Source organism: Myxine glutinosa, chromosome 5 (genome assembly GCF_964187855.1).
Source record: "Myxine glutinosa chromosome 5, kmMyxGlut1.1, whole genome shotgun sequence".
NCBI lineage: Eukaryota > Metazoa > Chordata > Myxini > Myxiniformes > Myxinidae > Myxine > Myxine glutinosa.
In genome coordinates this window covers 3,484,679-3,556,767 of record NC_136265.1, presented here as the reverse complement: position 1 = coordinate 3,556,767, position 72,089 = coordinate 3,484,679, and the positions used below count along the sequence as shown (strand labels likewise).

The following is a 72,089-nucleotide window of genomic DNA, read 5'->3' as shown; positions in this document are numbered from 1 at the left end:
GGTGAGCCAGCAGGGGCACATGCACATCCACATGCAGCAACTACACCTGGATGCATACATACCCCCACCCCCAGCCAGTGGAAACGCAGACTACAACAACAACAACAACACCTCCGCATCCAGAATCCACAGCACCAAACAAACACGGTGGAACACTCAAACACCCACCTTTATACCCTTCACCACTCACCAACAAAACACACCAGATCATTCATACACACACGTACACACCCATACACACAACACCAACCACCTACCCTTACAACATACACCACTCAACATGAAAAAACACACACTCATGCAAAAATTAATTCATGCAAAAAACACACACCCTCACCCACTCACGCATATACACAAAATAAGAAATAATAATAGTAACAAAAAAAAAAAAAACACAACCAACCTACACCATTCGACGTGCCTCCATAAACTTCCTCCATATCCAAAAAGAGCCTTTCAGGGCAACCTGGATCACCTTGTCACACATCCTCCTTCTTTCTGTCCCACACACTCCCAGCCTAGCAAGAATTGCAGAAAAGGAATTGCCAATATACCCTCTACACCCCACCTCAAATGGCTGACACGAAACTCGCCAACCCGTCTCCCGGCACTCTGCCTCCAGCTCACTGTACTTTCCTCTCTTCCTCTCGTGCACCTCCTCCATGTTCTCTTCCCAAGGTACAGACAATTCCCCGAAGATGACCTGTCTTGTTGCACCTGACCAAATGACAATGTCAGGCCGCAACCTTGTCACACAGATCTCCTCTGGGAATACCAATTGTGGCTTTAGGTCTGCCACCACCTGCCAATCACAAGCATCTGACAGCCCTCTTGCTTTCCACCTCCTCCTCTTTCCACCTCTTACCACTTGGCCCTCTTTGACAAACAACACCTCTCCCCCATTAGTCTCCTTCTCCACTCTTCTTTCTCTCGACCTCAGCACCTCTTGTTGCACCTTCATATACACACATATATAGTGGTGGTCTCTCGCTATCTTACATCAAAGTTTGTCAAGCGTTCAACAGCCACAGACATGCTGTCAAAACGTGCGGACACTCTCCGGTTAATGGGATCGACATGACAAAGATTTTTCTCCAAAACACCATGGGCTTCTTGAAGAAGACGTCTTTGGAACAGATGGAGATGCCGTTAAACTGATAGGTGTTTGGTCGTCTGGACTTCATACCATTCACAATGCCTTCAAAGCTGGATGTATAGCCTCAGAATGGCGAGCATCCAATGTTCTGTCTTCCCTGCACTTGCTATTTGTTGATTCTCCAGCTAGGATGGAATATTTTGTGAAAATAACTGGCATTTATAACTTCCCACTTAAGTACTGTAAGCACGGGTGGGTGGAAAATGTACCAGTTGTTGTGCGAGCCCAGGAGATATGTAAAAATGGTGTAGCCTATATGAAAAAGGTCCGGTCTGACAAGGCAAACTACACCGAGGCATCGTCAAAATCCTACAGGATCATTAAACACCGATTCTGGAGCCACTTATGCCAGCCAAGATGGCGGCATTTGAGTGTATTGCCAAGCAACTTCAGCCATTTCTGAATCTTCCAGTCTGATAACCCATTACTGCCATTCATGTGCACCCAACTGGAGATAATTATCAGAGCTCTGATGAAGAGGTTTATCAAGAACGAGGTAATGGTCACTCGTGCTTCATTTGCAAGCAAGTTAATAACAATTGACTTTGAAGACAAAAACAAGTGTGAGGTCTCAAGAGTCTGCGTAGGGTTTTTGGTAGATACGCATTCCCTGCACGTTACTTCAATCCAGCCCTAAGGACAATTTCTTTTTATAGGTTTTAGAAACGCCCTTTTGTTTCTGCTGTCATTCATGACATTTTGAACAGATGTGGTAACCTTTCGTAAGTTACTGTCCAACATTACTTGGCCTGGTAAAGTTCCAGGCTCTAACAATTTTGATTTTTTTCTTTCACCATTTGTTGGGATTCCCTCCTTGATTATCTCTCTTGAAAGAAGACTGTTTCCCTTAGAATAGACCTTCAAACAATGAAAAATCCAAATAAAAGCAGTAATATTTTTCTCATTAAAAAACCCCCCAGATTTTAATCAATGTAATTTTTTTTTCACATACTGTTGTTTGTGGGGGTAGGTGATGGAATTCAATAGTGGAGGCAGGATTGTATAGGGACTGCATGTACCATGGACGAGTAGGAGACATCTAGATGTATTAAGTAGGGAAACTGGAGCTTAAGTTGTTTATGCTTCTTCACATGAGTGGTGAGGCTATGGTAATTAGATTGGGGTTAAGCTTAGTTTTCCCCCAGCATGTGATTGCCCTCGGTCGATTTTTCCGTATGTTTTTACAATTGGCCGGCCATAAAACCATCCACTAACCAACCATAACCGAAATAATTGCCGACGGAATCCCGAACTAAACCCTGCCTCCAGAAGAACGTAACCGGCAGGCCACGCCCACGAAGTTCAGGATTGGTCGGGGTGGCGTGAGAGTGAGAGGGTTTGTTGGGGGAGGAAGAAGAGTCTCTCGGTGTCTCGTGGTCGCTTTTGTCTCGGGTGGCTCGGCTGCTTCTGGTTCGTATGCGATTGTGAGGAGACCTTTCGGAGCTTTGTGGAAATTTTGCAACATTGGAGGAGGGTGTGTTGTTGGACTACGGTGTTCTTCGGGGGAGCTGGGAGCCACGTTGCACCTGGCAGTGGAAGCGAGGAAGCGAGCGAGGAAGGGCCATTTTGACTGCTTGCTCATGCCTGGGCGTTTTCGATGCATGGCGCCGGCGCCATTGTTGGAGCGCTTCCCGCGCAAGTGGCTACACCAGCTGCAGCCACCATCAATCCCCTAAACGCATTTTGGGAGTAAAGCTGAGTTTCAGCAGTTTAAAAGGGAAACATTTTATTTATTTTATATTTTCCCCTGTATGTGTTGTGAATCTGAGTCGAGGATCCTCAAAGTAGGAAATATTATATCTACCTCGCCTTTCATTTTTATTCCATGCTTTATTTCTATTAAATCATTATTGTTGCAGTTTATTTGTCATGTGGCGTTTCTTTGTTCATGGGTTTGGGAATAAACCCGTGTGGCTTCTGTTCAGGTAAGCACCTCGCTGCCTTCGGCGTGCCCATAAAATAACTGCCAAGAATTCGGCCGTTCAGTTCAGAATTAAAGACCGTCCAGCTATTCGTCCAAGGCTGGTGTTCTTCGGCTTCGGACTTGACAATACATTCAGTTAAATTCCCCAATGAATGCAGTAAAAGGGTAGAAAAAAGTAAAACCTGAGGATTGCTGTTCTTCTTGTTGTTAAGGTATTAGTGACGGTTTACCCTCCTGACTTTTTGTATGTGCGGAGATTAAGATAATTGTGGTGATGACAGCATTGCACACCTTCACATTTCTTCTTCCAATGACTATTTTTTTAAAGTTATCAACCTGACAACTTCTGTTTTGCTTATTACGACACAAATTGCTATTTCTTGCGGAATAAACAGCCTCAAGGTAGGGTGGCTCACATTTGAGCTGTGTGCTAGAATTTACTTTGAAACACTAATTTATAACAAGGGATTGTTGATCTCTAATTTATACCATTGGATTATTAACTTCTAATTACCTCCACCACCAAAGGTGAAAGGTGGTTATGTTTTCACCCCTGTCTGTTTGTCTGTTTGTTACTTGACAAAAAAAAAGTTTTTGACAAGTAAAACAACATGACCAAAAGTATGCGGACACCCCTTCTAATTAGTGGATTCGGCTGTTTCAGCCACACCCATTGCTGACAGGTATATATAATCAAGCACACAGCCATGCAGTCTCCATAGAAAAACATTGGCAGTATAATGGGCCGTACTGAAGAGCTCAGTGACTTTCAACGTGGCACCGTCATAGGATGCCACCTTTCCAACAAGTCAGTTCGTCAAATTTCTGCCCTCCTATACCTGCCCCGGTCAACTGTAGTGCTGCTATTGTGAAGTGGCAACGTCTGGGAGCAACAACAGCTCAGCCACGAAGTGGTAGGACACACAAGCTCACAGAACGGGACCGCCAAGTGCTAAAGTGCGTAGCGCATAGAAATCGTCTGTCCTTGGTTGCAACACTCACTGCCAAGTTCCAAATTGCCTCTGGAAGCAACGTCAGCACAATAACTGTTCGTCGGGAGCTTCATGAAATGCGTTTCCATGGCCAAGCAGCCGCACACAAGCCCAAGATCACCATGCACAATGCCAAGCGTCGGCTGGAGTGGTGTAAAGCTCGCCGCTATTGGACTCTGGAGCAGTGGAAACGCGTTCTCTGGAGTGATGAATCACGCTTCACCATCTGGCAGTCCGACAGACGAATCTGGGTTTGGTGGATGCCAGGAGAAAGCTACCTGCCCGAATGCACAGTGCCAACTGTAAATTTGGTGGAGGAGGAATAATGGTCTGGGGCTGTTTTTCATGGTTCGGGCTCGGCCCCTTAGTTCCAGTGAAGGGAAATCTTAACGCTACAGCATACAATGACATTCTAGAGTCTAGAATGTCATTGTATGCTGTAGCGTTAAGATTGTTGTTACAAATCGTCTAGAATCTAGATGATTGTGTGTTTCCAACTTTGTAGCAACAGTTTGGGGATGGCCCTTTTCTGTTTCAGCATGACAATGCCCCCATGCACAGAGTGAAGTCCACTCAGAAATGGTCAGCATAGGCCAAAAGGTCAACATAGGCCAAAGGTCAACAACAATGTCTAATTTCTAAAATCCTCAATTTTCATCTGATGGACTTGCAATTTGAATAGGATTTGCATATCAGCGAACTGAAACCAACCACCATCTATTTTTGAGGTCAACATAGGACAGATATCTAAAATTGTCAGTTTTTATCAGATTTACTTAAACTTTGAAGACGATTTGCATATCAGGTCACTGAATTCAGCCACTGATTATTTTTGAGGTAAAAAGGATGCTCTACTGAGTACCATTCTACTTTGTTCTCTTTTACCAAGTGTCACTCTCTGAGTGATTTTTTATTTGTGTTTTTTTTGTTTTGTTTTTATTGTTTTTCAAAAATTTCAAAAAACATGTTTTTTTTGCTAGTATGTTGATCACTCCGGTTTGTTTGTGTGTGTGTGTGTGTGTGTGTGTGTGTGTGTGTGTGTGTGTGTGTGTGTGTGTGTGTGTGTGTGTGTGTGTGTGTGTGTGTGTGTGTGTGTGTGTGTGTGTGTGTGTGTGTGTGTGTGTGTGTGTGTGTTTGTCTGTCCGCTCACTTATACTTGCCTACAGGTCACAATTTGAAACCGATCTTGCCGAAACTTCACCAATGGTGGAGTTCATGGTCCGACAAAATACTACACATTTCTGAGGTCAAAAGGTCAACATAGGCCAAAGGTCAACCAACAACAACACAACAGGCATTTTAAGGCCATTTTCCCTGCTAGAGCGGGGGTTAGCCTTGCGGTCCCCATGACAATCTTCTCCATATTGCCCTATTTTCTGCATCTCTCCTTGTTAACCCCCTTGCCCGCATTTCTTCTTCGACCATCTTTAGCCAAGTCTTTCTCGGTCTTCCCCGTCCTCTACTTCCTTCTACATTCATTTCCATCACTCTTTTCAACCAGTCACTTTCATCCTTCCTCAACACATGACCAAACCAGCTCAACCTGTTTCTCTTCACATCATCAATCACAGGCTCTATTCCCATCATCTTTCGCAATTCATCATTTGTCTTCCTCTCTCTCAACGATACTCCGCACGTCCACCGAACCATTCGCATTTCCACCCTTTCCAGCCTTCGTTGCTGCTCTACGTTCATTGCCCATGTCTCGCTCCCATAAATCATAACACTTCTCACACATGCAGCATACACCTTTCCCTTCAGCTTCAATGACACTCCCCTCCTCGTCAGCACGCCACTCAGTTCCCGAAACGAAGTTCCCGAAAGTTCCCAAAGGTCAACCACTATTTTCAAATTCCTAAAACCCTCAATTTTCATCCGATTGACTTGAAATTTGAATTGGATTTTCATATCGGCTAACTGAATTCAATCAACAACTATTTTTGAGATCAACATCGGTCAAAAGGTCAACATAGGCCAAAGGTCAATAACCATAATAACTTCTTTAAGCAAACATATTTATTTACACTTTTATAGTTCTAAATCAAAATTTCTGAAACTACCATGCCACGGTGGTATTTTCCCCGTGAGTTTTATGAAATTTTACCCACAAATATCCATGTGGTATCCCAGAGCTCCATTGCTTTCTCAATCAGTTTGATTATTTCGGGATTGATTTTTTATACTGGCATGCATTTTATCATCCATGAGTGTGGGACACTGCCGAAAGCTTTCTTATCGTCTATGCAGGTGGTTGAGAATTTAGTTATTCACATTTTGCAATTTTCAAATATGGCCTTGTTGTGTAGTAGATTGTCAATTGTTCCATAACAACCTCTCGTACATCCCTTTTGTTATGCCTCTAAACCTTCTTGTTGTGTTCGATGATGGTACATCATTTATGTGATGATTCCTGTGAGCAGTTTGTATGTTTGTATGTTGGTAGATATGTTATCGGACGGTATTTGTGGGGAAGTTAGGTATCCTCCGAATTTTCGGATGAGAAAGGTGTTCCCTTCTACGAGCCACTCATCTGCTGCCTTTTCATCTTGGATCTGTCTTTTTTTTTTTGTTGTTGTATTCAAGATCGAGGCTCGTGTAAGAGCAAACATTACTCACAAAAAAAACACAGACAAATAAAACATATAATAAAGGGAGCGGGAGACAAGATGGGGAGACAGAGGGAAGCACACAAGTACAACAGCAGAGAACAGGGACATCGGGAGGTCTGTGGGAGGGAGAGGGCTTGGGGGGAGGAGGCATGGGAAGGGGGGGTGGGAGAGGTATAAAAAAACATGGACACTGCTCGGACCTCCAGTAAAGAAGTTGGTATTTCAAAAAAGCTGGATCTAGGGTGAGTTGACGGGGGTAGAAAAGATCAAGGTTTTGGATGGGGGAAGATAAAAGATGGTGGTGAACAGCTGTTTTGAATACCTGGAGGGAGGAGTGGGATTGAAGGGAGTGGGGGAGTTTATTCCAGAGGTGGGAGAAAAGAGGAATGAAGGAGTGAAGGTGAGCAGAGAGTCTTGATTTTGCCAGTTTCACCAGAAGAGGGTTGCTGGCAAATCGTGTGTGTCCTGCAGGAATATTTGGGGGACAGAGCACAGAGAGAGCTGGGGGACCAAGGTCGGAGAGGTGTCGGTAGAAGACAGAAAGACCTTCTACCTACAACCAGTCACCAACAACGTGGATCATTTCCTTAAATGTCCTGAGTGATTGTGAAGAGCATCAAGTTGTTTTCGCCAGAAATTTGGAATTCTATCTGGGCCTGGGCTTTTGTTTGGTATTTTTTGAAGTTGTTTTCTAATTTTCTCTTCATCAATAATTATTAATCAATGGGGGCATTTCCTCGAGTTGTTGCTTCTTCTTTACTTGTTATGTTGTTTCCAAAATCCCTTTCCAGAATTTTTCCAGTTTTTCTTTTTCAGGGAGAGTTGACTCATTCTGCTTTTGCATTTCTATTTTGTGTTTGTTTTCAGCACCCGCACTAGAGGTCTTTGTCCTCGATTTTGTGTTTGTTTTTTATTCTTTGGATTCTCTTTTTTAGTTCTGGGTATCTGTTTCCCTTCCTGAACTGCTGTATTTGTCCTACTTCCTTCTGCAGTTGCTTTCTCTGAGTGTCTAATCTCTGTCTCCAAGGTGGAATTTGGTTTCTATTTGTGGAGCCTGGTTTTTTCTTCTTCTGGTGTTGTTTGCCGTTACTTTTTCTTGAATGAATAGTGCTGCCGCGAAACAGATATTCATTTCCTCCAAAGGTGGATGATTTAACTCATTTTTTGAAATTGAAAGGTTGGGTCGCCTCACTAAGATTTTTATCCGTTATTATTTTCTATGCGATAAAGTTTTGGTCTTTCTCTGAATTTTATCAAATTCATCTCTTCTATTTTGTTAGCGAACTCTTATTCCTGTATATGCTGCTTTTCATCATCTTCACCATCCTCCTCTCCCTCATTCTGCTGCTCTCTCTTTTCTTTTTGCCCCTCACCATTTGCCTTTTCCATTATTTCCCCTTCATTTGTGCTTGGTCACCTAGTCTTTGTCTCTGAACTGGTCTTTCCCCTCTTTCAGGGGGATACCCTCATTCTTTCCTTTTGCCACACTCTTTCTTCGTCGTCTTTGGTCTGACTCTATGTTGGGGTTTGGTCACCTGTCTCGTTGCACAGCCAAAACTTCCTCTCGTGCCATCTTGGCCAAATGCCTGCCATCTGTCTTCACCTTCAAGCGGTGTGTGTGTGTGTGTGTGTGTGTGTGTGTGTGTGTGTGTGTGTGTGTGTGTGTGTGGTGTGTGTGTGTGTGTGTGTGTGTGTGTGTGTGTTAAATACTAGTTATCCACAGCCCAATGGTTGTTAAGTGTGTTGATACGTGTGCCACATCATTCATTTCCAGGGTTTTTTTTCATCGTCTAGATATGAACATCAAATCTGCACAAGAGAGATTGAACTTTTAAAGAAGTTTCAACATGTACAGTTTACCATTTGCTCGAGAATATTCTGAATGTGAAAGTTCAAATCCATTGAAATAATAACCCCCTAAGATTTGAAGGTGTTGAACTTCCTCACGTGGTGCTGCTTCCAAAGTCACCTGTGGCATCTGGGTCAGGTTTTTCATCTCCGCTACTTTGGAAAAGTAGTCAGTTGAAGAAACTTGCCTCGGTTTGTTCGACACTGCATGAGTTGATTTCGGAATCGGAACTACAATTACTGCTCGCACTTCCACTGAGCGGGAAAAGTTCCTTCGATGAAGGAAGCATTGAGAAGATTGGTTATAGGACCCGAAAGTTCACGTGGGAATTCCATAATTATACTATCAGGAATGCTATCTGGACCTGAAAGTTCACGTGGAAATTCCATAATTATACTACCAGGAATGCCATCTGGACCTGAAAGTTAACGTGGAAATTCCATAATTATACTATCAGGAATGCAATCTGGACCTGAAAGTTCACATGGAAATTCCATAATTATACTATCAGGAATGCCATCTGGACCTGAAAGTTAACGTGGAAATTCCATAATTATACTATCAGGAATGCCATCTGGACCTGAAAGTTAACGTGGAAATTCCATAATTATACTATCAGGAATGCCATCTGGACCTGAAGGTTAACGTGGAAATTCCATAATTATACTATCAGGAATGCTATCTGGACCTGAAAGTTAACGTGGAAATTCCATAATTATACTTTCAGGCATGCCATCTGGACCTGAAAGTTCACGTGGAAATTCCATAATTATACTTTTGGAAACAGCTAGCATATCCTCAAGGTAAGTGGAAGGAGGATAATTGATCAATAGTAGGTTAGCTGTTCCCCGATTGGTCATCACCCTCATTTGACGAGATCATTGGTGGGTTGGCTGTTCCCCGATTGGTCATCGTCCTCATTTGACCCGATTGGTCATCACCCTCATTTGACGAGATCAATGGTGGGTTGGCTGTTCCCCAATTGGTCATCACCCTCATTTGACGAGATCAATGGTGGGTTGGCTGTTCCCGGATTGGTCATTGCCCTCATTTGACGAGGTCATTCGTGGGTTGGCTGTTTCCCAATTGGTCATCACCCTCATTTGACGAGATCAATGGTGGGTTGGCTGTTCCCGGATTGGTCATTGCCCTCATTTGACGAGGTCATTCGTGGGTTGGCTGTTACCCAATTGGTCATCACCCTCATTTGACGAGATCATTGGTGGGTTAGGTGTTCCCCGATTGGTCATCGCCCTCATTTGACGAGGTCATTCGTGGATTAGCTGTTCCCCGATTGGTCATCACCCTCATTTGACGAGATCAATGGTGGGTTGGCTGTTCCCCAATTGGTCCTCACCCTCATTTGACAAGATCATTTCCCTGGATTACTCCTTTTAAACTTGTAAACTCTTCTGTGATAGAAATTCCTTGTGGATTTTCCAATCATTCTCGACATGTTGATCTTCCACGTCTCCATTATTGATTCTTATTTTTTAAAAGTCTTTGTCATTTCTTAATGAGCGTCTTCCTGTATGTAGACATCCATGGCTTGTCTTTGATGTGACATTTGACAAGCATGGTAGGAAATTGTGTTACCAGTGCTGAAATGAGGTCATGACATGTTGAGTAGCCGGACATCAGGTCACCGCAGGTGTATCGTATTTCTGTATGGTGTATTTCCTTACTCTTGATTCATCTTACACCATCACTGTGACGGTGTGCTGAGTTTATCATGGCCAGAGCCTCCGCTGGGTATGTGGGGGGGCCCCTGCAAACCTCATGTGGGGGGGCCCTTTCTATTGGTGGGCTAATAATATGGTGACAGATATTCAGGCGAAGAATCGATTCATACCTCGGTTCCGGAAGGGTTACTGAAGTATTAGAATTATTTTTTGTTTGTATACAAGATCGAGGCTCGTGTAAGAGCTAACATTAATCACCAAAAAAACAAACGGACACATAAAAAACATATTGTCGCGCAACCGCGATTAACACCACAGTTGCGGAGGCCGATTGCGAGGCTTTCAACTCCCAAGGCGCAAACTCAATAGCGGATTCCAATCAGGCACAAACGCACGGAATGGCGGGACACAGCAAAGCTCCGCAGCCTTAACTATTAAAATCAAACAGGAAACTGCGTTCAGATATATACAGAAAATAATATAAAGATTTATTAACAGTTCCGAGAACAAAGAAATATGATGCTCTAAACCCCCTATATGGAGTACTCCCACTCGACAGAGTTATTAAACAAACCACAGGGCAGACGACGAAATGAACAAAGAGGGTGTGTGTGTGGTGCGTTCTTAGCTTTGCTCGCTCGGGAGCGTGGCGTGGAGATCGTGCAGGCCTCGGATGGCTAGGCCCTGACACGTGGGCGGGAGGGGTCCCCCCCCGACGCGACTCGCTCGCCGGCCCCAGTCCTCTCACCCCGCAATTCTCAAACGCTCGCCCCGTCCGAAGGACCACGGTTTCTGGGGCTATCGTCTCTGCCCGGCGCTTTGGAGATCGTGAGTGGTTGGCGATGGTACGCAAGAGGCCACGAATACGGCCACCAACGGGGCGAACCTCGGCACGACAGCCGCCCACGCAAGCACGCGATCCAATCGCAGGGAAGATGGAGGGAACGAAGGCAGGAAAGAACAAGAGGGGGAAAATGTCCAGTGCACTCTATCATGACTGAATCCTCTCAGCTCCCCCAAATGTCGTCTGCTCTGCCTCGTGTCCAACTCCGAACTCTGGTTCTTCTCCTTCGTGTCGTCACTTCCCTCATGCACCGCCCCGCCCTCCCCCATGACGTCAAAAGATCCACCCCCTTCTCATCGTGTCTCAGCAGGGTGCGTCTTGGTGGGTGTTGTTTCATTGATGTGAAAGGGAAGGGAATTAATTAATGTAGGTGCGCTAGGGGCATGAATTCCTACTGTCTAGGTGCCGTGCCAAAAGGGGCATTGGATTGACCACAGGGGTGGGAAAACACACAAAGTTACCCTTATCGCCATAACTACTTAGCACCTCCTGTCCCCGTACAGGAAATATATACGCAATTATCCCGGCATACGCCTGCACATACTAACTTAAAGGTACATAGTGGGTTCTAGCTATCGCGACATCCCGGAGCATTTTACCTACTCAGATCTACTCTGCTCTAGATATTGCTCTGCCAAATTCATAACAATATAATAAAGGGAGCGGGAAACAAGATTGGGAGTGAGAGGGAAGCACACAAGTACGACTGTAGAGAGCAGGGACATCGGGAGATCCGTGGGATGGAGAGGGCTTGGGGTGGAAGAGGTATAAAACACATGGACACTGCTAGGACTTCCAGGAAAGAAGTTGGTATTTCAAAAAAGTGCATCTGGGGTGAAATTAGCAGGGGTAGAAAAGATCAAGGTTTTGGATGGGGGAAGATAAGAGATGGTGGTGAACAGGTGTTTTAAAGACCTGGAGGGAGGAGTGGGATTGAAGAATGACGAGCTCTGTCTGTCTCTGTCTCTGTCTCTGCGTGTATCTGTCTTTCCACACCATCGTGGGTAATGTATTGTCATATCTCGGCCTTGTAATGGTATTACATTAGTTGTGTGGAACCGGAAGTGCTTGCTCGCGTTTTGGAGTATGAAGGTGGAGTTCCGGGTAGGAGCAGGTGGTGTGTGTGACGGGGTCGTTGCACATGAATCTGATTCTGGGTGTTGCACTAAATGATTGTTCTCTTTGACATCGCCTCGTGATCTATTCTACATCAGAACTTTGCAGGCCTGTACTCATTGGAACCAAACTTGAGGATAGTACTCGTAGTGTGGCCCGCACAGAGTGTGATATGTGGCCAACAATGACCCAAGTCCAATGTCAATCGCTGTTCATTATTTGCCAGGATAACTTCCGTGAGCCTAATGCTGAGTATGTCAAGAATGAAGCTAACATTGACTCAGGTCCTAAAGCCTGAAGGTACTTCCTCAAGATGGAGGAAATGACGTAAAATCAGTCAGTGATTCAAAGTAAATTTCATTCGATTTACTTTGAGGTCGTTGGAAAGCTTTTTAACAAGTAATAAAAGCATTTTATGAAACGAAAAAGGATGTCGGGATGTTACTGGAAAAAGTATGGAAACAAGAAGAAATTAAAACTGCGAGCAGGTGATGCCCCAGGGACCAAGACGCCCCATTCTGATTGGACGAGTGCGCAACAACGTCCTGGACAACGGCAGCCCGGACCCAATTATGCAAAGTTTGAACTGAGTTGATCCGAAAAATGAAGGAGGAGGTGCATTTTAGAGGTTTTTCATGAAATCCAAGATGGCTACAATGCCACAAGGGAGATCAAGTCAAGTGGAATACTATAAGTGGTCCAAGTTTCAACTCAATCGATCGAAACGTTAAGGTGCAGATGCATTTTAAAGGTTTTCATGAAATCCAATATGGCCGCCTGATCATGTGACCTATGACATCATCAATTTTGATCAATTTTGTTTTCTTTTTCATTGCCAGACCATGTGACCGATCAAATTTTTTTTTGATATTCAAGTTCTTATTGATGAATAGATGCCACGGAAAATCTTATAGACAAAGTAAAGTCTCTTATAGACAAAAGAAGACCAAGTCTCTTATAGACAAAAGAAGACCAAGTCTCTTATAGACAAAAGGAGCCCAAGTCTCTTGTAGACAAAAGGAGACCAAGTCTCTTAGAGACAAAAGGAGACCAAGTCTCTTATAGACAAAAGGAGACCAAGTCTCTTATAGACAAAAGGAGACCAAGTCTCTTATAGACAAAAGAAGACCAAGTCTCTTATAGACAAAAGGAGCCCAAGTCTCTTGTAGACAAAAGGAGACCAAGTCTCTTAGAGACAAAAGGAGACCAAGTCTCTTATAGACAAAAGGAGACCAAGTCTCTTATAGACAAAAGGAGCCCAAGTCTCTTGTAGACAAAAGGAGACCAAGTCTCTTAGAGACAAAAGGAGACCAAGTCTCTTATAGACAAAAGGAGCCCAAGTCTCTTGTAGACAAAAGGAGACCAAGTCTCTTAGAGACAAAAGGAGACCAAGTCTCTTATAGACAAAAGGAGACCAAGTCTCTTATAGACAAAAGGAGACCAAGTCTCTTATAGACAAAAGGAGACCAAGTCTCTTATAGACAAAAGGAGACCAGGTCTGTTATAGACAAAAGGAGACCAAGTCTCTTATAGACAAAAGGAGACCAAGTCTCTTATAGACAAAAGGAGACCAAGTCTCTTATAGACAAAAGGAGCCCAAGTCTCTTATAGACAAAAGGAGCCCAAGTCTCTTATAGACAAAAGGAGCCCAAGTCTCTTATAGACAAAAGGAGCCCAAGTCTCTTATAGACAAAAGGAGACCAAGTCTCTTATAGACAAAAGGAGCCCAAGTCTCTTATAGACAAAAGGAGCCCAAGTCTCTTATAGACAAAAGGAGCCCAAGTCTCTTATAGACAAAAGGAGCCCAAGTCTCTTATAGACAAAAGGATCCCAAGTCTCTTATAGACAAAAGGAGACCAAGTCTCTTATAGACAAAAGGAGCCCAAGTCTCTTATAGACAAAAGGAGACCAAGTCTCTTATAGACAAAAGGAGACCAGGTCTGTTATAGACAAAAGGAGACCAAGTCTCTTATAGACAAAAGGAGACCAAGTCTCTTATAGACAAAAGGAGACCAAGTCTCTTATAGACAAAAGGAGCCCAAGTCTCTTATAGACAAAAGGAGACCAAGTCTCTTATAGACAAAAGGAGACCAAGTCTCTTATAGACAAAAGGAGACCAAGTCTCTTATAGACAAAAGGAGACCAAGTCTCTTATAGACAAAAGGAGACCAAGTCTCTTATAGACAAAAGGAGCCCAAGTCTCTTACAGACAAAAGGAGACCAAGTCTCTTATAGACAAAAGGAGACCAAGTCTCTTATAGACAAAAGGAGACCAAGTCTCTTATAGACAAAAGGAGACCAAGTCTCTTATAGACAAAAGGAGACCAAGTCTGTCTTGTAGACAAAAGGAGACCAAGTCTGTCTTGTAGACAAAAGGAGACCAAGTCTGTCTTGTAGACAAAAGGAGACCAAGTCTGTCTTGTAGACAAAAGGAGACCAAGTCTGTCTTGTAGACAAAAGGAGACCAAGTCTGTCTTGTAGACAAAAGGAGACCAGGTTTGTTATAGATTTGGTCCACTCATGATCGATTTAATTATACTTGGGAAAAAAAATCAATTTCTGTTTAAACTTAAAGATGCAGGTTTCTATTTTAAAATTCCGTCCATCTTTATGAATTGGATGAAGAATATGTTTAATGTTTGGTAACAGGAACCATTTAACATTTTAGAATAAAGCGTGACGGACGAGGCTGGAGCACGTCAACAACCAACAACAACAACTCTGCCACGAAAGGTGCGGTTTTCGTGTGTTTCATTGTATTGTTTATCTTCTTTGGGATTTACAGGTAGGTAAACCATGAGGTTGTGAAGTGCAACATGAAGTCTTTGATTAACTCCGTCAGTAAAGCGATTGGGAGTCGGTAGATATGCAGGATTGTCTTATTGGAATCGTCTATGTTACACAACTGGACTTTCAAGATGCTTTCGCTGATGTGGGAGGTCCCTCTTTGTGGGAGGTCCCTCTTTATGGGTGGCTCCTCTTTGTGGGAGGCTCCTCTTTGTGGGAGGTCCCTCTTTGTGGGAGGCCCCTCTTTGTGGGAGGAACCTCTTTGTGGGTGGCACCTCTTTGTGGGTGGCACCTCTTTGTGGGTGGAACCTCTTTGTGGGTGGCTCCTCTTTGTGGGTGGCTCCTCTTTGTGGCAGGCTCCTCTTGGCGGGTGGCGCCTCTTTGTGGGTGGCGCCTCTTTGTGGATGGCCCCTCTTTGTGGGTGGCCCCTCTTTGTGGGAGGCTCCTCTTTGTGGGAGGCTCCTCTTTGTGGGAGGTCCCTCTTTGTGGGAGGCCCCTCTTTGTGGGAGGCTCCTCTTTGTGGGAGGTCCTTCTTTGTGGGTGGCCCCTCTTTGTGGGAGGCTCCTCTTTGTGGGAGGTCCCTCTTTGTGGGTGGCCCCTCTTTGTGGGAGGCTCCTCTTTGTGGGAGGCTCCTCTTTGTGGGAGGTCCCTCTTTGTGGGAGGCCCCTCTTTGTCGGAGGAACCTCTTTGTGGGAGGAACCTCTTTGTGGGTGGCACCTCTTTGTGGGTGGCACCTCTTTGTGGGTGGAACCTCTTTGTGGGTGGCTCCTCTTTGTGGGTGGCTCCTCTTTGTGGCAGGCTCCTCTTGGCGGGTGGCCCCTATTTGTGGGTGGCCCCTCTTTGTGGGTGGCACCTCTTTGTGGATGGCTCCTCTTTGTGGGTGGCCCCTCTTTGTGGGTGGCAACTCTTTGTGGGTGGCACCTCTTTGTGGCACGCTCCTCTTTGTGGATGGCACCTCTTTGTGGCAGGCACCTCTTTGTGGCAAGCACCTCTTTGTGGCAGGCTCCTCTTTGTGGCAGGCTCCTCTTTGTGGCAGGCCCCTCTTTGTGGATGGCCCCTCTTTGTGGCAGGCTCCTCTTTGTGGCAGGCTCCTCTTTGTGGCAGGCTCCTCTTTGTGGCAGGCTCCTCTTTGTGGCAGGCACCTCTTTGTGGATGGCCCCTCTTTGTGGCAGGCTCCTCTTTGTGGCAGGCTCCTCTTTGTGGCAGGCCCCTCTTTGTGGATGGCCCCTCTTTGTGGCAGGCTCCTCTTTGTGGCAGGCTCCTCTTTGTGGCAGGCTCCTCTTTGTGTCAGGCACCTCTTTGTGGCAGGCTCCTCTTTGTGGCAGGCTCCTCTTTGTGGCAGGCACCTCTTTGTGGGAGGGTCCTCTTTGTGGGTGGCACCTCTTTGTGGGAGGGTCCTCTTTGTGGGAGGGTCCTCTTTGTGGGTGGCCCCTCTTTGTGGGTGGCCCCTCTTTGTGGCAGGCTCCTCTTTGTGGATGGCCCCTCTTTGTGGCAGGCTCCTCTTTGTGGAAGGCTCCTCTTTGTGGCAGGCACCTCTTTGTGGCAGGCACCTCTTTGTGGCAGGCACCTCTTTGTGGCATGCGACTCTTTGTGGCAGGCCCCTCTTTGTGGGTGGCCCCTCTTTGTGGGTGGCCCCTCTTTGTGGATGGCTCCTCTTTGTGGATGGCCCCTCTTTGTGGGTGGCCCCTCTTTGTGGATGGCTCCTCTTTGTGGATGGCCCCTCTTTGTGGCAGGCTCCTCTTTGTGGCAGGCTCCTCTTTGTGGCAGGCACCTCTTTGTGGCAGGCACCTCTTTGTGGCAGGCACCTCTTTGTGGCATGCGACTCTTTGTGGCAGGCCCCTCTTTGTGGGTGGCCCCTCTTTGTGGGTGGCCCCTCTTTGTGGGTGGCCCCTCTTTGTGGGTGGCCCCTCTTTGTGGATGGCTCCTCTTTGTGGATGGCCCCTCTTTGTGGGTGGCCCCTCTTTGTGGATGGCTCCTCTTTGTGGATGGCTCCTCTTTGTGGATGGCCCCTCTTTGTGGGTGGCCCCTCTTTGTGGGTGGCCCCTCTTTGTGGATGGCCCCTCTTTGTGGGTGGCCCCTCTTTGTGGATGGCTCCTCTTTGTGGATGGCCCCTCTTTGTGGGTGGCCCCTCTTTGTGGATGGCTCCTCTTTGTGGATGGCCCCTCTTTGTGGATGGCTCCTCTTTGTGGATGGCCCCTCTTTGTGGGTGGCCCCTCTTTGTGGGTGGCACCTCTTTGTGGGTGGCCCCGAGCGGCTGCGCGCTCCCCGGGCGCCTAACGGATGCTCTGAGTTTACCTTGGCCAGTGGCATGTACTTTGAAGGAACTTTTATTGTGGAATGTTTGGAAACCAAACTGAACCAAAATTGTTTTCCTGCTGTAGACTGATGATGTCATACCATGAAGAGAAGGTGACGGTCCCACGTGCAACGGTGAACAAAATGCTGCGCGAGATGTTACCTCAGACGCGAGTGTCGGCCGGGGCACGTCGCCTGGTGCTCGCGTGCGCGCGCAAATTCGTGCGTGTCGTGGCAGCAGAATCGAACAGCGTATGTCGTCATCTGGAGCGGAAAATCATCACGGCCGAACACGTCTTACAAGGTGCTGTGGAATAGCCGTTCAAGGAGGCGAATGCGCCGCATGGTTGTGGGGAGCATCTGAGACTGAGGTGTAAACGCTGAGCGTCTGAGGTGTAAACGCTGAACATATGAAGTGTAAACGCTGAGCATATGAAGTGTAAACGCTGAACATATGAGGTGTAGACGCTGAGCATATGAGGTGTAAACGCTGAGCATATGAGGTGTAAACGCTGAGCATATGAGGTGTAAACGCTGAGCATCTGAGGTGTAAACGCTGAGCATCTGAGGTGTAAACGCTGAGCATCTGAGGTGTAAACGCTGAGCATCTGAGGTGTAAACGCTGAGCATCTGAGGTGTAAACGCTGAGCATCTGAGGTGTAAATGCTGAGCATCTGAGGTGTAAACGCTGAGCATATGAAGTGTAAACGCTGAACATCTGAGGTGTAAACGCTGAGCATCTGAGGTGTAAACGCTGAGCATCTGAGGTGTAAACGCTGAGCATCTGAGGTGTAAACGCTGAGCATCTGAGGTGTAAACGCTGAGCATACGAGGTGTAAACGCTGTTGGTCTCTTTTGTAAACTATTCCCCTGGCAGTGTGATCCCCATTTGGCGTGCAGGCCTCGAGAGTCTGGGACTGGGCACGTACGTCCCACAGATGCGCAGCACGTTGGCGGAACACAACGCGCTGACACTTCACCGTCGTCAAGCCAGGCACCGTCTGGAACACCTGGGGATCCCTGAGGAGGAACTTCTGCGTCAACAACAGGAGCTCATCACACAGGTTCGGCCAGGTGCTGAACATTTGAACCTCATTGAGTAATAATAATAATAATAATTCATTTATTTTGTATAGCGCTTTTCCAGAAGCCCAAAGGCGCTTTGACAGAGTGGCAAACATAATGCATAACAATACATGAAAACAACAATTGCAAAAAGACAAGAATCAATCGGGAAATATTTAAAGCAAAGGGAGGGAGAAGGAGAAGAGATAGTCAGGGGTTAAATGCTGTGGGTTGAATGTTGAATGCAGTGTTGAACAGGTGGGTCTTTAGTGATGTTTTGAATGTGGTGAGTGAGGAGGAGTCTCTGATGGTGTGAGGTAGTGAGTTCCAGAGGGTGGGAGCAGCGATGGAGAAGGCCCTGTCGCCCCAGGATCTGAATTTGGTCCGGATGGGGGGGGGGGGGTCAGGAGGTTGGTACCAGCAGAGCGGAGGTTGCGGGTGGGAGTGTGTCTGGAGAGGAGGTCAGCCAGGTAGGATGGGGCCAGGTTATGGAGGGCTTTGTAGGTCAAGAGGAGGATTTTGTACTGGATTCTCTGGGGGATGGGGAGCCAGTGAAGCTTGTAAAGGACGGGGGTGATGTGGTCACGGGTCCGGGAATGGGTGAGTAGACGGGCAGCGGAGTTCTGAATGTATTGGAGTTTATTGGTGATTTTTGAGGGTGAACCATAGAGGAGGCTATTGCAGTAGTCCAGACGGGAGGTGATGAAGGCGTGGATGAGGGTTTCTGCAGCCGTGGAGGAGAGGGATGGACGGAGACGGGCGATGTTTTTCAGGTGAAAGAAGGCTGACTTTGTGATCTGTTTAGTGTATTTGTCGAAGGAGAGGGTTTGGTCAAAGATGACGCCAAGATTCCGGATGTGAGGGGAGGTGGATACTGGGAAACCGTCGATGTTGAGGGCAAAGTTATGGGTGGACTTGGTGAGCGTTTTTGGGCCAATGATGATTATTTCAGATTTATCACAGTTAAGTTTGAGGAAGTTGATTTGAAGCCAGGATTTTAATTCAGAGATGCAGTTTGTCAGGATAGAGTGGGTGTCGGTGGAGACGGACTTGGTGGAGATGAAAAGCTGGATGTCATCGGCGAAGCAGTGGAATTGGAGACCATGACGGCGGATTAAGTGACCGAGGGGGGACAGGTAAAGGATGAAGAGGGGGGGGGCAAGAACTGAACCTTGGGGGACACCTTGGGGGAGGGGAGCAGTGGGGGATTTGCAGTTATTGATGGAGATGAACTGGCGTCTGTCAGAGAGGTATGATTTAATCCAAGAGAGGGCAGTGCCGGTAACGTTAAAGGTGGATTCAAGTCGGGTGAGGAGGATAGTGTGATCGATGGTGTCAAAGGCAGCGCTGAGGTCGAGGAGGACGAGAATGTTGAGGTTGCCAGCGTCAGAGGAGAGGAGAAGGTCGTTGGTGATTTTGAGGAGAGCAGTTTCAGTACTGTGGTTGGAGCGGAATCCGGATTGGAATGTTTCATACAGGTTATTGGCAGAGAGGTGATGTTTGAGTTGAGTGGCTACAGCGCGTTCCAAAACTTTTGACAGAAAGGGTAGGTTGGAGATGGGTCTGAAGTTGTTTAGGGTGTCAGGGTTTAGACCAGGTTTTTTTAGAATGGGGGTAACAGCAGCAATTTTGAGGGAAGGTGGGACGATGCCTGTAGACAGGGAGGAGTTTATTGTTGATACATGACATTCTCCTTGTCTGAGTGGATTGAATCGCCGTGTGATCATGAAATGGTGAACCAGGCTTCGTAAGGGGACATGCTCCAAAATGTTAACCTGAAATAGCAGGTGTTTTAATTTCAAGGGATGGGGAAGGGGTGATGACGGATTGGGTTAAGAAAAGTCTCTACACCTTAATTTGATGTTGTCCATACCTGATACATCCATTTAGTTGTGTTGATATAGCACAGACTTGATGGATCAAATGGCCTTTTGCCCCACTTCCTTGTGCATCCACCAAAATACCCAGTCGTACCCAGCTGCTCCTGGACTCTGTGTCCTTCTCTCCTGACAAGGTGAAGAAGTTTCTGTCATCCCTCGACTCTGATTCTGCAACTGGACCAGACCGCATCAGCCCATGGGTCCTAAAATCCTGCTCTGCCGCTCCATCTCACCCTCTCTCTGCTCTCTTCACCCTCTCTTTTGCTCAAGGTCATCTGCCATCATCTTGGAAATCAGCCAACATTACCGCTTTACACAAAAAAGGTGCAAAAACAGATCCTTGCAACTACAGACCAATCAGCCTTCTCCAAATTATCAGCAAAGTCATAGAATCCATCATTGCTTGCGATATCAAATCCTTCCTCCTCCAATGGCTTGATCTCTGACCATCAATTTGGTTTCAGTCCAGGTCACTCTACTCTGGACATGCTGCTTCTGCTGTCTCAACAATGGATGGAGGTCCTCAATGCCAAACAGGAAATCAGAGCTGTCTCCCTTGACATATCACATGCCTTCGATAGGCTCTGGCACCCCGCTCTGCTCACCAAACTCTCCTCCTATGGTATCCATGGAAATCTCCACTCAGGGCTTGCGGACTTCCTCTCTGGTCATAGTCAACGTGTGGCCCTGAATGGATTTCTCTCATCTCCCCTTCCTGTTCAGGCTGGAGTTCCCCAAGGCAGTGTTCTGGGCCCTGTGATTTTTCTGGTCTTCATCAATGATCTCTCTGACTCTTGAAAATCCTCTCTATCTCTTTGCTGATGACTCCACTCTCTGCCGCTCCAATTCCAGAGTTTCTGGAGAGTCTCACTATCTGCCATGATCTTTCCTGGGAAGACCACATTTCCAAGCTAGCCTCTAAAGCCAGTTGCCGACTGGGCATCCTCCGTCGTGCGAAGTCCTTCCTCGGCACACCTGAGCTCCTCACCACATACAAGGCTTTCATCCGCAGCTCAATGAAATACTGGTCTCCCCTCTGGGCTGCTGCTCCTGCCTCACACCTTGCTCTGCTTCACGCTGTTGAAACCAAAGCTTTCAGAATCATTGGAATCTCCCGCGATGAATCTAACTCCGAGGGCCTTTCACTCACTCACCGCAGGCAGGTTGGTGGTCTTTCTGTCTTCTACCGACTCCTCTCCGGCCTTGCTCCCCGAGCTCTCTCTGTGCTCTGTCCCCCAAACATTCCTACAGGTCGCACAAGGTCTGCCAGCAACCCTCCTATGGTGAAACTGCCAAAATAATGACTCTCTGCTCACTTCACTCTTTCATTCCTCTTTTATCCCGCCTCTGGAACAAACTCCCCCACTACCTTCAATCCCACTCCACCCTCCAGGTCTTCAAAACAGCTGTTCACCACCATCTCTTACCTTCCCCCATCCAAAACCGTTATCTTTTCTACCCCCGCTAATACACCCCAAATCCACCTCTTTCAATCCCCAGCTTCTTTCCTGAAATTCCTGGTAGTGTTCATTTGCTTTATACCGTGTATGTCTCCCAACCCCCCCCCTCGCCCCCCCCCCCCCTCCGTCCTCGCCTCTCTCCTCCACCAGCCCTCTCCCTTCCACAGATCTACAGACGTCCTTGTTATCTACTGTTGTTATGCTTGTGTGCTTCCCTCTCTCTGCCTCTCTTGTCTCCCACTCCCTTTATTGTATGTTTTATGTGTCCGTGCATGTTCTCGTGTGTAATGTGTTAGCTCTTACAAGAGCCTCGACTCTGTATACAAAAAATAATAATAATAAAATACTTTTGGGCCATCCCGACGACATTCCGTGACACTTTTGGAACTGAACCCCAATTGGAACTGTTGATAGGCTGACTTACCTGTCTCATTTAGTGGTGACAGCATGAGATAAAATGTTTACGCATTGTTATTACTATTATTGTTAATATTGTTTATTATTATTTATTGTTACTATTATTTATTATTATTTACCCGGTTATTTATTTATTATTATTTATTATTTACCTGGTTTAGAATAGGTACACCATATCCATACGTGTCATAAGAGGCGACTAAAAGGGTTGGCGTCAGGAAGGGCCTCTGGCCATAAAAGATTGCCTCAAAAAGGGAACCATGACAACTACAACTACATATGGGCAGGGCGAAGTACCCCGCGGGGGACACCACTCCCTCTCGTCAAAACTCAAGGTGGGGAACCCGATCGAAGCAAGGGTGGAAATCATTCCATTTATGATGACGAAACGTCTGATGCCCGACGTGGAGATCGGTTTCTGAGGTTTGGGACATGGAATGTAGGGACAATGACAGGGAGATCAGGAGAAGTGGTGGAAGTATTGGTCAGAAAAAGAGTGGACATATGTTGTGTGCAAGAGACGAGATGGAAGGGAAGTGGTGTGAGAATGGTGAAGGGTAGGCAGGGACAGAAATACAAGTTTGTGTGGCAAGGGTGCCCGGAGGGCGTGAATGGTGTTGGTGTCCTGTTTTCTGAGGGATTTGTAGACAGTCTGGTGAGTGTGACTCGAGTGAGTGATAGGTTGATGATGGTGAAAATGATGATTGGAAAGCTCTTGGTGAACGTCATCTCGGGATATGCTCCGCAGGTTGGTCAGAGCGATGAAGAGAAGGACAAGTTCTGGTGTGCGATAGAGAAGCTGATGGAAAACGTGAAAGATGAGGAAGTTGTTGTGATAGGAGGAGAAATAAATGGACATGTGGGAAGGAGTATGGACAGTTTTGAGGGAGTTCATGGGGGTTACGGATATGGTGTGAGAAATGGAGAAGGTGAAAGGATTTTGGAGTTTGCTGATGGAGCTGGTTTGTTGATTTGTAATACTCAGTTCTAGAAAGACGATAATAAGCTTGTTACATACACATCAGGTGGGTCGACGACAACCGTTGACTACCTGATGGTGCGTGGGCGAGCTAGGGGGCACCTCCGGGTCACAAAGGTGATCCCGGGGGAGGAGGCTGTTTCACAGCACCAATTGGTTATCTGCGACATAAGGGTGAAAGGTGCGAGCAGAGCTCGGCGGGTGAAGTACCAACCGAGAATGAAGGTGTGGACGTTGAAAGAGGCGACGGTGAGGCAGGCATTAAAAGAGAGGCTGAGTATGGTCGAGGATGATGTGGTTGAGCTTGAAAGTGGTTGGAAGTCAATCAAAGATAGTCTGTTGGGAGCCGTTGGTGAGGTATGTGGATGGACAAAAGCACCACCGAGGCACTCGGAAACATGGTGGTGGGATGATGAAGTTGGAAAGAGGATTGATGAGAAGAGGAAGAAGTTCAAGGAGTGGCAGAATGCGAAGGGTACGGGGGCAGAAAAGGCAGAGCATGAAAGTTATAAGGCAGCCAGGAAGGCTGCAAAGAAAGAGGCAGCAAAGGCGCAGGAGGCATGTAGGAAAATATTCGGAAAACGCTTGGATTCCGAAAAGGGTCAGAGAGCGGTATTCAGGATTGCAAAGCAGATAGCGAAAGAGAGGTGTGATGTGATGCGGGTGAGTTGCTTGAAGGATGAAGTGGGACAAATCGTTGTGGACCCAGATGGAATTAAAGGAAGATGGAAGAGATATATGGAAATACTTTTGAATGCAGAGAATGAATGGGATGGCAACATCGAGAGTAACCCAGTTTTAGGACCGGCAGAGAAGATAACTGAGAAGGAAGTTGAGGAAGCGATAAAAGCAATGAATAGTAGAAAGCAGGAGGGCCGACGGGAGTTGTGGGGGATATGTTGAAGGCAGCGGGAAATTGTGGTGTGAAGAGAATGACAGAGATCTGCAATCTGGTGGTGAAAGAAGGCCGCATTCCTGTGGAATGGGAACTGAGTACCCTCGTTCCTCTATACAAGGGGAAAGGTGACCCTCTGGACTGTGGCTCGTACCAAGCTATGAAGTTATTGGAGCATGGAATGAAGGTATTGGAAAGGGTGTTGGAGAGGAGGATAAGGAAGAAAGTGAAGATCGACGAAATGCAGTTTGGATTTATGCCAGGAAGAGGAACGACAGACTCGCTTTTTATTGTAAGGCAGTTGCAGGAGAAGTACATGGAGAAGAGGAAGAAGTTGTTTCTTGGGTCTGTTGATCTGGAGAAAGCATTCGATAGGGTTCCACGCGAAGTAGTGACATGGGCATTGACGAAGTTAGGAGTGGAGGAATGATTGATCAGAGTAGTGATGGCAATGTACGAGAGAGCGCGCACAGCTGTAAGGACGAAGGACGGGAATAGTGGTGAGTTTGAGGTGAAGGTGGGAGTGCTTCAGGGGTCGGTACTAAGTCCACTACTATTTGTAGCTGTGATGGAGGTGCTGGCTCGGAATGTAAAGGAGGGTTTTCCGTGGGAGTTGTTGTATGCAGATGATCTGGTATTGATTGGGGAGAGTATGGAGAGGAAATGTTGAGTTGGATCTTGGAGACGGCGTGAAGCTGGAAGGTGTGAAAACATTTTGCTACCTAGGAGACATGTTTAATGGAGAAGGTGGATCAGACTCGGCAACGGTTGCTAGAGTGAGATGTGCATGGAAGAAGTTTCGGGAAATGAGTGGCGTGCTGACGAGGAGGTGAGTGTCGTTGAAGCTGAAGGGAAAGGTGTATGCTGCATGTGTGAGAAGTGTTATGATTTATGGGAGTGAGACATGGGTAATGAACGTAGAGCAGCAACGAAGGCTGGAAAGGGTGGAAATGCGAATGGTTCGATGGATGTGTGGAATATCGTTGAGAGAGAGGAAGACAAATGATGAATTGCGAAAGATGATGGGAATAGAGCCTGTGATTGATGCTGTGAAGAGGAACAGGTTGAGATGGTTTGGTCATGTGTTGAGGAAGAAGAAAGTGACTGGTTGAGAAGAGTGATGGAAATGAATGTAGAAGGAAGTAGAGGATGCGGAAGACCGAGAAAGATTTGGCTGAAGATGGTGGAAGAAGAAATGTGGGCAAGGGGGTTAACAAGGGGAGATGCAGAAAATAAGGCAAAATGGAGAACATTGTCATGGGGCCCGCAAGGCTAACCCCCACTCTTGCAGGGAAAATGGCCTTAAAATGCCTGTTGTTGTTGTTGTATTTCCAGCGGGCACTCCCACCCTCAGGGCCGGAGTAACCTTCTCGGCCCACCTTCGGTTGGCAATGTGCTGGAGTACAGCCTTGGAAATGCACTTCATTGATCTGTCATTTAACTATTTATTGATATGTCTTTATTGATTTAAAAACTCATTGTTGAAATAATTTTTGTTGATCACAACAAATCAGACTCCATGTCCACACTATAATACGCATCTCCCATCTGTCTGTCCATCGGTCCATTCAGGGAGGGGCTTCAAAATCAAATCCCCCATTGTCAGGGAAATTGAAAGCAAAATAATTATTCTGTGATGTTTTGTTCAGAATCGCTGGCATTCTGAACAAAATTTGGTGTCGTTTTAATAAAAGTACTGTAATTATTTATTTATGAATAAGGGTGATATAGTTAGATACATGGTGCTTTGAAATATTGTGTTGGATTATGTATTCCCAATGAGAAATTCATCCTGTGCAATGTCGAATAATGTTTGAGGAAATCTCGTTACGTTATGCCTTTAAAATATACTCATATAATGTGTATATATATATATATACATAAGAGAGAGAGATAGAGAGATATTGATGTTTTTATTGAGTTCAAATAAATAAGTTTTAGAAAGTTTTTGAGATATACATCTGGCACCAGGTTGTCTGACCCTGTAAGGAAGTTTAAAACTAGTTTACCATTTCCATTGTGTTTGGTAAAACTAATTTCCATCGACACAATGTTCTGCATTTGCAATGCTTGCTTGCCTTTGGCTAAACAAACCTGGTTTCATTGTACCTGTTCTCCAGGTCAAATTAACTCAGTGTGTGATATGCAACGAACATTGTTGAATCTTCAGACGTTATCTACATCGCAGTTTGACGCAAGAAAATACTTTGTAAATTACAATCAAGTTGGAGGAACGTGTTCCCTCTCACCTATGGGAATGAATGGTTTTGCCTCCGTGACCTGTGGGCGATGGGTTTACGTGTGTCTTTTCTTCCCTCCCACCTCATCAAATCATGAAGGTATATTAGATTGTTCTTTGGGACTGCTAGTCAGAGCGAACTATGATGACAGCCAAGCATCATGTCTGCCTCTCCTATATGATGTGCACATTAAGATAGTTTGCGCTGTGAATATATATATTTTTAATAAAACGAATTCGATGAAACCTTTGAGCTTGGTTTTTTTTCCCTCCACACCATCATCTTGCTTGCTCTACATAGCTCTGAGGCCTCTTTTGTGAGGCTCACACTTTTTGAATATCTCACGGCTTTATCCAAACTCTAATTCGATATCTGATTTACGTTTTTTGTCGTCTCAAAGATGCTTTTAGACTCGGTGGCAAAGAACAGGAAGAAAATTGGATAAAAATTAGCGTTGTTGGACAAAATGTATTTTAAATGAAATGAAGGTCTGCAATAAAAAGTTAATTTATCCTCCCTTATGGCTTTATCTCGACTCTAATTCACCATCCGATTCCATTTTTCGTGCTCGCTAAGATGGTTTGACTCGGTTTCAGCAAAAGGTGAGAAAATTGTACGAATATCGGTGTTTTCTTGGCAAAAATGCATTTTATTAGCCGTTCTGAATGTATTTGGTCGGACGCAATGCAGGGATGAGGAGAGAAGGGGGAGGTGAGGACGCAGAGGTGAGGACGCAGAGGTGAGGGCGCAGAGGTGAGGGCGCAGAGGTGAGGGCGCAGAGGTGAGGGCGCAGAGGCGAGGGCGCAGAGGTGAGGGCGCAGAGGTGAGGGCGCAGAGGTGAGGGCGCAGAGGTGAGGTCGCAGAGGTGAGGGCGGAGAGTTTAGGGCGGTAGAGGTGAGAGCGTAGGAAGTGAGGGTAGGGTTCTCTACTTGGGAATTACTTATTTATTACAAGCCAAAAGCACCCAGCGTTGCAGGGTTCTTTTTGAATGAATTGACTACGATAATTCAGCTTTTGCTCGTGGCTGTAGAAGATTGACTACTATAATTCAGCTCAACTCAGCTTTTAATTGCGAAATGGGCCCAGCCCGGCCGAGGCGGCCTCGACTGGCCTTGCCACCTAGCCTATAACCTTTCCGGGGCCCATCCCGACATTTTTAGTTCTTCTTGAATGAATTTACTACTATAATACCGCTTTTACTTGAGGCCGTAGAAGATTGACTACTATAATTCAGCTCAGCTTTTAATTGCGAAATGGGCCCAGCCCAGCCGAAGCGGCCTCGACCAGCCTCGCCACCTAGCCTATAAACTTCCCGGGCCCGTCCCGACATTTTTATTTCTTTTTGAATGAATTTACTACTACAATTCAGCTTTTACTTGCGGCTGTAGAAGATTGACTACGATAATTCAGCTCAGCTTTTAATTGCGAAATGGGCCCAGCCCGGCTGAGGTGGCCTCGACCAACCTCGCCACCTAGCCTATAACCTTCCCGGGGCCCGCCCCGACATTTTTTGTTTCAGAGGTTTCCTCCTATCTTTCACCGTTCAGGAGATTAGCGTGTGCAGACAAACAAACAAATGAAAAATCACTCATGGAGTGACACTTGGCGAAACAGAAAAAAGTGGAATGGCACTCAGTAGAGCATCCTTTTAACCTCAAAAATAGTTGGTGGTTGAATTCAATTGGCTGATATGAAAATCCTATTCAAATTTCAAGTCAATCAGATGAAAATGGAGGATTTTAGAAATTCAAAAAAAAGTGGTTGACCTTTTGGCCTATGTTGACCTTTTGGCCTATGCTGATCTCAAAAATAGTTGGTGGTTGAATTCTGTTCGCTGATGTGTAAATCCTCTTCAAATATCGAGTCAATCGGATGAAAATTGAGGATTTTAGAAATTCAAAAAAAAGTGGTTGACCTTTGGCCTACATTGACCTTTTGGCCTACTCTGATCTCAAAAATAGTTGGTGGTTGAATTGAGTAAGCCGATATGTAAATCCTATTCAAATTTCAAGTCAATCGGATGAAAATTGAGGATTTTAGAAATTTGAAAATAGTGGTTGACCTTTGGCCTATGACCTTTTGACCTTTTTACCTCAAAATATATATGTAGGATTTTGTCGGACCACGAACCCTACCGTTTGGTGAAGCTTTGTGAAGATCGGTTTAAAATTGTGATCTGTAGGCAAGTATAAGTGAGCGGACACACACACACACACACACACACACACACACACACACACACACACACACACACACACACACACACACACCCGGAGTGATCAACATACTTGCAAAAAATTAAAAATATTTTTGCCAAGTAACAAACAAAAACTTTCTTTTATATAATATAGAAGATTACTTGGTAAAAGTACAATGACTGAAAACTGAAGTTGGAGATTGAACCGTAGTCTAACTATATTTTTTCATATTCCTGGTGTACATATATTGTACACTGCTCCTTTCCTATGCCATCTCCAGATGCATCATGACATCATCGCCGGACCCCGAAGGGGGCCCGGCGATGACGCGTGCTGAAAAAGAGTATTCCGTTTTCGCTCCGGTTTCTTGTTTGTTTTCTTGTTTGTTTCTCAAGGCGATATCTCAGCCATCTTTTGAGCTAGGAAGCTGAAATTTGGGCACAATAATGAGCAAGCGCTTTGGTAAAAATGCTATTTTTTGTTTTTTGGTTAATTAAATTAATTGATTAATTGTTATCGGTTATTTATGTACTTATTTATTTTCTTTCTCATGTGTGTGATATCTTGAGCACCTTTTGAGCTATGAAGCTGATATTTGGACATGACAATGACCAAGTGATTTGGCTGTAAAGGGTATTTATTTTTTATTGGTTAATCAATTAATCGATTAATTATTTATTGCTTAGTCAATTAATCAAATGTTTATTGAATTTTTTCGATTAATAACTTTAATTTTCAAAAAGTTACAGCTTCGGATGAAACACTGGTGGTTTAGGCATGCTATTAGCTCATCGATTGAGAAATTATTTTACGATTACTATTTATTGATTTTAATTATGCAATTAATCGATCAATTATTGTAAACCCCTCCCTCCCAATACAGTCTCTATGTGCTGCACGACAGTATCGCCAAAGGCGCCCCGGCAATGCCGCGCTGGAGGATGTTATTTATTTCTTTGCCATGGGGGCGGTGTACTTTGAATGTAGCTCTACTTGTATAAAGTTTATTTAAGGCGAGTAAAATAGTTGACTCTTTTACAACTATGTAATTAAACAATACTTCAACAAACTTTGTGTACAATAAATTGTACATGTGTACTAACTATGGAATAGAATATTGATTAATAACGTTTGGTTTTGATTGTTTGACTTACCTCAATGCTGATTTGCTAATAACGCCACCCTCTGCTGATGCTGATTTGCTGATGATTCCACCCTCTGTTGATGCTGATTTGCTGAAGACGCCACCCTCTGCTGATGCTGATTTGCTGAAGACGCCACCCTCTGCTGATGCTGATTTGCTGAAGACGCCACCCTCTGCTGATGCTGATTTGCTGATGATTCCACCCTATGTTGATGCCGATTTGCTGATGACTCCACCCTTTGGTAATGCTGATTTGCTAATGACTCCATCCTTTACTGATGCTGATTTGCTGGGGACTCCATCATCTGCTGGTGCTGCTTTGCTGATGCTGATTTGCTGAGGACTCCATCATCTGCTGGTGCTGCTTTACTGATGCTGATTTGCTGAGGACTCCACCCTCTGCTAATGCTGATTTGCTAATGACTCCATCCTTTACTAATGCTGATTTGCGGAGGACTCAATCATCTGATGGTGCTGCTTTGCTGATGCTGATTTGCTGATGACTCCACCCTCTGTTAATGCTGATTTGCTAATGACTCCATCCTTTACTGATACTGATTTGCTGAGGACGCCATCATCTGCTCATCTCTTGATTTCTCTCATCTCCCCTTCCTGTTCTGGCTGGAGTTCCCCAAGGTAGTGTTCTGGGCCCTGTGCTTTTTCTGGTCTTCATCAATGATCTCTCCGACTCTCTGGAAAATCCTCTCCATGTCTTTGCTGATGACTCCACTCTCTGCCGCTCCATCCCTCATCCCTCAGATCGGCAGTCTGCAGCCTCACTCTCTGCAGACCTGAACAAAATCACAGACTGGTGAAACAAGTGGAACATGTCTTTCAATCCTGACAAATCTCACACTCTTACTTTGTCTCTCCGAAATGACCGACTAGAAAACCCTCCCATCCACTTTCTCAAAAATCCTCTCCAAGAAGTTCTGTCGCTCAAGCTTTTGGGTCTCACAATCTGCCATGATCTTTCCTGGGAAAACCACATTTCAAATCTGGCCTCCAAAGCCAGTTGCCGACTGAGCATCCTCCGTCGTGCGAAGTCCTTCCTTGGCACACCTGAGCTCCTCACCACATACAAGGCTTTCATCCACAGCTCAATGGAATACTGTTCCCCCCTCTGGGCCGGTGCTCCTGCCTCACACCTAGCTCGGCTTCATGCTGTTGAAACCAAAGCTCTCAGAATCATTGGAATCTCCTGCGATGAAGCTAACTCCGAGGGCCTTTCACTCACTCGCCGCAGGCAGGTTGGTGGTCTTTCTGTCTTCTACCGACTCCTCTCCGGCCTTGCTCCCCCAGCTCTCTCTGTGCTCTGTCCCCCTAAATATTCCTACAGGTCGCACAAGATCTGCCAGCAACCCTCTTAAGGTTAAACTGCCAAAATCTCGGCTCTCTGCTCACCTTCACTCTTTCATTCCCCTTTTCTCCCGCCTCTGGAACAAACTCCCCCACTCCCTTCAATCCCACTTTACTGATACTGATTTGCTGAGGACTCCATCATCTGCTGATGCTGCTTTGCTGATTTGCTGATGACACCACCCTTTGCTGATGCTGATTTGCTGATGACTCCACCCTCTGCTAATGCTGATTTGCTGTTGACTCCATCCTCTGTTAATGCTGATTTGCTGATGACTCCACCTGATGTTTGGTTTTGATTGGCTGACTTACCTCGATGCTGATTTGCTGATGACGCCACCCTTTGCTGATGCTGATTTGCTGATGACTCCACCCTCTGCTAATGCTGATTTGCTGATGACTCCATCCTCTGTTGATGCTGATTTGCTGATGACTTCACCTGATGTTTGGTTTTGATTGGCTGACTTACCTCGATGCTGATTTGCTGATGATGCCACCCTCTGCTGATGCTGATTTGCTGATGACTCCACCCTCTGCTAATGCTGATTTGCTGATGACGCCACCCTCTGCTGATGCTGATTTGCTGATGACTGCACCCTCTGCTAATGCTGATTTGCTGATGACACCACCCTCTGCTGATGCTGATTTACTGACAGATGACTATGTCGTCACATCGCTCATCCTTCAGACAGGCAGGCCGCAGCTTCTTTCCTTGCTTCAGACCTTGACAAAATCACAATCTGGTCAAACACTTGGAATATGTCCTTCAATCCTGATAAATCTCACACCCTCACTAGCTCTTTCTGAAAGGACCATCTGGCAAACCCTCCAATGTAGTTTCTTGACAATCCTGTGGAGGAAGTTCCTTCATTCAAACTCCTGGGTCTTACTATCAGCCATGATCTATCTTGGGCAAATCACATTTCAATGTTGGTCCCCAAAGCCAGCCGAATGAACTGGCATCCTCCGTCGTACAAAGTCCTTCCTTGGCACACCTGAACAATGATCCACCTACAAGGCCTTCATCTGCAGCTTGATGGAGTACTGCTCTTCCCTCTGGGCTGGCTCCTCTGCTTCACATCTTGCTCAGCTTGATGCCATGGAAACAAAGGCCTTCGGGATTATTGTAATTTCCTGCACTGAAGCTATGTCTATGGAAACCTATCACTTCGCCATCACAGACAGGTCGGTGGTCTCTGTCTTTACTACCTCCTTTGGGGTTTGCACCTTGGGCTGGTGGAGTTTCTTTCTGTATCCATCTTGTGCACCTGATGTATCCTCTCCTGCCCCCCATTTCTCCTTACACCATTGTTTGTCCAAGTCTGCCTCCATTTTATCCTTCAACTTTGCTGTTTGTGTTTCACCCGCTGCTCTTTTCATGCTTTGTCCTTCCTGAGGGTTTTCTTCTCTCTCTCTCTCTCTCTCTCTCTCTCTCTGTCTCTGTCTCTGTCTCTGTCTCTGTCTCTGTCTCTCTCTCTCTCTCTCTCTCTCTCTCTCTCTCTCTCTCTCTCTCTCTCTCTCTCTCTCTGTCTCTGTCTCTGTCTCTGTCTCTCTCTCTCTCTCTCTCTCTCTCTCTCTCTCTCTCTGTCTCTGTCTCTGTCTCTGTCTCTGTCTCTGTCTCTCTCTCTCTCTCTCTCTCTCTCTCTCCTTTTATCCTGTTAAGTCCTGATACGTTCAGTGTACTAGTACTTACTCTTCCACGACGCTCCACTCTATATACTGTGGATGCATCCATTCAGTTCCCAACCATTTAGTGAGATGTTTTAATAATCTCATGGTGTCCTTCGCGAAGATTAGGCGAATCATCGCCGGCATTCTTGACTAAATTCATGTTTTCCCCCGAACCATTTCTCAGGATGGCAAACCGCCGAGTGTCATCCTTTGTTACTGTTAAAATTCCTACGAGGGCAATGGCTAACCACCGATTGTCATCTTTTCCATCTAATTGTTTAATTACTTACGAACCAAGGCAATGGCAGCCCATTCAGTGTAATCTTTCATGTAACTGCGTTGCTTTGTAAATTAAGTAATCCAACTAATACTGTGTACACTTTCTTGTAATCGTGTTTTGTCATACTTAGTAAATGCATCAGATTAAATATATAGGAATGAGTCTTGTGGAAGTCTATTTTTTATGACTTCCATCAAGTAGTTAAAAGTTGTTTTAGGAGGGGGGGGAAGGGAAGGGGAAGGAAGGGGAGGGGAGGGGTGGGGGAAAGGAGAGGGGGGAAGGGGAGTGATAGGGAGAAGGGGAGGCAGGAGAGGAAGGGGAGTGGCTCACGTTTCTGAGTGAATGTGGCTCACGTTTCTGAGTTAAGTGTGATGCCGATCAGGAAGAAGAAGAAGCCGTACTACCAAATTCGTACACTTCCGGAATTGTTTGATGTATTTGTATTCAAATGTCTGGTAATTGCTTTGTATTTATTTATGCGAATGTGTACTTGTATATAACTGTCATTAACCCTTTGAGTACGGGATTTTTTTTTGATAAAAATACCCCCGGTGCGGGATTAATTTGGCATTTTGGTATGGGAATGCAACCACGTACTGACGATCTATTTATAGGTATTGTCGATGACGTATCGTAACGTCATCCGTACACAAAACTTTTTCACGGGTTGCGGCACTGGACGTCATCCATACTCAAAGGGTTAATTAAAAAAGGCTTCGGCACTATCGAGCGATTTTTAAAATTTATTTATTTATTATTATCTATATAATAATAGCGTAAGGACTCGACTTTGTTATCCCTTTTACGCCGCACCCAGTGACCCGATGCCCACTGCACTAATGGATTTACGATCTACGAACCGCGCTCTTTGTTTATCACGTACAGCCATACTCGAAAAATCGGAATTAGTCGACTTTGGGGCCCAAAAGCATCCGATTAACTGCCGATACGACGCCATCTTATTGGCGAATGCTGGGTGAAGGCGAAGCAAGCTGTCCGCTGATTGGACAGTCGAAGGCGACAACAAGCCATCCACTGAGTGGACAATCCTGAGCATGCATTTGTGCCGGTGTCGTCGATCGCGGTGTACGCTAACCTCATCAGGTGGGTTTACCATAATGCCGATGCCTATTACGAATCCATTCATTTTTCAAAAGTATATCGTAGCGTTGTCATTTAAGTAGATTGCAATAAATACGTTGTTCATATACGCACTCTTCATTCTCATCTTTCTTCCTAACTCTTACTCGGACAAGCAAATCCCCTATGCCATCCATAATGGTACACTCTATCCATACACCACATCCTCCCTTCCGTGGATGTTCCACGGGTTTCGGCTAGTTATCTATATAATAATACCGTAAGGACTCGACTTTGTTATCCCTTTTACGCCGCACCCAGTGACCCGATGCCCACGGCACTAATGCATTTTCCATCTATGAACCGCGCTCTTTGTTTATCACGTACAGCCATACTCGAAAAATCTGAATTCGCCGACTTTGGGACCCAAAAGCATCCGATTATCGGCCGATACGACGCCATCTTACGACACCATCGTATTGGCGTCTGCTGGGCGAAGGCGATGCGAGCCGTCCGCTGATTGGACAGTCGAGTGGTGTGATGGGTGGTGTGAACCAAATGGTCTTTTTATTCCCTTGAACATTTTAAATTCGGATATATAAGGAAACGCTCTTTATCGTCATTTTAATAAAGTTAAATGGAGTGACGTTGCGATACTCGGGGTGCGTTGCATAAATCCTCATAACTCAGAGAGGTGTAGCAGGTGGCGAGACGTAAGGAAGCTTTTTTATTCCCTTGAACATTTGAAATTAGGATATATAAGGAAACGTCTTTATCGTCATTTTAATAAAGTTAAATGGAGTGACATTGCGATACTCGGGGTGCGTTGCATAAATCCTCGTAACTCAGAGAGGTGTAGCAGGTGGCGAGACGTAAGGAAGCTTAAAGATAACGAGCTGAAAACAGACGAACGATATCCCTTCCGTGGATGTTCCACGGGTTTCACGTCTTTATCGTCATTTCAATAAAGTTAAATGGAGTGACGTTGCGATCAGTGAGTTGTACTTGTATACGAAGAGATAAAAGGATGGCATTGACTTCGAGACGGTACGTGATAGTTGGCTGCGGCTGGCTGATGCTGCGTTTTTTTTCTAAGTGCCATGGATGCTGATGGACATAATAAAGGTATCGGCTGATCTCTCATCGTAATATTACCCGATGGAAATGAACTGTTTCTTTGTTTGTCATTTCCTGTGCAATAATGTCAAATTGATGTCAGACATCCTTTTCTATTGACAGCTGCTCTCCTTTTCGATGGCATCGTCTATTGATATGCATGTTCTTCTTTCATATAATTTTACACATTCACAATCAGTATTTCAATTCTTGCAGACATTGGAAAGGAAGTTGACTCACAGGCCAACTCTCTGGCTCAATCACAGGCCGACGCACAGGCGATGTAATTGTGAGTAGCATTTTTGCACAAGTGAAAAATGATCTTTCTTCCTAACTCTTACTCGGACAAGCAAATCCCCTATGCCATCCATAATGGTACACTCTATCCATACACCACATCCTCCCTTCCGTGGATGTTCCACGGGTTTCGGCTAGTTATTATTATTATTATTATTATTATTATTTATTTCTTTTTTATTTTCAAACTGTTTTTCAAACGGGCCCCGTGCTTTTTCTGGTCTTCATCAATGATCTCTCTGACTCTCTCGAAAATCCTCTCTATCTCTTTGCTGATGACTCCACTCTCTGCCGCTCCATTCCTCTTCCCTCAGATCGGCAGTCTGCTGCCTCCTCACTCTCTGAAGACCTGGACAAAATCACAGACTGGTCAAACAAGTGGAACATGTCTTTCAATCCTGACAAATCTCACACTCTTACTATGTCTCTCCGAAAAGTTCGACTGGACAACCCTCCCATCTACTTTCTCAACAATCCTCTCCAAGAAGTTCTGTCGCTCAAGATTTTGGGTCTCACTATCTGCCATGATCTTTCTTGGGAAAACCACATTTCCAAGCTGGCCTCCAAAGCCAGTCGCCGACCGGGCATCCTCCGTCGTGCGAAGTCCTTCCTCGGCACACCTGAGCTCCTCACCACATACAAGGCTTTCATCCGCAGCTCAATGGAATACTGTTCTCCCCTATGGGCCGGTGCTCCTGCCTCACACCTAGCTCGGCTTCACGCTGTTGAAACCAAAGCTTTCAGAATTATTGGAATCTCCCGCGATGAAGCTATCTCTGAGGGCCTTTCACTCACTCACCGCAGGCAGGTAGGTGGTCTTTCTGTCTTCTACCGACTCCTCTCCGGCCTTGCACCCCCAGCTCTCTCTGTGCTCTGTCCCCCAAATATTCCTACAGGTCGCACAAGATCTGCCAGCAACCCTCTGATGGTTAAACTGCCGAAATCTCGGCTCTCTGCTCACCTTCACTCTTTCATTCCTCTTTTCTCCCGCCTCTGGAACAAACTCCCTCACTCCCTTCAATCCCACTCCTCCCTCCAGGTCTCTAAAACAGCTGTTCACCACCATCTCTTATCTTCCCCCATCCAAAACCTTGATCTTTTCTACCCCCGCTAATTCACCCCAGATCCACCTTGTTTGAAATTCCAACTTCTTTCCTGGAAGTCCTGGCAGTGTCCATATGTTTTATACCTCTCCCACCGCCCCCTTCCCATGCCCCCCCCCCCCCCAAAGCCCTCGCCCTCTCTCAGATCTCTCGATGTCTCCATGTCTCTCGGTCCCTGCTCTCAAATGTTGTGTTTGTGTCCTTCCCCCTCTCTCCCCATCTTGTCTACCGCTCCCGATGTTATATGTTTTATGTGTCGGTTTGTCTTTCTGTGTGATTAATGTTCGCTCTTTCACGAGCCTCGATCTTGTATACAAAAAAAAAAAAAAAAAAAAAAAAAAAAAACCAACTTTTTTTTTTTTTTTTTTTTGGCCTAAAACACTCCCAGGCACTCACTGATGAACCTCTGAAAATTTGATGAAGATCCATTCAGCCATCTCTGAATAAAACGTGGACACACACAAACTGGACACAAAAACACACACACACACACGCAACTCGCGTTTATATATATATATATTATATATATATGTATATATATATATATATATATATATATATATATATATATATATACATGTATATATGTATATATATATATATATATATATATATGTATATATATATATGTATATGTATATATATATATGTATGTATATGTATATATATATATATGTATATATATGTATGTATATATATATATGTATATATATATATATATATATATATATGTATATATATATATATATATATATATATATATATATATATATATATATATATATATATATATATATATATATATACGTATATATATATATATATACAGACTTGGCATTTAATATGGAATATTTTTTTTGTGGGGGTGAACTTACTTTTCAAGATGTCTTAGAACCAAAAGTTCATTGGAATTATGTTGAAATTATTCTAGATTTTGTTAATGTGATCTTTAAAAGAAACAAAAACCACATTTGACATTTCGAAACAAATAAATTGATCCTTGAAAGTGATGTAAACCGATATCGAACTCAATTCATGGATAGTACTGTGTTAAACTTCTGTACGTTTTCCAGAAGTATCTCTTTATTTTGCACATTAGCCCAATTTTTTTTATAACAAAAACAAAAGTTAAATTACGACTGGGATTACGGACAGTAAAATTACAGTTCAGTACTTCGTGTAACCCCCACGAGCATTCAGGAGAGCACGTACACGTTGAGGCATGCTGTTCACGAGATTTGCCAAGGTTTGGACAGGGATCGCTTGCCATGCAGTGACAATAGCCTACTGCAATTCACGCACAGAGGTCGGCTGCTTGTCCAAGTGGTCGATTTGACGCGTTAATTCTGCCCACAAGTTCTCTATCGGATTCGTATCCGGGGACATGGCAGGCCACTCCATATGCTCTTCACCACGGTCAGCAAAAAGGTGTTGGATCATGCGAGCATGATGAGGCCGTGCATTGCCATCTTGGAAGACAAAGTTTCCTCGAAAGGCTGCACGAGCAAATGGAAGCAATGTTTCTTCCAGAATGGCCCTGTACTTGAACTGGTTCAGGTTTCCATTCAGAACAACCAGGTCAGTTTTGCCCCCTGCATGAAAAGCATCCCAAACCGTCACCCCACCACCTCCAGCTTGGACTCTTGACACTATACAATCTTTGCTGTGGGCTTTATGCACTTGTCTGCGCACTCGGACGCGGCCATCTTGACGATAGACCAGAAATCTAGACTCATCACTGAAGTTCACGTGATTCCAGTGTCCTGGCTGCCATTGACGGTGCTCTCTGGCCCACTGCAATCGGCGCTGGCGGTGTTGTCTGGTCAGGCATGGCTTTATCAGGGGATGCCTGGCACGATAGCCTGCTTGAACCAGTCGTTGGTTGACTAGCCTTCTGGATACAGGCACATTTGTCAGTTGCTGCCACTCAGCCCTAAGCCAATTAGCTGACTTGGTATGGCCATTGCGGACTAACCGGTGCAGATGGCGATCATCCCTCCTTTTGGTTCTGTGGGGACGTCCTGGCCTCGGTAGTGGAGTAGGGACACCCCTCTGAGCATTTCGTTTAAGGATCTTTGACACCTGACCTTGAGTGATGCCATACTGCCGAGCAATAGCACGTTGTTTCATGCCATAATTTCGTAAGGCCACCACTCCATGACAAACAGCATTGTCGAGTTGACGGACCATCTCCAGAGGAAGCGGCAATAACTTTTGGAGATGTGCAGCAGTTGTTTTCCACTAATACAGCAACAACCCTTGTATACCCGACTGTGAAGCCAATCATCAAATGCACCTGTCTGTACATTTTGCCACGCCACCTGTGATATAATCCTGTTGTTGACTTCTTGCTGCGACAGACAATCAGTGACATGGTTCTTTTAACAAATAAATCATCAAAGTGTAAAAGAAACTCACCAGATTGATATACTGATTTAAGAAAGTAAACCCGTCAAGAAAAAAAAAAAAATTCCATATTAAATGCCAAGTCTGTATATATATGTATATACATATATATATGTATATGTATATATATATATATATGTATATATATATATATATATATATGATGAAGAAAGGTTGAGTTTGGAGTCAAGCAAAGGAATGTGGTTGTCATGGTGACCGAGTGGATAATGACTTGTGGTTTCCCTGAGGAAAATTGCAATTTTGCGTCCTTGGTCTTATGACCGAGTTTTAAAGTCTTGACAAATTGTGTATGGTTTCTCATATACTCTTATATGACAAATTGTGTATGGTTTCTCATATACTCTTATATGACAAATTGGGAAATAAATACCTGTAATTACCCTGCGCCCACGAAGCGAAAAGCGGGGTTAGGCATTCGGGTGCATGCGTGTGCCGTACGTGTGCGTCTGCATTTTAAAAATTCATTTTCTCAGCAACCGTTGGTCCTCCTAACATGAAATTTTACCATAGAAGTGCCTCCGCCTGTAGAATTTTTTTTATTCATAAGTATGACGTCATAGGTCACATGGTACGGACGCCATCCTGGAAAAACGTTACACCTCTATATCTCCGAAACCGCTCCATGGAAAAAAATTGAAACATGGCTCATTGTCAAGTACTCCCCCATGGGGAATAAGATATGTTAATGATGATGTCATCGGTGCCTTCGTTATGACGTCATAATTGACAAGTACAACACTTATCTGATCATTGTGAAAAAAAAATTCTCACAAACTGTTGGTCTGATGGGCACGAAATTTTCACCATCGGAGCGCCTTCTCCTGTGGAGTATTTTAATGATAATCATGACGTCATATGTCATGTGGTACATGCGCCATCTTGGAAAAACCGAAAAATGTTGCACCTCTATATCTCCAAAACCTCTGCATGGAAAAAATTGAAACGTGGCTCATTGTAAATAACTCCATATGGGGAATAGGTGTTGTTAACGATGACGTCATTGGTGCCATAATTATGACGTCATAATTCGACAGGGACCACGCTTAGTCTGATCAGTTTGAAATGTATTGAGCGTGATCTATGCAACAATTGTATTGGAGAATATAAATTTATGATATCATCGCTCACGTGGTCTGGCAGCCATATTGGATCAATGAAAAAAAATGTTTAAAAACAGAAGAGTTGGCTCACAACAAGTTGACTGTGCAGGGTAAGTATTCTATGAATACCATCGAGTCAATGCAGTCATAAATTAAATGAGGACTTCTTATTTAATTACATGCCTGTTTGAAGTTTTAACATGAATCTTGGTCGATTGAAAGTTCTATCACTACTTATTAAGTTCTCAAGTTACTATCGTGTCAATTTACAATATAATATGATAACCCTTACTGATCAACCAGTAGAATGGTCAGGTCCTGTGAACAATAATGTTAAAAGATTAATGAATTGCAGACATGTGCTTGCAAAACTCATTCAGGTATTTCTAAATTTATATTTAGAAATTTTATGAGTAAAAGATATATCCACTTATTTCTTACAAGGTGTACAAATAGAGTTTGAACGGCTTTACATTGAGATAGTAAGTGAATGACCTTCTTATGTCCTTGAAGTCTTGAAACAATTAAAGAGTTCAGGGCTCTGCAAAGTCTGGTGTGGACAATGTCAAACAGATACCAAAAACAGATACATATACCAAAAATCGATATGCAGACCTAGTCTCTTCCCCACTCCACGGGATATCTCCCCACCCAATACTTCACTCAACCAATCACATTGCATCCCTCGATCTTTGCTCCCTCCCACCCACATACCTCACTCGACCAATCCACACTGCTCTCTCCCTCCCACCCAAACTTGGCTCAACCAATCCTACTGCTCTCCTCCCCTTTTCCTCTTCATGCGACCAATCCCATCTTTGCCCCTCCCAATTTATTTCTTTTGATCCCAAACAGTATAAAGGGACCTGTTGTGAGCTTCAGGATTAGGATTTCGCTTGGCTGTTGATACTGTATGCTGGTACTGATACTGTGTAATGTGTATGCTGGTATATTTGGTGTGTCTGTATGATGTTTTCTTCGATGTATATCTCTACTGTACCAGGTGTAATCCTCCGGGTATTAAACTCTGTAGAAATCTTTTGATTGGTGGGGACATTGGATTTTTAACATTCAATTAATTTAATTATTTAAATTCCTCGAGTCATCAACAATGAATATAAAATTTGAATAATACATACTATAGCGGACTATGGTTTAGAAGAATCTTGGTAAAGATAAAGTATTCATTTATGTTCCTTTTTTTTTTGTTTTTTTGTATACAAAGTCGTGGCTCATGTATGAGCTAACACATTAAACACAAAAAACACAAACGGACACATAAAACATATAATAAAGGGAGCGGGAGACAAGAGGGGGAGAGAGAGGGAAGCACACAAGTACAACAACAGTACAGAACAGAGGCATCGGGAGATCTGTGGAAGGGAGAGGGCTGGGTGAGTGGTGAGTGGGGGAGGGGGGAATAGGTACACGGTATAAAACAAATGAACACCACTAGGAATTTCAGGAATGAAGTTGGACATTGAAAAGGGTGAATTTGGGGTATATTAACGGGGGTACAAAGATCAAGGTTTTGGATGGGGGAAGACGAGATGGTGGTGAACAGCTGTTTTAACGACCTGGAGGGAGGAGTGGGATTGAAGGGAGCTTGTTCCAGAGGCGGGAGAAAAGAGGAATGAAAGAGTGAAGGTGAGCAGAGAGTCTTGATTTTGGCAGTTTCACCATAAGAGAACAAACTACCTCACTCCCTTCAATCCCACTCCTCCCTCCAGGTCTTTAAAACAGCTGTTCACCACCATCTCTTATCTTCCCCCATCCAAAACCTTGATCTTTTCTACCCCCGCTAATTCACCCCAGATCCACCTTGTTTGAAATTCCAACTTCTTTCCTGGAAGTCCTGGCAGGGTCCATATGTTTTATACCTCTCCCACTGCCCCCTTCCCACGCCCCCCCCCCCCCCAAAGCCCTCGCCCTCTCTCAGATCTCTCGATGTCTCCATGTCTCTCGGTCCCTGCTCTCAAATGTTGTGTTTGTGTCCTTCCCCCTCTCTCCCCATCTTGTCTACCGCTCCCTATGTTATATGTTTTATGTGTCGGTTTGTCTTTCTGTGTGATTAATGTTCGCTCTTTCACGAGCCTCAAACTTGTATACAAAAAAAAAAAATAATAATAATAATAATAATAATAATAAGAGGGTTGCTGGCAGATATTGTGCATCATTTACATTTACCTTTTAAACATACACATTACACACACACACACACACACACACACACACACACACATATATACATATATTGTTGCGGCTCTCAACGTCGGCCTTCCCCTTACCAAAGGGGGATTAATCCCCTTGTCTTTTATCTAGCCAACGCGATCCGGGGCTATGACTTTCCTTCCGGTCAGCGCTGAATAGGGTGATAGGCCGAATTATTCATATTACCTAATTACCAGCGCCTCCCAGGAAGCAAGGAAATAACCCCGCCCAAACCACGGTTTTTAGGTGGAAACGCCGAGCGATAGCGAGCCGTGATCTGGGCCGTTAACAGGAACTAACCCGATTTGAGCGGTGCCGAATCGTGCCACGCTTACCCAATGGAGGAAAAGACCGATACGGTCGAATTAGGAAGAAACAGGAAGAACAATTGATTTATTATAATTTGCACAGGGAGAAGGACAAGTACACACAGTGAAGCCTTATTACAATCTTAACTTATCCCAGGACAAACGGGCCCGCACACACACACACTCGCACGGGGATGTAGAAGGTTGGGGTTGAAGGTCCAGGGATGATGTCCACAGCTCGTTCTCCGGGTCCCCGACTCGCCCCGCGGAGACGATTGTAGGACGAAAAGGGTTGAGCAGACGGCGGCGTCCTCGCGTGTCGTTGATGCGGTTCGGACAGTTATATGGGGGGATCGGTAAGCTGGGCTGGCGGTTACTTCGCGGCTCACGGCCACGTACGTAATAAACGAACCGGCTGGGCGGTTATACTGGCGGTCTCGGCCGTGTGCGTAATATAAATACCGGCGCTTTATATGCGCTCCCAGCAAGCCCAAAGCCAAATCCTGAATGAGTCCTTGCAATTAGTCAGTATAACGGCGCCTCTCCCAACCAGTCCTCAACAATGGCGCTTTCCCACACGAAGTCCTCGAGCCCTTGCACAATCAAAGTTCCCCCAGCGAGTCCTTTCACCAATGCCAAATGTGACAGTCCTGGACAGACCTCTTAGTAAAGCGCATATACTCCTTCTGGCCAGTCCTCTTGGTAAAGCGCATATACTCCTTCTGGCCAGTCCTCTTACAAAGCCCCTCGCTCATCAGTCCTCTGGAAGGGCTTTGTGTGCGCGCTTATATAACCACGCCTTTACCACGCCCTATCAGGCCATGTCGCCCGAGCTCTGGTTGGTTTGTTGGCTCTTACCGGCTCCGCCCTTGACGTGGCCACACCCCCGACCTTGCGCTCCGCCCCCTTTTCAGGCCTTACCTCGTGGCATTTGGCTGGTTTCAGCATCCTAATGCGAGGGGCAATAGGGCCAGACTGGATGGTGCGCAATGGGGAATGGGGCGCAGACTGGATGGTGCGCAATGAGGTCGATTGGAGGGTGGGCTGCAAAATGAACGGGACCTACTCTTATTTATTTCTTTTACACAACGCATGTATCACTATTGGAAATGTCCTTATCTCACATATACTATGAAATAACTAACGTTCTAAGGTGGCCTACACGTTGCATGTGGACTAACTATGGGGGCAAAACCTTTAACCTTTATTAATCACATTTACCTTTTAAATACACACACACACACACACACACACACACACACACACACACACACACACACACACACAACACACACACATATATATATATATATATTTATTTATTTTTTTATTTTTTTTATTTTTATTTTTAATATGTTTTAATTGAGTTCAAATGGAAAGACTGATGTTAAAACTTGTAATTATTGGTGGCGTTGACGTGTGAATTAATATTCAGCCTATAGAGATGGAATGAATCAATATTCCAGCATTGAATTAATATTTAGCCTATAGAGATGGAATGAATTAATTTTCCAGCATTGAATTAATATTCAGCCTATGGAGATGGAATGTATTAATTTTCCAGCATTGAATTAATATTCAGCCTATGGAGATGGAATGTATTAATTTTCCAGCATTGAATTAATATTCAGCCTATAGAGATGGAATGAATCAATATTCCAGCATTGAATTAATATTTAGCCTATAGAGATGGAATGAATTAATTTTCCAGCATTGAATTAATATTCAGCCTATGGAGATGGAATGTATTAATTTTCCAGCATTGAATTAATATTCAGCCTATATAGATGGAATGAATTAATATTCAACCTATAGAGATGGAATGAATTAATTATTCAGCCCATAGAGATGGATTGAATTATATTCAACGTAAAGAGCTGGAATTAATTAATATTCAGCCTATAGAGATGGAATGAATTAATATTCAGCCTATAGAGATGGAATGAATTAATATTCAGCCTATAGAGATGGAATGAATTTTTTTTCTTTTTTTTTTTTCCTTTGTATACTGAATCGAGGCTCGTGAAAGAGCTGACATTTACTTCACAAACAAATCAACCAGACAAACAAAATATATAAAAAGAGGGAGCGGAAGACAAGAGAAGGGGAAGCACACAAACACTTGAGAGCACACAACATTTAAAAGCAGGGAGATGTGTGGGAGGGAGAGGGCTTGGGGGGAGGATACGTGGGAAGGGGGGGGTGGGGGGGGGTGGGAGAAGTATAAAACACAAGGACACCAAGGACTTCCAGGACAGAAGTTGGTATTTCAAAAAAGTGGAATTGGGGTGAAATTATCGGGGATAGAAAAGATCAAGGTTTTGGATGGAGGAAGATAAGAGATGGTGGTGAACAGCTGTTTTAAAGACCTGGAGGGTGGAGTGGGATTGAAGAGAGTGAGGGAGTTTGTTCCAGAGGCGGGAGAAAAGAGGAAATGAAGGAGTGAAGGTGAGCAGAGAGTCTTGATTTTGGCAGTTTAACCATAAGAGGGTTGCAGGCAGATCTTGTGCGACCTGTAGGAATATTTGCGGGACAGAGCCCAGAGAGAGCTGGGGGGGGGGGGGGGGGGGCAAGGCCAGAGAGGAGTCGGTAGAAGACGGAAAGACCACCAACCTGCCTGCGGTGAGTGAGTGAGAGGCCCTTGGAGTTAGCTTCATCGCAGGAGATTCCAATGATTCTGAATGCTTTGGTTTCAACAGCGTGAAGACGAGCTAGGTATGAGGCAGGAGCACCAGCCCAGAGGGGAGAGCAGTATTCCATTGAGCTGCGGATGAAAGCCTTGTATGTGGTGAGGAGCTCAGGTGTGCCAAGGAAGGACTTCGCACGACGGAGGATGCCCAGTCGGCGACTGGCTTTGGAGGCCAGATTTGAAATGTGGTTTTCCCAGGAAAGATCATGGCAGATGGTGAGACCCAAAAGCTTGAGTGACAGAACTTCTTGGAGAGGATTGTTCAGAAAGTAGATGGGAGGGTTGTCCAGTCGGTCTTTTCGGAGAGACATCGTAAGAGTGTGAGATTTGTCAGGATTGAAAGACATGTTCCACTTGTTTGCCCAGTCTGTGATTTTGTCCAGGTCTGCAGAGAGTGAGGAGGCTGCACACTGCCGATCTGAGGGATGAAGAATGGAGCGACAGGGAGTAGAGTCATCAGCAAAGAGATAGCGAGGATTTTCAAGAGAGTATAATATTCAGCCTATAGAGATGGAATGAATTAATATTCAGCCTATAGAGATGGAATGAATTAATTTCAGCCAATAGAGATGGAATGAATTAAAATTCAACCTAGAGAGATGGAATGAATTAATATTCAACCTATAGAGATGGAATGAATTAATATTCAACCTATAGAGATGGAATGAATTGATATTCACCCTATAGAGATGGAATGAATTGATATTCAAATTGTGCAAATTCCGTTGTATTGTCTCTGACCACAATCTGCATTGAGACAATCCTGATCTCCCTTCAAGCTTGACTCACACTCAGTAGCTCACACACTTGTTTCAATATTCCATTGTACCATCTCTCGTCGCATTTACATTGGCACAATGTATGGATGTTTTATCTTGACTCACTCAGTAGCTCACGCACAATGTATGGATGTTTTATCTTGACTCACTCAGTAGCTCACGCACAATGTATGGATGTTTTATCTTGACTCACTCAGTAGCTCACGCACAATGTATGGATGGTTTTATCTTGACTCACTCAGCAGCTCACGCACAATGTATGGATGTTTTATCTTGACTCACTCAGTAGCTCACGCACAATGTATGGATGTTTTATCTTGACTCACTCAGTAGCTCACGCACAATGTATGGATGTTTTATCTTGACTCACTCAGTAGCTCACGCACAATGTATGGATGTTTTTATCTTGACTCACTCAGCAGCTCACGCACAATCTATGGATGTTTTATCTTGACTCACTCAGCAGCTCACGCACAATGTATGGATGTTTTTATCTTGACTCACTCAGCAGCTCACGCACAACGTATGGATGTTTTATCTTGACTCACCCAGTAGCTCACGCACAATGTATGGATGTTTTATCTTGACTCACTCAGTAGCTCACACACTTGTTTCAATGTTCCATGTACCATCTCTCGTCGCATTTACATTGGCTTCGCATTTTACCATCATGGTAAACTTCATGAAAAGAGGGCTTTCCTGGGAGCGGTGGGGAGAGGGTGGGAATATATATATATTTTTTACCAAAATGCTAAATATCCTGTGCTTAGGCTCGCATGGCGGAAGCTCGTGTGCAAGAATGGTCTCTCATCCAGCACGAGGCCGAGTGCTCAGAGAACCAGGTGTGCGGAACATCTTCAGGAGCAGATGCTTAAATGGTGAGATATGGGAGCACCTAGTGGTTCATTTTTAACCCACGTTCCTCGGGATGAAGTGATTCTTGGCGTCAGCATGGTGTGCGAGGGTTAAAATGTATATGTATGAATGGGATTCAACAATGTGTAGCGAATCGTCCTCAAGACTCCACAAAACGTTGGGTGTGTCATGTTGAAGGGTTCTTGATAATGCATGAATGGGATTGAACAATGTGTAGCGAATCGTCCTCAAGGCTCCACAAAACGTTGGGTGTGTCATGTTGAAGGGTTCTTGATAATGCATGAATGGGATTGAACAATGTGTAGCGAATCGTCCTCAAGGCTCCACAAAACGTTGGGTGTGTCATGTTGAAGGGTTCTTGATAATGCATGAATGGGATTGAACAATGTGTAGCGAATCGTCCTCAAGGCTCCACAAAACGTTGGGTGTGTCATGTTGAAGGGTTCTTGATAATGCATGAATGGGATTGAACAATGTGTAGCGAATCGTCCTCAAGGCTCCACAAAACGTTGGGTGTGTCATGTTGAAGGGTTCTTGATAATGCATGAATGGGATTGAACAATGTGTAGCGAATCGTCCTCAAGGCTCCACAAAATGTTGGGTGTGTCATGTTGAAGGGTTCTTGATAATGCATGAATGGGATTGAACAATGTGTAGCGAATCGTCCTCAAGGCTCCACAAAACGTTGGGTGTGTCATGTTGAAGGGTTCTTGATAATGCATGAATGGGATTGAACAATGTGTAGCGAATCGTCCTCAAGGCTCCACAAAACGTTGGGTGTGTCATGTTGAAGGGTTCTTGATAATGCATGAATGGGATTGAACAATGTGTAGCGAATCGTCCTCAAGGCTCCACAAAATGTTGGGTGTGTCATGTTGAAGGGTTCTTGATAATGCATGAATGGGATTGAACAATGTGTAGCGAATCGTCCTCAAGGCTCCACAAAACGTTGGGTGTGTCATGTTGAAGGGTTCTTGATAATGCATGAATGGGATTGAACAATGTGTAGCGAATCGTCCTCAAGGCTCCACAAAACGTTGGGTGTGTCATGTTGAAGGGTTCTTGATAATGCATGAATGGGATTGAACAATGTGTCGCGAATCGTCCTCAAGGCTCCACAAAATGTTGGGTGTGTCATGTTGAAGGGTTCTTGATAATGTATCAATGGCATTGAACAATGTGTAGCGAATCGTCCTCAAGACTCCACAAAACGTTGGGTGTGTCATGTTGAAGGGTTCTTGATAATGCATGAATGGGATTGAACAATGTGTAGCGAATCGTCCTCAAGGCTCCACAAAACGTTGGGTGTGTCATGTTGAAGGGTTCTTGATAATGCATGAATGGGATTGAACAATGTGTAGCGAATCGTCCTCAAGACTCCACAAAACGTTGGGTGTGTCATGTTGAAGGGTTCTTGATAATGCATGAATGGGATTGGACAATGTGTAGCGAATCGTCCTCAAGACTCCACAAAATGTTGGGTGTGTCATGTTGAAGGGTTCTTGATAATGCATGAATGGGATTGAACAATGTGTAGCGAATCGTCCTCAAGACTCCACAAAATGTTGGGTGTGTCATGTTGAAGGGTTCTTGATAATGTATCAATGGGATTGAACAATGTGTAGCGAATCGTCCTCAAGACTCCACAAAATGTTGGGTGTGTCATGTTGAAGGGTTCTTGATAATGTATCAATGGCATTGAACAATGTGTAGCGAATCGTCCTCAAGACTCCAAAAAACGTTGGGTGTGTCATGTTGAAGGGTTCTTGATAATGTAATGTGTTTTGTTATGAGAACCTGAAACATTAAGACGTTTTGTTATGAGAACCTGAAACATTAAGACGTTTTGTTATGAGAACCTGAAACATTAAGACGTTTTGTTATGAGAACCTGAAACATTAAGACGTTTTGTTATGAGAACCTGAAACATTAAGACGTTTTGTTATGAGAACCTGAAACATTAAGACGTTTTGTTATGAGAACCTGAAACATTAAGATGTTTTGTTATGAGAACCTGAAACATTAAGACGTTTTGTTATGAGAACCTGAAACATTAAGACGTTTTGTTATGAGAACCTGAAACATTAAGACGTTTTGTTATGAGAACCTGAAACATTAAGACGTTTTGTTATGAGAACCTGAAACATTAAGATGTTTTGTTATGAGAACCTGAAACATTAAGACGTTTTGTTATGAGAACCTGAAACATTAAGACGTTTTGTTATGAGAACCTGAAACATTAAGACGTTTTGTTATGAGAACCTGAAACATTAAGACGTTTTGTTATGAGAACCTGAAACATTAAGACGTTTTGTTATGAGAACCTGAAACATTAAGACGTTTTGTTATGAGAACCTGAAACATTAAGACGTTTTGTTATGAGAACCTGAAACATTAAGACGTTTTGTTATGAGAACCTGAAACATTAAGACGTTTTGTTATGAGAACCTGAAACATTAAGACGTTTTGTTATGAGAACCTGAAACATTAAGACGTTTTGTTATGAGAACCTGAAACATTAAGACGTTTTGTTCTGAGAACCTGAAACATTAAGACGTTTTGTTATGAGAACCTGAAACATTAAGACGTTTTGTTATGAGAACCTGAAACATTAAGACGTTTTGTTATGAGAACCTGAAACATTAAGACGTTTTGTTATGAGAACCTGAAACATTAAGACGTTTTGTTATGAGAACCTGAAACATTAAGACGTTTTGTTATGAGAACCTGAAACATTAAGACGTTTTGTTATGAGAACCTGAAACATTAAGACGTTTTGTTATGAGAACCTGAAACATTAAGACGTTTTGTTATGAGAACCTGAAACATTAAGACGTTTTGTTATGAGAACCTGAAACATTAAGATGTTTTGTTATGAGAACCTGAAACATTAAGACGTTTTGTTATGAGAACCTGAAACATTAAGACGTTTTGTTATGAGAACCTGAAACATTAAGACGTTTTGTTATGAGAACCTGAAACATTAAGACGTTTTGTTATGAGAACCTGAAACATTAAGACGTTTTGTTATGAGAACCTGAAACATTAAGATGTTTTGTTATGAGAACCTGAAACATTAAGACGTTTTGTTATGAGAACCTGAAACATTAAGACGTTTTGTTATGAGAACCTGAAACATTAAGACGTTTTGTTATGAGAACCTGAAACATTAAGACGTTTTGTTATGAGAACCTGAAACATTAAGACGTTTTGTTATGAGAACCTGAAACATTAAGACGTTTTGTTATGAGAACCTGAAACATTAAGACGTTTTGTTATGAGAACCTGAAACATTAAGATGTTTTGTTATGAGAACCTGAAACATTAAGACGTTTTGTTATGAGAACCTGAAACATTAAGACGTTTTGTTATGAGAACCTGAAACATTAAGACGTTTTGTTATGAGAACCTGAAACATTAACACGTTTTGTTATGAGAACCTGAAACATTAAGATGTTTTGTTATGAGAACCTGAAACATTAAGACGTTTTGTTATGAGAACCTGAAACATTAAGACGTTTTGTTATGAGAACCTGAAACATTAAGATGTTTTGTTATGAGAACCTGAAACATTAACACGTTTTGTTATGAGAACCTGAAACATTAAGACGTTTTGTTATGAGAACCTGAAACATTAAGATGTTTTGTTATGAGAACCTGAAACATTAACACGTTTTGTTATGAGAACCTGAAACATTAAGACGTTTTGTTATGAGAACCTGAAACATTAAGATGTTTTGTTATGAGAACCTGAAACATTAAGACGTTTTGTTATGAGAACCTGAAACATTAAGACGTTTTGTTATGAGAACCTGAAACATTAAGACGTTTTGTTATGAGAACCTGAAACATTAAGACGTTTTGTTATGAGAACCTGAAACATTAAGACGTTTTGTTATGAGAACCTGAAACATTAAGACGTTTTGTTATGAGAACCTGAAACATTAAGACGTTTTGTTATGAGAACCTGAAACATTAAGACGTTTTGTTATGAGAACCTGAAACATTAAGACGTTTTGTTATGAGAACCTGAAACATTAAGACGTTTTGTTATGAGAACCTGAAACATTAAGACGTTTTGTTATGAGAACCTGAAACATTAAGACGTTTTGTTATGAGAACCTGAAACATTAAGACGTTTTGCATTCCTTTTCCCACATTACTGGAGGTTTATTTGTTTTTCTGGAATGTTCTGCAGGTGCTTTAGTTTCTCTCTGGATGCACAACAAGGATGGGCAGGTTCTTTGTGTGGACTCGTGTCATTTCGCATTTTGTTCCCTTTCACTTTGATATTTTGAAAACATCATCACTCATCATGGAAGACACACATTTTCGGGCTTTGTTTGTTTGGAATTGGTGCAAATGCTTTTTGGCAAATAAAATGTCGCTGGGAACTCAGGAAGTGATGCACCTGTTGACGTGATTCAAATTGAGTACATTTTCATTTTGTATTCAAAGGTCTTTCCTTGTACAAAGCATTTGATTTACTCACAGCTTACAACGTTTTGTTCGAAAGTTTAACTTTAAGCAAATACCAAGAGGACGGGTTCTTTAGTTCATATGCAGCACAAGGCTGCGGGGTAACATCATTGGCTGAGGCCATGCCGCTGATTGCCTTGGAGCGCGGCCGTGCTGCTGATTGGTTGAGAGCGTGGCCGTGCCACTGATTGGCTAAGAGCGCGGCCGTGCTGCTGATCGGTTGAGAGTGCGGCTGTGCCGCTGATTGGTTGAGAGCGCGGCTGTGCTTCTGATTGGATGAGAGCGCGGCTGTGCTGCTGATCGGTTGAGAGCGCGGCTGTGCTGCTGATTGGATGAGAGCGCGGCTGTGCCGCCGATTGGTTGAGAGCGCGGCTGTGCTGCTGATTGGTTGAGAGCGCGGCTGTGCTGCTGATTGGATGAGAGCGCGGCTGTGCTGCTGATTGGATGAGAGCGTGGCCGTGCCGCTGATTGGCTAAGAGCGCGGCCGTGCTGCTGATCGGTTGAGAGCGCGGCCGTGCTGCTGATCGGTTGAGAGCGCGGCAGTGCTGCTGATCAGTTGAGAGCGCAGCCGTGCTGCTGCTTCGTTGAGAGCGCGGCTGTGCCGCTGATTGGTTGAGAGCGCGGCTGTGCTGCTGATTGGTTGAGAGCGCGGCTGTGCAGCTGATTGGCTGAGAGCGCGGCCGTGCTGCTGATTGGTTGAGAGCGCGGCCGTGCTGCTGATTGGTTGAGAGCGCGGCCGTGCTGCTGATTGGATGAGAGCGCGGCCGTGCTGCTGATTGGTTGAGAGCGCGGCTGTGCTGCTGATTGGTTGAGAGCGCGGCTGTGCAGCTGATTGGCTGAGAGCGCGGCCGTGCTGCTGATTGGTTGAGAGCGCGGCCATGCTGCTGATTGGTTGAGAGCGCGGCCGTGCTGCTGATTGGATGAGAGCGCGGCCGTGCTGCTGATTGGTTGAGAGTGAGGCCATGCTGCTGATCGGTTGAGAGTGCGGCTGTGCTTCTGATTGGATGAGAGCGCGGCTGTGCTGCTGATTGGATGAGAGCGCGGCTGTGCTGCTGATTGGATGAGAGCGCGGCTGTGCCGCTGATTGGTTGAGAGCGTGGCTGTGCTGCTGATTGGTTGAGAGCGTGGCTGTGCTGCTGATCGGTTGAGAGCGCGGCTGTGCCGCTGATTGGTTGAGAGCGTGGCCGTGCCGCTGATTGGTTGAGAGCGCGGCTGTGCTGCTGATTGGTTGAGAGCGCGGCCGTGCTGCTGATCGGTTGAGAGCGCGGCTGTGCTTCTGATTGGATGAGAGCGCCGCTGTGCTGCTGATCGGTTGAGAACGCGGCTGTGCCGCTGATTGGTTGAGAGCGTGGCCGTGCTGCTGATCGGTTGAGAGCGTGGCCATGCTGCTGATCGGTTGAGAGCGCGGCTGTGCCGCTGATCGGTTGAGAGCGCAGCCATGTTGTTGCTTCGTTGAGAGCGCGGCTGTGCTGCTGATTGGTTGAGAGCGCGGCCGTGCTGCTGATCGGTTGAGAGCGCGGCTGTGCTGCTGCTTCGTTGAGAGTGCGGCCGTGCTGCTGATCGGTTGAGAGCGCGGCTGTGCTGCTGATTAGATGAGAGCGCGGCTGTTCTGCTGATTGGATGAGAGCGCGGCTGTGCTGCTGATCGGTTGAGAGCTCGGCTGTGCCGCTGATCGGTTGAGAGCGCGGCTGTGCCGCTGATCGGTTGAGAGTGCGGCTGTGCTGCTGATCGGTTGAGAGCGCGGCTGTGCCGCTGATCGGTTGAGAGCGCAGCCGTGCTGCTGATCGGTTGAGAGCGCGGCCGTGCTGCTGCTTCGTTGAGAGCGCGGCCGTGCTGCTGATCGGTTGAGAGCGCGGCTGTGCTGCTGATTGGATGAGAGCGCGGCTGTGCTGCTGATTGGATGAGAGCGCGGCCGTGCTGCTGATCGGTTGAGAGCGCGGCTGTGCTGCTGATTGGATGAGAGCGCGGCTGTGCTGCTGATTGGATGAGAGCGCGGCTGTGCTGCTGATTGGATGAGAGCGCGGCTGTGCTGCTGATTGGATGAGAGCGCGGCTGTGCTGCTGATTGGATGAGAGCGCGGCTGTTCTGCTGATCAGTTGAGAGTGCGGCTGTTGTGCTGATCGGTTGAGAGCGCGGCTGTGCTGCTGATTGGATGAGAGCGTGGCTGTGCCGCTGATTGGTTGAGAGCGCGGCTGTTCTGCTGATTGGCTGAAGGCCTCGCTGTGCCGCTGATTGGCTGAAGGCCTCGCTGTGCCATCCTCTGCTGGTTCGGTCAGGCATTTGGTCATGGCGCCGGTGATAGCTCACCTACTCTTTGTGAAGGACATCATTTGATCCTTGATGTCCACCAACGGATGCTGCTGGCAGACAGGATGCCCATTTAATGTCCATTAGAGACATGGCACACACATTGATGAATCACCTGTAAAACACCGGGATTACAGTTTACAGGTGGGTCGGGATTCGAACCCAGGCTAGACATTGGACACCTTAGAGATGAGTACGCGTCACATCTAGACCATCCTGTCAGATAAAGATTGAATACGCATATTCAATTTGGGTTTATTAAAAACCTAAAGATAATTGCTAATTCCATAAAATAACTAGCGATCTTTGGTAGTGGCATGAGAGAATAATAGTCTGGGATTAAAAAGGTTAAAACTCCCGCCATAAAAGGCCACAAAGCAGTGCTCTGACAGAGTAAGGCCCGAGATGTCAGAGCTTTGTTACCTTTATGGCGGTAGGTTTTACCTTTTTATTCTTGTGGTGTTATTCTGTTTGTTCATTATTTCTGGGGTTTGTAGTGGATTCATAGCATGTTTTGTTCGTCACACTTTTGGAAGCGAGCCGAACGGGGAATACCTGGTGCGATACTTGAATGGTTTTAACTTGTTAGCTGCCTCATCATAGACATACCAAGTATCCAGAAGGTGGATTATCCCTTTTGATGGGAATATTGAGCTCATCAAAGGAGTGTGTAACAGGAATGACATCACTGCTTCCTGAACTTGAGACTTCATAGAACACCATACCCCACACAGTGTTACACAAGGGAACTAGACATTGGAGGAGGCCATTCGGCCCATCATTCCTGCGCCACATCAACACCAGACCAATTATATCTGTTAAACAAATCAGACAAATCATTGGGGGAATGAAGGGAGCAATGTGGATGAGACAATGTGACATGCTAAAGAACATCCCAAGGGTGGCAAAATAAGGGGGAAATACATTTATTTTCATTATTTAAATAATGCAGAACGAGAGCAATGCGACTGTGTTGCCAATATGCCTCCGCATAGTCCCACAACAGGTAGATGCCCTCCTTCACTGTCCTAAAAATAAACAAGTTTGATTTAATTCCCTTCAGCTGTTTTCAAGTGTCACATTTTCACCACCAGCCATGACAGGTTTCACGTCGATCGGTGAAGCAGTTTCAGAGAAGGGATTTTTTTAAATTATCGGTTTTCGAGCTAATATGGCTGCCATACCACGTGACATATGATCTCACAAATGTACACTCTGCATATGTATGGGAAGGGGATCACGTTTGTGAAGTTTCATGTTGTTGTTTTTTTTGTTTGTTTTTTTTTGTGTACAAGATCGAGGCTCGTGAAAGAGCGAACATTAATCACACAGAAAGACAAACCGACACATAAAACATATAACATCGGGAGCGGTAGACAAGATGGGGAGAGAGGGGGAAGGACACAAACACAACATTTGAGAGCAGGGACCGAGAGACATGGAGACATCGAGAGATCTGAGAGAGGGCGAGGGCTTTGGGGGGGGGGCATGGGGGGGCATGGGAAGGGGGCGGTGGGAGAGGTATAAAACATATGGACACTGCCAGGACTTCCAGGAAAGAAGTTGGAATTTCAAACAAGGTGGATCTGGGGTGAATTAGCGGGGGTAGAAAAGATCAAGGTTTTGGATGGGGGAAGATAAGAGATGGTGGTGAACAGCTGTTTTAAAGACCTGGAGGGAGGAGTGGGATTGAAGGGAGTGAGGGAGTTTGTTCCAGAGGCGGGAGAAAAGAGGAATGAAAGAGTGAAGGTGAGCAGACAGCCGAGATTTCGGCAGTTTAACCATCAGAGGGTTGCTGGCAGATCTTGTGCGACCTGTAGGAATATTTGGGGGACAGAGCACAGAGAGAGCTGGGGGTGCAAGGCCGGAGAGGAGTCGGTAGAAGACAGAAAGACCACCTACCTGCCTGCGGTGAGTGAGTGAAAGGCCCTCAGAGATAGCTTCATCGCGGGAGATTCCAATAATTCTGAAAGCTTTGGTTTCAACAGCGTGAAGCCGAGCTAGGTGTGAGGCAGGAGCACCGGCCCATAGGGGAGAACAGTATTCCATTGATCTGCGGATGAAAGCCTTGTATGTGGTGAGGAGCTCAGGTGTGCCGAGGAAGGACTTCGCACGACGGAGGATGCCCAGTCGGCGACTGGCTTTGGAGGCCAGCTTGGAAATGTGGTTTTCCCAAGAAAGATCATGGCAGATAGTGAGACCCAAAATCTTGAGGGACAGAACTTCTTGGAGAGGATTGTTGAGAAAGTAGATGGGAGGGTTGTCCAGTCGATCTTTTCGGAGAGACATAGTAAGAGTGTGAGATTTGTCAGGCTTGAAAGACATGTTCCACTTGTTTGACCAGTCTGTGATTTTGTCCAGGTCTTCAGAGAGTGAGGAGGCAGCAGACTGCCGATCTGAGGGAAGAGGAATGGAGCGGCAGAGAGTGGAGTCATCAGCAAAGAGATACAGAGGATTTTCGAGAGAGTCAGAGAGATCATTGATGAAGACCAGAAAAAGCACGGGGCCCAGAACACTGCCTTGGGGAACTCCAGCCTGAACAGGAAGAGGAGATGAGAGAAACCCATTCAGGGCCACACGTTGACGACGACTAGAGAGGAAGTCCGCCAGCCATGCGTGGAGATTTCCATGGATACCAAAGGAGGAGAGTTTGGTGAGCAGAGCGGGGTGCCAGACCGTGTCGAAGGCACGTGATATGTCGAGGGAGACAGCTCTAATTTCCTGTTTGGCATTGAGGACCTCCATCCATTGTTGAGACAGCAGAAGCAGCATGTCCAGAGTAGAGTGACCTGGTCTGAAACCAAATTGATGATCAGAGATCAAGCCATTGGAGAAGAGGAAAGATTTCATATCCGAAGCAATGATGGATTCCATGACTTTGCTGATAATTGGGAGAAGGCTGATTGGTCTGTAGTTGCTAGGATCTGTTTTTGCACCTTTTTTGTGCAAAGCGGTGATGTTGGCTGATTTCCAAGCAGATGGCAGTTGACCTTGAGCAAATGAGAGGGTGAAGAGAACAGAGACAGGGTGAGATAGAGCAGCAGAGCAGGATTTTAGGACCCGTGTGCTGATGCCGTCGGGTCCAGTTGCAGAATCAGAGTCGAGGGTTGACAGAAACTTTTCCACCTTGTCAGGAGGAAAGGACACGGAGTCCAGGAGCAGCAGGGTACGACTGGGTATGGTGGGTACAGAGAGGGATGGGTTTGGGACACAAGATTTAGAGGCAAACACAGAGTTGAGGCATTCAGCTTTTTCACGTGCGGAGTCAGCTGTGTAGCCGTTTGAGGTAAGGGAGGGGATGGAGGGGGAACAAACACCAGAAACGGATTTGACCAGACGCCACCAGGATTTGGAAGAGGGAGACAGATAAGAGAGTTCGGTCTTGAGAACGGAGAGATATTGTTTCCTGGCTCTCCTGAGGGTGGACACACACTTGTTTCGGGCTTTGTTAAAGGAAATGTTGATCGGATAAGGTTGTTTTTTTGGTTTGTTTGTTTGTTTTTTTATATGCAAGATCGAGGCTCGTGAAAGAGCAAACATTAATCACACAAAAAGTCAAACCGACACACAAAACACAAAATAAGGGGAGCGGTAGATCAGAAGGGGAGAGAGGGGGAAGGACGGACACAAACACAACATTTGAGAGCAGGGACATCGAGAGAACTGTGGAAGGGAGAGGGCATGGGGGGAGGTGGGAGAGGTATAAAACACATGGACACTGCAAGGACTTCCAGGAAAGAAGTTGGAATTTCAAAAAAGTGTATCTGGGGTGAAAATTAGCGGGGCTATAAAAGATCAAGGTTTTGGATGGGGGGAAGACAAGACATGGTGGTGAACAGCTGTTTTAAAGACCTGGAGGGTGGAGTGGGATTGAAGGGAGTGAGGGAGTTTGTTCCAGAGGCGGGAGTAAAGGGGAATGAAAGAGTGAAGGTTTTTTTTTTTGGTTTTTTTTGTATACAAGATCGAGGCTCGTGAAAGAAATAACATTAATCACACAAAAATTCAAACGGACACATAAAACACAAAAAATAAGGGGAGCGGTAGACAAGATGGGGAGAGAGGGAGAAGGACACAAACACAACATTTGAGAGCAGGGACATCGGGAGAAATGTGGGAGGGGAAGGGCTTGGGGGAGGTGGGAGAGGTATAAAACACATGGACACTGCAAGGACTTCCAGGAAAGACGTTGGAATTTCACAAAAAAAGTGTATCTGGGGTGAATTAGCGGGGGTAGAAAATATCAAGGTTTTGGATGGGGGAAGTTAAGAGATGGTGGTGAACAGCTGTTTTAAAGACCTGGAAGGAGGAATGGGATTGAAGGGAGTGGGGAGTTTGTTCCAGAGGTGGGAGAAAAGAGGAATGAAGGAGTGAAGGTGAGCAGAGAGTCTTGATTTTGGCAGTTTAACCATAACAGGGTTGCAGGCAGTTCTTGTGGAACCTGAAGGAAATTGGGGGGGACAGAGCACAGAGAGAGCTGGGGGGGGGGGGGCAAGGCCGGAGAGAAGTCGGTAGAACACAGAAAGACCACCAACCTGCTTGCGGTGAGTGAGTGAAAGGCCCTCGGAGTTAACTTCATCGCGGGAGATTCCAATGATTCTGAATGCTTTGGTTTCAACAGCGTGAAGCTGAGCTAGGTGTGAGGCAGGAGCACCAGCCCAGAGGGGGGAAGAGTATTCCATTGAGCTGCGGATGAAAGCCTTGTATGTGGTGAGGAGCTCAGGTGTACCAAGGAAGGACTTCGCACGACGGAGGATGCCCAGTCGGCGACTGGCTTTGGAGGCCAGCTTGGAAATGTGGTTTTCCCAAGAAAGATCATGGCAGATAGTGAGATCCAAAAGCTTGAGCGACAGAACTTCTTGGAGAGGATTGTTGAGAAAGTGGATTGGAGGGTTTTCCAGTCAGTCTTTTCAGAGAGACATCGTAAGAGTGTGAGATTTGTCAGGATTGAAAGACATGTTCCACTTGTTTGACCAATCTGTGATTTTGTCCAGGTCTGCAGAGAGTGAGGAGGCTGCAGTCTGCCGATCTGAGGGATGAACAATGGAGCGGCAGAGAGTGGGGTCATCAGCAAATAGATAGAGAGGATTTTCCAGAGAGTCAGAGATATCATTGATGAAGACCAGAAAAAGCACAGGCCCCAGAACACTACCTTGGGGAACTCCAGCCAGAACAGGAAGGGGAGATGAGAGAAATCCATTCAGGGCCACACGTTGACTACGAGTAGAGAGGAAGTCCGCCAGCCATGCGTGGAGATTTCCATGGATACTATAGGAGGAGAGTTTGATGAGCAGTGCGGGGTGCCAGACCATATCGAAGGCACGTGATATGTCAAGGGAGACTGCTTTGATTTCCTGTTTGGCATTGAGGACCTCCATCCATTGTTGAGACAGCAGAAGCAGCATGTCCAGAGTAGAGTGACCTGGTCTGAATCCAAATTGATGAACAGAGATCAAGCTATTGGAGAAGAGGAAAGATTTCATATCCGAAGCAATGATGGATTCCATGACTTTGCTGATAATTGGGAGCAGGCTGATTGGTCTGTAGTTGCTAGGATCTGTTTTTGCACCTTTTTTGTGTAAAGCGGTGATGTTTGCTGATTTCCAAGATGCTGGCAGATGACCACTTTTTCTATTCAAGATGCCCGCCAAACCACGTGACCTACGACATCATCATTTTCAAACTATATGCAACAGTGGTGTTATATGATATTTGTAAAAAAAATTCGCATCGATAAGGTAAGCAGTTTCAGAGATATAATTATTTAATATTTTCCTTCAATCCAATATGGTTGCCACACCATGTGACCAATGATGCTTTCGTGATCATCTTTTAATCGCCATACCTATGATCATATTGTGTTTGTGTGCTTCCCCTTCTCTCCCCATCTCGTCTTCTACTCCCTCTTTTTATATATTTTGTTTGTCTGGTTGATTTGTTTGTGAAATAAATGTTAGCTCTTTCACGAGCCTCGATTGAGTATACAAAAAAAAAAAATACCTAGTCAATGACACACAAAAAGTTTCGAGTCAATCAATTTGGTTGTTTGGGAGAAGATGTTTTTTTAAAGGTTTTAGGTTAAATCCAATATGGCTGCCAAACCATGTGACCTATGATGTCTTAAATTTAATCTTTCAATACAAACGGGTCATCGATCATATGCTTTCAATTTCAGATTTTTAGGATAAGGAATTCGATTAAAACATTTTTGGCTGCTGTACCACTTCACCTATGATGTCATCATCATGGTTTTGTTCCCTATGTTTTGTTCCCGAGGAATACAAGATCACCAGGTGGAAACAGGTAGTACTTGACAATGTGCCAAGTTTCAAATTTTTCCATTCAGTGGTTTCCGATAAATAATTTTTTAGTTATTTGCGATTAATCCAAGATGGCTGCCATAACACGTGATCTATGACATCACAATTATCATTTAAAAAACATTCTGCATGGGGGTCACTGCTACTCTGAAAGTTTCGTATCAATTGGACATGTGGTTGCTGAGAAAAACCATGAGAAAAAGCAAAAAACCATTCCATGCATTAACTAATTCTCTGAAGAAAGACCCCATACCTTACTATTGTCTTGACTCTCTTCTTCTTCTTCTTCTTCTTCTTCTTCACTCTCAGGCTGTGGCCTCTGGTCCTATCACTGTATACTGTGCTGAACAATTATTCTGCTCTTGTTTTGTTTATACCTTTCATTATCTTAAACATCTCTATAATATCACCTCATAATCCCCTCCTTTGTAGTATATAAATCAGTGTCTCCTTCAGCCGCTCGTCATGCAGTACTGTCGAGGATTTCATACATTTGGGTCCATCGCTAGGCAACTGTTCTGGGAAGAGTGGGAGACAGGGCAGCAATGATGATTGTCCCCTAACTGACCTCTGTAAACAGATCCTGATATTGAGGTTTTCTCTCGGCCTTGGGCAAGACTGCGCGGGTGGGGAAATAGTTTTCTCCTTACCTAGCAGCTGCAACCCTGATCTCTTTTCTTCACATTTACGCCACATGCATTGATCTTGCTATATAAACCCTGGCTGGCTGTGTTCAGACTGAGAAGCTGTGTTGGATATTCTGAGTGCTACTGGCTTATGCACCAGCTTCTTCCATGTACATGTATCTTTAATAAATTTTCCTGTGATTGTCCGAGTTCGTCAGGTGGTCATTCTTGTGGGGGGTGGCCACTCGACAGTACCTTCAGAAAGTATTCACACCCCTTGACTTTTTACACATTTTGTTATGTTAAGGGCTGAATTTAAAATGGTTTAAAATGAGATTTTTTTGTCAATGATAAACCGATAATGTCAAAGTGGAATTTTGTTTTTAGAATTTTTTACAAAATAATTAAAAATGAAATACAGAAATATCTAATTTACATGTGTTTAAGCCCCTGAGTCAATAATTCGTAGAAGCGTCTTTGGCAGTGATTACAGCTTCGAGTCTTCTTGGGTTTGTCTGTATCAGCTTTGCACACCTGGATTTTGGGAGTTTCTCCCATTCTTTCTTACAGATTTGCTCAAGCTCTGTCAAGTTGGATGGGGAGTGTCGGTGAACAGCAATCTTGAAGTCTTTGTACAGATTCTCAATGGGATTCAAGTCTGGGCTTTGACTCGGCCACTCAAGGACTTTCATGTTGTTGCTTTGGCTGTATGCTTGGGGTCATTGTCCTGTTAGAACGTAAATCTATTCCGAAGCCGAAGGTCTTTTGCACTCTGAAGCAGAGGATGTTTGAATTCTCAAGGATTTGCCTGTATTTGGCTCCATTCATTGTTCCCTCTATCCTTACAAGTCTCCCAGGTGGTGGACATGTTGGGTGTGTGACACAGATTAATTGGTTCAAGTTTGGTGAAGATCCGAATCCAGATCCGGATATGAGAATTTTTTAAAATTTTCAAGTGATTCTCCACCATTGGGTGATAGTGCCATAAACTGTGTGTAGCACGATATTGTTACGTTTGTGGGGGGTGGGGAGGGGGTAGGCAAGGAAATACCTTAGGGCCAGGTAGGATTGTATAGGTAGTCTGCTCCGACTGTCGTGAAGAAGAAGAAACCCTCATGTAACTTAAGTCAGCTCCGTGTGTCCGGTAAGAGCGTATCTTTGTCCCTATAGCGAGGGGTGGGGCTATGTTAATTAGGTAGGGTTTAAGGGTAATTCATTGTCTGTATGTAAATGCCTCTGTGATTTTTCCTTTGTTCCTTATGACACACACCACACCAGCCAAGCACTCCGCACCTATACTAAAAACACCATATAAAAGTAACCGGAACCAGCACATTCAAGTACCGCTGGCGCTGCCAGCCAAGTCATCGCAACACCAAGCAAGCAAGGCCGTGAGGCCCCTCTCCGAGGGGTAGTGATTGGTTTGCGCGATGGAGCGATGAGATGGACTCTTTGATTGGAGCACGTGCGGACGTAATCGGATGACGTTTGAGACCGGGGAACAAAAAGACAGTTGCTCCTCGATCATAAAGGATGAAGATTTTTCACCGATGGAGTTTGCCATTCCCAAGCTGTTCAATCTTGTGCTCACATGAGGGGTAGTCAGTCAACCTCTGTCCTATCTTCATCTCAACATACCTTATACGTCATCATGTCACCTCTTACTTGCTCCTCCGACGCAATGCTTGATTTAATTTTTTCAGATATCACGTATCCATCTTTGCATCAAATATCCATGTTTACAAAACCTGCCTTACAGAATCCCCCTTTGTCATATGGTCCTTCACCACTGTAACAGGCAAACTGATCCTACATCCACTTATTATGGAGCAGATCACATTAGTCATCGACTTGGAACATGTCTTTCAATGCAGGCACATCTCAATCTCTACAAAAGTATCGCCTCAAACGCTCACATTTAGTTAAAACTATAATCTCTGGCGAAGGAATAAATCATCCTTACTAGAAACCCTTGATTTTCACATTCAGCCCGAGTTACCTTGACCACATCTGAAAACTTGTTATTGTTGAGTTGTCACATGAGCAATATCTTCTTGGTACCTTGTAGCTCTTCACTGGGTAGCAGGGTAGCTGTTTTTCAGCTACCTCGGGGAGTGACGTCCCTGCTCTATGCGAGTTCCGGGCGTACCTGGTATGGGCCCCTTGTCCAGGGTAATGGATCCCCACTGCCTTGTGGGCCTCTTTAGGCTAAGGCTATAAGAAGGACACTCCGATATCAAACCGCACCAGTAGGTCAGCCTGGGTAGCGCTACGTCATGGATAAATGTGCCAATGAAACTCATTGGTGGCACCATTTTAGGCATCACTGCGCAGCATCTGCAGACAGCTGTGCCAACTATGGACATTGTAGAACTAGAAACTAATAAATAAATGTATTTGCTTAAATAATAAAAACTAAATAATCATTGTTCTTACTGTGGGCTATTTGCTTAAAGGAATAAAACTTCTTGTTTCTGTGGGCAGCAGTTGGTGCTTGCCACATATACTTCTTGGAATTAGTTTGAATGCTAATTGGATGCCTATTGCATATTGCAACAGTTATCTCTTTTCCCAAAATGCCTGTATATGGACTTGTTCTACTTAGCTTGCCCGCAACCAAAGCATTTATCAGATTTTGTGGCTTGGCGTTCAACTGAAACCAAGGGTGGTGAAGATGAAATCAGAAGCTGCTCTCTGATGAAAACCTCGGCTTTTGTATAAATATGAGGATTGAACCTTGCTAGTTCAGAGGTTGAGTTGGAGTCTATATCAAAGCAACTTCTCCGCACGTGTGAAGTGTAATAAATGATCTTATATTGTGAAATTTTGCTAGAGACTAATAAAAATTGAGTTTTGAACCCACAACATCAAGGACAGCCGTCATCATACCGACGACCTGACAGTCTGCTGCACCTACTGTATGTGCATCAGAATTCACATTGTATTTGCTGCACCTGCAGTCAACGATGCTTATAGGAATAGAGAGTGGGAGAGGGAAAGCACACACGTCTGACTTTAATCACTTCTCTGTGCAGATTTTCCCTTTTCGTGGCACATGCTCACCTGCTCACTACCCATCTTTACCTAAGTCCTGCGGTGAGGGAGGAGTGATGTTGGGGATAGGCAGAGGATGCTGCTGGGAGGAACCCCGAGTCAAGAGTCCACATGTATGACGGACCAAGTGTGATGGTCGTTTCGTCATTGACCAGGAGCAGCAGTGACATTCATATCCTGCACTTCAAGGTAACACAAGGTAACTCGGAGCAGCTCTCTTCAGGTGTATCACTGCTCTCTCCACATGGAGAGGAGGATATGAAATGATGGAGAAGAGGGATGAAAAAGTTCCCCAAAGAAAGCTTGCTCCATTTCGGCTTAGCTGCCTACCGCCGCAAGTTGGTCATCCATTTCTGCGGTTGAGAAACAACAAATAAAAATGAATTGATAAGCAACAGTTCTAACAAATGTAATATCAAGAAGCTAAACAATGGCAGCCGCCTCGAATGTTGAGTGGCCGTTATTGGCCACGAATTGGAGTGGTGTGGGATAGACATTGCAGCACTCTGTGAGACTCGTCTACCTGGTGTCGAAGATTTTATTTACGAACATTCACATTCAGACATGCACACGCACACACTGATATATATTTACTGAGTACGAGGATGTTACAGGGTAAAATGTAGTTAAAGTAGATAATCACTGAGTGTGGTTGGTGGGAGCAGCCTTGTCGTGATGGTGGGGTGGGGTGAAGGCCAGCCAACTCCCCTCGTGGAGTGTTTGTGGCAGATCTGTGGACCTGGAATCGCAATAACTTTTGAACTGAATTGTGAAATCCAAACGTCTCGTGACATTTGTGGCATTTGCTTTATTATTATTACGTTTGTGGGGGGCGGGGGGGGGCAATTAAATACCTTAGGGCCAGGTAGGATTGTATAGATAGTGTGCTCCGGCTGTCGTTAAGAAGAAGAAACCCTCATGTAACTTAAGTCAGCTCCGTGTGTTCGGATTAAGTGTGACCATACGGAGGGTGGCTCTTGTGCTATGTAGCTTAGGGGTTAAGGGTAAATCCCCTGTGTGTAAATGACCTCTGATTTTTCCTTTGTTCCTTATGACACTACACTACGCACACTACCAGCCAAGAGATTGGCGTGTAATTATAAACATTCACGAAAGTAACCGGAACCAGGACATTCAAGTACCACTGGCGCCGCCAGCCGAGTCGTCGCAACACCAAACTGGCAGGGCTGTGAGGCCCCGCCCCGAAAGGTGACGATTGGTCAGGGCGATGAAGCAATGAGATGGACTCTTTGATTGGAGCACTCGCGGACATTATCGGATGACGTTTGAGACCGGGGAACAAAAAGGCTGAGGACCACCATTTTCTTCCTCTTGCGCTGGGTTTCTTCACTCACTCTTGGTTCGTCGCTTTCATCGCAAGCAGTCTCGCAGTTTATACTCTTCTTGTGCTGGGTCCTCGTTGCATGTGGTGGCAGTTCGGGCTCACTCTTGGTGGTGGATTCGTGCGTTCACTCTGTCCCTGGCTGCGTGGAGGAGCGGACGAATCCTTTCCCTGATTCGTTGGTGCTGACTTCGTGACGGCTGTGTGTGCCTGAGAGACCTCGGTGCTCTGTGGAGCGTGGAACGAGGACAGAAGGAGGGCCTGCTAGCTTCACGTTTGGCGGATGAACAGACTTCACGCCAAGGCGTGTGTTTTCCCGCACAGGGACGCAGGACCTGCGACGGCCCCGGACGGTCACTGACGCCAGGCAGAGTGCAGGCAAATGCACCACACAGACATTTTGTTACTTTCGTTATTTTTTCACCCCCTTGTGTTGTTTTACGAGTCCGTGGGGGGAGCTCCATTTAGGATTTTAGTTTTACCGTGCATTTATTGTTCCCTGGCATTTTTTAAATTAAATCCTTCATTTGTTGAACTTTCATTCCTTGTCCTGTCCCGTTTAATTGTTGGTGGATCGGGGAAACCCTGTGCCATGTCCGACCGTGCAGGTAAGCGCTCGCTGCCCTCCACCCCCGCATGTATTAACACCACCATAGTTGTATTGAATGTCTCAGAGTGTAAAGCTCGATCGATCATTCGTCCTAGGCCGGTCTTTATTGGCACAGACACAACATTATTAATATGAAGTTTATATGTTCCTTCTTGAATGTTAATGAAATAGTATTGTAGCGGTTGCTGCTGAGCATACACAATCGCCTTACACCTGCCGATGACGCAACCAGGGAGCGATCGCTGTACCGGGCTCGCCCAGGCCGCCCGGGCATGCCCAGACTCGCCTTTCCCGGGCTCACCCAAGCCGCCCGGGCATGCCCAGACTCGCCTTTCCCGGGCAAATGCTCCGATCGGCATGCCACGCCCGGCTTGGGAGGCGTGGCTTCCGGCATGACGTGTTTGATTGTGCTTATATATATTGCTACCCGATAAACGGAATTTTCAGAGTACCCGAGTTTTCGTTTTACCAATAAAGGAGCTCGGACGAATTCCCGTCTTTTATCGCGTCAATCCTTTCGACTCGCGTAGGAGCACAGCTCCTCACTGGTGACCCCCGACATGGACATGGCAGTTACCCTTAAACTGCCTACCTTCTGGGAGGCTCACGCGGCGGTTTGGTTCACCTAGGCAGACTCCCAGTTTGCCCTGCGAGGCATTACGGCAGACGACACCCACTTCCACCATGTGGTAGCGGCACTCAGCTCCGCCACCGCGGCCCGTGCCCTGAGCCTCCTCCAGCACCCGCCAGCCGCTGACAAATATGGCGCGATCAGGACGCTCCTCCTCAACGCATTCGCCCTCTCACCGGCAGAACGCGCACGACGCCTGCTCGACCTGCCCGAGCTCGGCGACACGCGCCCGTCCGAGCAGATGGACTACATGCTCTCGCTACTAGGTGAGCACTCCTCGGATTTTCTTTTCCGGGAGCTGTTCCTCCGCCAGCTACCTAGCCAGGTACGCTTCGCCCTGGTAGGCACGCAGATCACGGATCCCCGCGCCCTCGCCAGGGAAGCCGACAAGATCTCCTCGGCAGGCCAGCACATCGGGGCAGCTACCTGGAGCCCGCCGCCGTCCGAGGCGACGCCCATGGCGCCCGAGTGCCTGGTGCGGTTGGAGGCCGAACTGCCAGTGCGACTGGCGGCCGCCATGCCGCGCCGACCGATTCCAACACAACGGCCGGGGCCTCCACCTGACCAGGCATGGTGTTATTACCACGCTAGGTTCGGACAAAAGGCTCGGACATGCCGACCCCCGTGCACTTTCGGCGAGTCAGGAAACGGCAGGCCAGCGTTCATTACCAGCCATGAGCGCCGGCCACTCGGGCAACTTGCTTTTCATCAAGGACAAAGCGTCCGGGCGGCGTTTTCTTTGTGACACCGGCGCCCAACTGAGCGTCATACCCGCCTCTGAGCAGGACAGGCAGACCGCCGTTTGCGGCCCCTCCTTGGTCGCTGCCAATGGATCGGCCATCTGCACCTTCGGCCCGCGCAACATCACCCTCTGCTTCGGCAGCCAGCGTTTTAATTGGACCTTTGTGACGGCAAGCGTGCCCATGGCTTTGCTAGGCGCCGATTTCCTCTGCGCGCACGGGCTGCTAGTCGACGTAAAACGGCGTCGCCTCGTCAACGCCGAGACTTTCAGCTCCCTGGCATGCACAATGAGCAGCTCCGCGCCGACCAAACTATCATGCGTCCTCCCGGCGGCGAACGAGTTCGCTCGCCTGCTCGCAGAGTTCCCGGCCCTCACGCGGCCGACGTTTTCGGCCGTCGCTGTGAGACATGGTATCGAGCACCACATACCAACTACGGGCCCGCCGGTCTACGCCGGAGCCCGCCGCCTCGACCCGGCCAAGCTCGCCATGGCAAAGGCCGAGTTCGACGCGTTGGAGCACCTCGGCATCGTGCGGCGCTCCGATAGCGCGTGGGCCTCACCTCTGCACATCGTGCCGAAGCCGAGGGGCGGCTGGCGCCCATGTGGCAACTACCGCCGCCTCAACGACGTTACCACCCACCCCCGACAGGTATCCTGTCCCGCATATCCAGGACTTTTCCCCCATTTGGCGGGGCGGGTCATTTTCTCGAAAATTGACTTGATACGGGGATACCACCAGGTACCTGTCAGGCCGGCCGTCGTCCCAAAAACGGCCGTCATCACACCTTTCGGCCTGTTCGAATTCCTGAGGATGCCGTTTGGCCTCAAGAATGCGGCCCAGGCGTTCCAGCGCTTGATGGACGGCGTGCTGCACGACCTGCCGTTCCTTTTCGTCTACCTGGATGACATCCTCGTCGCCAGCACGTCCCGGGCCGATCACCTCCTCCACCTCCGAACACTGTTCGGACGCCTCAGTGAGCATGGCTTAATCGTCAACCCGGCCAAATGCCACTTTGGCACGACGGCCGTTGACTTTTTGGGCCACCACATCACCAAGAACGGGGCCGTGCCGCTGCCAACCAAGGTCGAGGCCATCACCAAGTTCCCGCATCCCTGCTCCATCAAGGCCCTGCAGGAGTTCCTCGGCATGGTGAATTTTTATCACTGTTTCGTGCCCCGCGCTGCTCAGCTCATGCGGCCCCTTTACGAAGCCCTCCGGGGCAAGCCGGCCAAGCATGACGTCGTCTGGTCCACAGACATGGACGTGGCATTCACAGGCGCAAAACTGGCCCTCGCCGGCGCAACGCTGCTTGCTCACCCGGTGCTCGACGCTCCCATCGCCCTCACTACGGACGCCTCCGACTACGCGGTGGGCACCGTACATGAACAATGGGTGAATGGGGTTTGGCAGCCACTCGCTTTTTTTAGCCGGCAACTCCGGCCGAACGAGCTAAAATATAGCACATTTGACCGTGAGCTCCTCGGTCTATACCTGGCCGTTCGCCACTTTCGCCACCTCCTGGAGGGCCGCCCGTTCACGGCCTTCGTCGACCACAAGCCGTTGGTTTATGCGATGGCCAAAGTCACGGAGCCGTGGTCGGCCCGCCAGCAGCGCCACCTCTCCGCCGTGTCGGAGTTTACCACGGACATCCGGCACGTCGCCGGAAAAGACAACGCCGTGGCCGACTGTCTTTCTCAGGCCAGCGCGAACGCGGTCCACCTGGGCGTGGACTTCGCGCTTATGGCGGCCGACCAGACCGCCGAAACCACGGTGCAAGCCCTCCGGGCGGCGGACACGGGCCTCCGCCTGGCCAACGTCTCCTTCGCAGACACTGTCCTGCTCTGCGACGTCTCCCAAGGCCAGCCTCGCCCCGTCGTGCCCGTTACCTGGCAGCACCGCATTTTCGCCTCCCTCCATGGCCTTTCTCACCCGGGCCGGAAAGCTTCCCAGAAGCTGGTGTCGGCGCGTTTCGTCTGGCACGGACTTCGACGGGACATCCGCGACTGGGCCAACGCCTGCACGGCCTGCCAGCGGGCCAAGGTCCACCGCCACACCCAGGCCCCGCTGGCACCTTTCACCATGCCCGAACGGCGTTTCGACCACGTCAACGTGGACCTGGTGGGCCCCCTTCCCCCATCACGAGGTTTCACACACCTGCTCACCATGGTGGATAGGACCACCAGGTGGCCGGAGGCCGTTCCCCTCGCTTCCACCACAACCGCCGATGTGGCGCAGGCTTTCATCGCCACCTGGGTCGCCCGTTTCGGCGCACCAGCAGACATCTCTTCGGATCGCGGTCCGCAGTTCACCTCCGAGCTTTGGGGCGCGGTTGCCCGCAACCTGGGGGTCGAGCTCCACCGTACCACGGCCTACCACCCCCAAGCCAACGGGTTGTGCGAGCATTTTCACCGCTCCGTTTCACTTTTCACCGCTCATGGCCGACCTTCAGGACGGCGGTTGGGCCGACCGGCTGCCGTGGGTCCTTTTGGGCCTCTGCACGGACCCCAAGGAGGACCTCCAGGCGTCCACCGCCGAGCTCGTCTACGGCCAGCCGCTACGCGTCCTGGGCGAGTTCGTGCCCGACGCTACCAGTCCCTGGTCCGCGGCTCGCCAATGCTCGGACCTCCAGGAGGCCGCCCAAAGGTTTGCCTCCGTGCCAACGTCCCGCCACAGTGGCCCCCAGTCCTACGTCCCCCCAGCGCTTCGCACAGCGGAGTACGTTTTTGTGCGTCATGACGCACACCGGGGGCCACTCCGGCCCCCGTACGATGGGCCCTTCCGGGTCCTGCGACGGGACGACAAGTCCTTCGTCGTCGTCGACGTCGGCGGCAGGTCGGACCGGATTTCGGTGGACCTCCTCAAGCCGGCGCACTTGGACGTCGACCAACCACCACGGTTGGCCCTTCCTCTGCGGCCAGGCCGCCCCCTGTCCGCGGTTCCCCCCGCTCGACCACCCACCACCACACCGGACCCCCCCCCGCCCCCACGACCCTCCAGGTGTCGCCTCGGCCAGGTCATCAGGACCCCCCTTAAATTGACCCTGCTGGTGCAAGTCGATTCTGGGGGGGCGCGTATAGCGGTTGCCGCTGAGTATACACAATCGCCTTACACCTGCCGATGACGCAACCAGGGAGCGATCACTGTACCGGGCTCGCCCAGGCTGCCCGGGCATGCCCAGACTCGCCTTTCCCGGGCTCGCCCAGGCCGCCCGGGCATGCCCAGACTCGCCTTTCCCGGGCAAACGCTCCGATCGGCATGCCGCGCCCGGCTTGGGAGGCGTGGCTTCCGGCATGACGTGTTTGATTGTGCTTATATATATTGCTACCCGATAAACGGGCTTTTCAGAGTACCAGAGTTTTCGTTTTACCAATAAAGGAGCTCGGACGAATTCCCGTCTTTTGTCGCCTCAATCCTTTCGACTCGCATAGAAGCACAGCTCCTCAGTATACGGTAGCCGCTACCGCTGGGTTTTCACAATCGCCTTGCACCTATCAAGGACGCGGAGCGATCACCATGCCGGGCTCGTCCAGGATGCCCGGGCAGGCTCACCCTCAACTTGCCAGGCCGCAGCCAGGACGCTGGGCCACGCCCCCTCTCGCCTTTCCTGGGCAAACGCTCCGGGATAATATGTATATATATTGCTGCCCGATAAACGGGCTTTTCACAGTGCCTGAGTGTTTGGTTTGATTAAAGCAACTCGGATGAATTCCAGCTTTTTGTCGCGTCCATTCTTCCGATCGACGTGGGAGCCCCAGCTCCTTCATTGGTGACCTACCGACATGGACACGGCAGTCGCCCTTAAACTGCCTACCTTCTGGGAGGCTCACGCGGCGGTTTGGTTCGCACAGGCGGATTCCCTGTTCGCCCTGCGAGGCATCACGGCCGACGACACCCGCTTCCACCATGTGGTAGCAGCGCTCGGTTCGGCCACCGCGGCCCGCGCCCTGAGCCTCCTCGAGAGCCCGCAAGCCACTGACAAATATGGCGCGATTAAGAAGCTTCTCCTCGACGCTTTCGCCCTCCCATCGGCGGAGCGGGCACGGCGCCTGCTCGACATGCCCGAGCTCGGCGACACGCGCCCTTCCGAGCGAATGGACTACATGCTTTCACTGCTCGGCGAGCACTCTCCGGCATTCCTGTTCCGGGAGCTGTTCCTCCGTCAGCTGCCTAACCCGGTACGCCTCGCCCTGGCAAGCACGACGACCGGGGCCTCCACCTGACCAAGCGTGGTGTTACTATCATGCCAGGTTCGGACAGAAGGCCCGGACATGCCGACCCCCGTGCACCTTTGGCAGGCCGGGAAACGGCCGGGCCGGCGTTCATTACCAGCCATGAGCGCCGGCCACATGGGCAACTTACTGTTCATCATGGATAAAGCGTCCGGACGGCGCTTCCTGTGCGACACTGGCGCCCAACTGAGCGTCATACCCGCCTCTGACCAGGACAGGCAATCCGCGGTTTGCGGCCCCTCCTTGGTTGCGGCCAATGGATCGACCATCCGCACCTTCGGCCCGCGCAACGTCACCCTCTGCTTCGGCGGCCAACGCTTTGCTTGGACGTTTGTAACCACAAACGTGCCCATGGCTCTGCTAGGCGCCGACTTCCTCTGTGCACACGGACTGCTGGTGGACGTCCAACGGCGTCGTTTAATCAACGCCGAAACCTTCAGCTCCCTGGTATGCACATTGAGCAGCTCCGCGCCGACCGAGCTGGCATGCGCCATCCCGGCGGCGAACGAGTTTGCTCGCCTGCTCACGGAGTTCCCGGCCCTCACGCGGCCGACGTTTTCGGCCGTCGCAGTACGGCATGGGATCGAGCACCACATACCAACCACGGGCCCGCCGGTCTACGCCAGGGCCCGCCGCCTCGACCCAGCCAAGCTCGCCGTGGCGAAGGCCGAATTCAACGCGTTGGAGCACCTCGGCATCGTGCGGCGCTCGGATAGCGCGTGGGCCTCGCCACTGCACATCGTGCCAAAGCCGGGGGGTGGATGGCGCCCGTGTGGCGACTACCGCCGTCTCAATGACGCTACCACCCCCGACAGGTACCCGATCCCGCATATCCAAGACTTCTCCACCCGTCTGGCGGGACGGGTCATTTTTTCGAAAATTGATCTCATACGGGGATATCACCAGGTACCTGTCAGGGCGGC

At 46.6% G+C, this 72,089-nt stretch overlaps 1 protein-coding gene across 2 annotated transcripts; it reads left to right on the top strand.

Annotated features, from left to right (window-relative positions):
* The first annotated feature begins 17,242 nt into the window (after positions 1-17,242).
* LOC137428787 (protein Dr1-like) lies at positions 17,243-51,226 on the top strand. Of its 2 annotated transcripts, XM_068118669.2 has the most exons (4): positions 17,243-17,558; positions 18,155-18,328; positions 46,723-46,830; positions 51,027-51,226. In XM_068118669.2, the coding sequence occupies exons 1-4, from the start codon at positions 17,297-17,299 to the stop codon at positions 51,116-51,118; spliced, it is 636 nt and encodes a 211-aa protein (XP_067974770.2). In that variant the 5' UTR covers positions 17,243-17,296; the 3' UTR covers positions 51,119-51,226. The 2 variants fall into 2 exon arrangements, with proteins under 2 accessions (XP_067974770.2, XP_067974773.2); XM_068118672.2 differs by lacking the exons at positions 46,723-46,830; positions 51,027-51,226 and adding an exon at positions 25,286-26,430 and having other exon boundaries at positions 18,155-18,318.
* The last annotated feature ends 20,863 nt before the right edge of the window (positions 51,227-72,089 follow it).

Excerpts from the sequence above, each read along its gene's own strand:
- LOC137428787 (XM_068118669.2), top strand. The coding sequence starts at position 17,297 with ATGTTTGGAAACCAAACTGAACCAAAATTGTTTTCCTGCTGTAGACTG. Across the intron at positions 18,329-46,722 it reads CATCACACAGGTTCGGCCAG|GCTCGCATGGCGGAAGCTCG; the intron begins GTGCTGAACATT and ends TCCTGTGCTTAG. Across the intron at positions 46,831-51,026 it reads CAGGAGCAGATGCTTAAATG|GTGCTTTAGTTTCTCTCTGG; the intron begins GTGAGATATGGG and ends AATGTTCTGCAG.